At 54.7% G+C, this 55285-nt stretch overlaps 3 protein-coding genes across 8 annotated transcripts; all 3 read left to right on the top strand.

Annotated features, from left to right (window-relative positions):
* Positions 1-10061: 10061 nt before the first annotated feature.
* SIGLEC1 (sialic acid binding Ig like lectin 1) lies at positions 10062-26646 on the top strand. Its single transcript, XM_060079388.1, has 20 exons — positions 10062-10110; positions 10394-10753; positions 11022-11318; positions 13107-13373; positions 13683-13937; positions 15210-15509; positions 16174-16431; positions 17460-17795; positions 18070-18324; positions 18571-18873; positions 19931-20191; positions 20347-20658; positions 21494-21748; positions 22052-22321; positions 22409-22660; positions 22981-23283; positions 23920-24180; positions 24956-25258; positions 25519-25621; positions 26616-26646. The coding sequence occupies exons 1-20, from the start codon at positions 10062-10064 to the stop codon at positions 26644-26646; spliced, it is 5031 nt and encodes a 1676-aa protein (XP_059935371.1).
* A 7805-nt stretch (positions 26647-34451) lies between these two features.
* ADAM33 (ADAM metallopeptidase domain 33) lies at positions 34452-49759 on the top strand. 6 transcript variants are annotated; one of them, XM_060079393.1, is made up of 21 exons: positions 34452-34572; positions 36824-36903; positions 39238-39314; positions 41066-41144; positions 41342-41418; positions 41505-41694; positions 41938-42003; positions 42091-42162; positions 42325-42491; positions 42575-42659; positions 42747-42889; positions 43417-43594; positions 43707-43796; positions 44038-44233; positions 44384-44492; positions 44576-44774; positions 44869-44946; positions 45030-45138; positions 45214-45361; positions 46747-46849; positions 47375-49759. In XM_060079393.1, the coding sequence occupies exons 1-21, from the start codon at positions 34473-34475 to the stop codon at positions 47417-47419; spliced, it is 2391 nt and encodes a 796-aa protein (XP_059935376.1). In that variant the 5' UTR covers positions 34452-34472; the 3' UTR covers positions 47420-49759. The 6 variants fall into 6 exon arrangements, with proteins under 6 accessions (XP_059935376.1, XP_059935377.1, XP_059935373.1 ...); XM_060079394.1 differs by lacking the exon at positions 47375-49759 and adding an exon at positions 45523-45538 and having other exon boundaries at positions 46499-46763; XM_060079390.1 differs by lacking the exon at positions 47375-49759 and having other exon boundaries at positions 46775-46849.
* On the top strand, positions 46776-54357 carry GFRA4 (GDNF family receptor alpha 4). Its single transcript, XM_060079395.1, has 7 exons — positions 46776-46849; positions 49935-50054; positions 52092-52437; positions 52526-52635; positions 52730-52864; positions 53608-53699; positions 53868-54357. Exons 2-7 carry the CDS (start codon positions 50009-50011, stop codon positions 53946-53948), a joined length of 810 nt encoding a protein of 269 aa, XP_059935378.1. The 5' UTR covers positions 46776-46849; positions 49935-50008; the 3' UTR covers positions 53949-54357.
* The last annotated feature ends 928 nt before the right edge of the window (positions 54358-55285 follow it).

Raw genomic sequence — 55285 nt, 5'->3', positions numbered from 1 at the left:
CTCCTCAACGGGAGAGGCCACAACAGTGAGAGGCCCACGTACCGCAAAAAAAAAAAAAAAAGAATAATGAAAAGGAAACAAGGATCATTCTCCCAGTCAAATACACTTCTGCTCCCTCTTATTGGTGTTTTTAATGGCAACTGCCAGGTAGTATGGGAAACACGCAGTTGCTCCCACCCAGATATGTGTCCATTTTATGACCATTCTAACGATCCAGTTGCAAGTACATTAAGGTGGTTGCATGTGTAGATAAATATATTGGATACATATATTTATATATGGCCCATATCTGGACAAGGGCTTGAGATGGTACAAGAGCTTAAAATTACACACACACAAAATGGGCTCTTTGCCCAGTGATATTCTTTTCTTTTTTTTTTGCGGTATGCGGGCCTCTCACTGTTGTGGCCTCTCCCGTTGTGGAGCACAGGCTCCGGACGTGCAGGCTCAGCGGCCATGGCTCACGGACCTAGCCGCTCCACGGTATGTGGGACCTTCCCGGACCGGGGCACAAACCCGTGTCCCCTTCATCGGCAGGCAGACTCTCAACCACTATGCCACCAGGGAAGCCCGATATTCTTTTCTTAATCCTTCTCCTTTTGTTGGTTTTTCTCAGTTGTCTGGTAATACTTGCTGACCAGTTCATCTTTAGGACTGAAGGGCAGGGCTGATTGGTATCGGCATTGAAGTAGGGTATTTCCTCTGCCCTGGAGCGTAAGCAGTGGGCAGGGCGGTGGGGAGTGGTCCATATGCCGTCCGCCATCCCTTTGAGGGGTGTTGTCTCCCGTGGAGAGTCCTCTCCTGCTTCCATGCCTGCTCAGGCCTCTGGAACAGCTTTCTCTCAGGCAGGCTTCAGCTGTGTTTTCCTCTGCCCCCATTTGTGCCTCTTTGCAATCCGCCCTTCTTCTATCTTCTAAAAGCAAATAAAAATCCCTGGACAGTTGATGCCCCCCCACCCCCCCACCCCAGCCATCGTGTCCTCAGCCCTTCGATGGATTTGCTTCCTTTTCTCTTTCCTCACTGTGCTTTTGGTGGTGTTTGAGGCACTAGGGGTGGTAGAGACATGTTCTCAGCCCACCATCCTGAACTGGAAGTCAGTGTAGTGCTTTAAGTGTTTCTAACTCCATCCAACTCTGCACAGATGGGGTCCTTTGGGGATGGCAAGTATTCACACTGGACACCCAGACCTTGCACAGGAAGGAAGAAGGGAGACATTTATAACTTAAGTCTTTTAATCGTCTTGTGACGTCTACATGGGCCTGTTGACTTCCAAGCCAGTCTCTCAGACCTAGTGGCTGTTTGGGGGAGGAAGATGGCCCTTCTGTTTCCTTAAGAACTCCAGAGCCTTCAAACTCTCTGGAAGCAGAAGTGAGTGAGTACAAGATGTGTGAACAGGGGAGGAGAGCCAGAGGGACAGACCACAGGCTTGGTGGGATACTTGAAAAAGTGAAAATCCAGGGTGTATCTATTAGAGTGGAGGTCATCTTGACGGGGGCAGAGTGGGAGCACAGCCTTCAGTCACTCTCACTCTGCACTCACAGAGCTCTTCTGACAGTCCAGGCCCTGTGGGAAGCTTTTCACACAAGCTGTTGGGAGGCTCCAGGTTCAGAGTGTTTGAGTGAATTCTCTGTGATCACACAGCTGGTGAAGGATATGTCTGGATTTGAACTCAGATCCATACAGGGCCCAGGCTCCTAACCACTGAGCTACATGACTCCCACCTGCCCCCAGGCTGACCAGAGCAGGGTCCCGAAGATCCCTCATGGGTCACTTGGGCTGAGCTGTCCACACCGCAGATGTTGCAGTTGGGTCTGAAAGGACAAAGACAAGGACGCAGAGGGCTCTGGCGCCCTCTGGCGGAGATAGCAGGCTCTGCAGAGATGTGGTGGAGGAATGGGAGGGGCCTGGGCCTGGGATCCTAGTAGGTCCAAGGAATGAATGATTCAATTAGGGCCCTGGTTGCTCTATATGAGAGCAGGGCTTTACCTCCCCCACTCCTTAGTAAAGAGCCCCCAATATTTACCTGTGTGCATCATCTATTGGAATAAAGACATAGGCTCTGTGTCTAACTTCTGGCTAGTGCAACATAAGCAGAAATGAAGTGTGCAATATAAGGAATTATCTCTAAAAGATGGGCACATGACTTGTTTTGTTCCTTCCTCCATCCTTCTTTCTGGAATGCAGATATAATGGCTGGAGCTCAAGCAGACATCTGGGACCAGGAGTGGAAACAGGCCATTGGAAAGGACAGAGTAAAAAAATAAGAGGGGGTCTAGTGGTTGCATGCAGTTGCCCTATCAGCCTTGGATGCCAACACTTTATTTGAGGGAGACAGAGATACACTTCTACTTTATTTAAACCACTGTTTTTTTAAAAAAATATTTATTTATTTGGCTGCGCCGAGTCTTAGTTGTGGCATACGGGATCTTTAGTTGCGGCATGCAGATCTAGTTCCCTGACCAGTGATCAAACCCAGGCCCCCTGCATTGGGAGCACCAAGTATTAACCACTTGATCACCAGGGAAGTACCTTTAAACCACTGTTATTTGGGGTTTTCTGTACTTTAGCCAAACTTTTTTCTTTTCACTTAAAAGAAATTATGCTTGTTCATGCCAGAACAAAAGTAAAAAAACATTATCAAAATTTTACTGAGTGCACCATAAGCCATGAAATAAATTCACTTATTAGCCACTTATTTATGAATAAATGGATTTTTGAATTGAATTGAATTTCATATTCAAAATTTTATATTTCAAGTATTGCCACTAAAAAATATATATATTGTTTGGTATCTTTACTCATGTTCTTTCCCAATTCTAAAGGGTTCTGTTCTTTTAAGATCTGCCATTCTTAGGACAGATTTTGATCTGATATGTTTAATTATGATGAGGTGGAATTTTTAAGGTTCCTTCATGTCTTTCAATGGTTTGATAGATAGCTCATTTCTCTGAAGAATAGTTCATGGCCTGGATGTACTACAGTTTATTTATCCATTCACCTACTGAAGGACAATCTGGTTGTTTTTAAGTTTTGGCAATTATGAATAAAACTACTATAGACATCTGTGTGCAGGTTTTGTGTGAGCATAAGTTTTCAACTCAGTTGGATAAATACCAAGGGGCACAATTGCTGGATTGTATGGTAAGCATATGCTTTGTTTTATAAGAAAATTGCCAGACTGTCTTCCAAAGTGGCTGTACCATTTTGCATTCCCACCAGTAATGAATGAGAGTTCCTGTTGTTCCACCTGTTTGCCAGCACCTGGTGTTGTCAGTGTTCTGGATTTTGGCTATTTTAATAGGTGTATAGTGGTATCTCATTGTTTGTTTGTTTGGCGGAGCCATGAGGCTTGTGGGATCTTAGTTGCCTCACCAGGGATCGAACCCGGGCCCTCAGCAGTGACAGCATGGAGTCCTAACCACTGGAGCACCAGGGAATTCCCATCATTATTGTTTTAATTTGCATTTCTCTGATGACATTGACGAGGAGCATCTTTTCATGTGTTTATTTTCCATCTGTATATCTCTTTGGTGAGGTCTTATTTATTTTTTTGTAGCTGAAAAAGTTAGCCTTGGGCAAATATCCTACTTCCCCATGACTTGATTCTCACATCTGGAATGAGGATAATAGTACCTACCTCACAAAATGTTTGTGAAAGTTAAAAGTATGTATAACAGTGAGACCTACTGAGAAATTACCTAAGAATTTTTTATTTTAAAATTTATTTTAGCAGCTATCGACTAGGAAAACACTGAAGGGTAGTGTTCCCTGACCAGGCAAAGCAGACAAGTCTTTGTTCTCCTTACCCCAAGGAATGGTAAGCAAGTTCTATCTGTGCTGTTCTGAGACTTAGGCCTTGTATCAGTTTACTACTGTAGCTAACACGCAACCACAGAATTCTCAGTGGCATCCAGCAATAAACACATAGATCTGAGTAGGTTGGCTCAGGCATGGCTGACTTTGGCTGGGCTTGGCCTATGGGTCTGGTTCAGGTCTGTTCCACATGTCCCATCTTCTTTGGACTCCAGCAGTTTAGCTGGAGTATATCCTTTGCTTGGCAATGGCAGAAATGCAAGAGAGCAAGGCCAAATATGCAAGTACACTTCAAGACTTGGTTTATGTTGTGTCCACTCATTGGCTAGAGTAAGTTACATGGCTAGGTCCAAAATCAAGGGGTGAAGGAATATGCTTTACCCACCATGGAGCTGTGGGGTAGATGTGTATAGTCTATAGTGGACTGAAGGGTTGGGGCTGGAAAGTTGCACTCACACAGGCCTAGAGTTGGGGGGGGGGTCTCTGGGCCAACAGGTCTTATGTTGGTGTTGGAGGAGGAAGTAAAGGGATTTTGTTTTGGTCCAAAAAGGAAATGACCTAAGATTAGGAGTGATGCAGGGGCTACAAAGAGGACAGAGTGATAGAGACCTAATCTCTCTGGGGCCTGAGGATTTCAGGGTAGAATGTCAGGAGACATCTGCTTTGGGCCACTGTGGCCTGGGATCCTGGGTCCATCCTGATTCAAGTTTTTATGTGACTTTTGATCTGCACATGTGAGTTTGCCCACAGGGTACAGAGGGCCTGGTCTGGCTGGGCTCCCACCACTAGAGATAGGCTGGGGCTTAGTTGAATTATATTTGAGTTGTGAAACAAAGAAATGTGTTGTCACTTGGATCCAAGATTGCTTGGAGCAATTAACATCTGCCCCACACACCGAGTGCCTGGCACATAGTAGGCCCTCGATAAAATGGGCTCCGGTATCATGACAGTATCGCAGCCATGGCAGGGTCTTTCCTCCTCTGCTTCAGCGGGGGTGGGGGTGCTACTGAAATCCTGTGGGGGGGGTGTGGGGAGAGGGATTAGAAGCACTCCTCTAGCCTGAGGTTGGGGCCCCTGTGTTCCCCACAACTAGAGCCTGCTTCTTGGAGGGTTGTCCCCAGAGTAGCCAGGTGCAATGAGGGTACTGGGAAGGTCCCAAAGGGCCTGGAAAATCAGAACCTTTGTCTGGGTGCCCTGTCACGCTCCCCCACCCCAGGCTGGGCTTGTCTCCTTTCCTGCTGTCAGGAGGAACAGTGCTCAGAAAGCTCCCTTCCTCCTCTCTCAGACCCCCTAAAAAGGCCAAGTGGTGCCCAAAGAGAGGGGTATGGCTATGGCTGGTGAACAGGACCCCTCAGTTCCCACTTTGCCAGAGAGGAGGCTCCCACAGGGCCCAAGGCCTCACTTCTGCTTGCTCAAGTCCCAGAGTCCCAGGCCTTGCGGGGGCCTTCCCCTGCCTGGGAGGTCTTTCTGGTTTTGGTGTTGTGCAAGGCCGGCAGCTTCCTCCCTGACCAGCCTCCTGGTTGGGCAGTAGGGCTGAGGCTTTGGGAAAAGAGGAAGCAACCCCGAGGCTGGGTCTCCTCTCCAGGAGAGCCAGCAGCACCTTGAGCTCCTGGCCCTGCCCCCTCCATTCTCTCCTGCAGTTGGCCAGCCTTGCAGCCATCTTCCCCTGTGGAGCAGGTACTCCCATCCCTGGGCCCGGAGGGCGAGGGGAGGCTTGGGAGTGGGGCTGGGCTGGGATTTGCTGGGAGACACCTGGGTGTCCAAGCCCAAGACATTAATCAAAGCTGCATTCATAACCCAAACCCCTGCACAACCCCAAACCTTCTCCAACCCACATCCCAATCCCCATCCTAACCGTCACCTTGACTCCTGCCCTGCCCAGCCCGGGTACTTATTCCAACCTTGCCTCACCCTCCATTGCATCCTATCCCCGACCATTTAGTAACAATCATCTCCATCCAGCCCCGGGCCTGACTTGCACGTTCACCCAACACCATCACTCTCAACTCTGTGCCAACCCTAATTCGATTCCAAATCCCAGCCTAACCATTACCTTCACCCCTACCCAACTGCAGCCCGACCCTCATCTTCCCCTCATTTCACTTCATTTGTTACCACTTCATTCATCTGAGCGAAGGCCCCCAGCACCGCCCAGCATAGCTTAGGGGAACGGGCATTCAGGCTAAGAGCATTTACAGTCAGATTAAGGAATGAAATGTGAAACTTCTACTACCCATTTCAAAGCCAATAGACCTCATTTATGGATACTATGGCTTTCCAAGTTAACTGTTTGGCCTACGTTTGGGGCTCTTCACTATTAGGAAGATACTGTACTCCCGGAGTTGCCCACCTGCACCTGAGTTCCGATCTGTGGAGTGGAGCGCTCCGGCTGGCTGCATCACCCCATCTCCCTCCTTCTCCAGCCTGAATAGGGAAGTTGGGGAGAAGCTCTGGTACTGGGAAAGAGAAACTGAACCCTGCACCCAGGCACAGCTGCCTACAGTAAAACTGCCTCTGCCCTTTCTTCCCCAGGCCAAACTTGGCCTCTAGGATCAGAGGTCAGTGACTTGTGGCCCAGCTGGCCCTCCCAGATGTCCTGGGACACTTGGTCTCATGTAGAATTTACCCACTCACTTGCTCTCACACAGGCAGCAAACATGGGTGCCCCCCATGTGCCATCCACCCCAACCAAGTGCTGATGCAGTGTATACCAGTTCTGGGAGTGGGATTTTAAACTCTGTCTTCAGAGTGCCCAAGACTTGGAGATTGGAGGATGAACCCAGGAACCATGCTCTCCCAAATGGTCATTACCTACGGGCTGCAGTGCTCCCTGTCCCCAGTAAAGCCACCCCCTCCCCCAGGACCTGCAATCGTCCCTCTGCCACCAGGAGGTGCTGGGTGTGGGTGCCCACCAAGACACCAGCTCAAACCAAGCCCTAGGGGTACCTGCCCCTCAACACCAGGCTTTAAACAAGGACAAGGAGCTCCCTTCCTGGGGTTCTTCTTGCCCTCTCTTTTTTCCAGGAAAGTTCTCTGAGCTGAAGGTGGTCTTTGGGGTGGAACAGGCTGAGCCAATAAGCTGGACTCTGGTGGGACTGACTTCTTGGGTATTGGGACTGGGCTAAGTATAGGTGACATCTACATGATGTGATTTGGGCTGGTTCTAGAAAGGGTCCTCTCAAAAATCCCTGCTCCATTCTGGGGTCAGTATGTCTAAAATCCCACCATTCCTCCTGTGGCTTCAGCACTGCCCCTTCCAGGGCAGCATCAGGGGAGCTGGGGACAACATGAACATTGGTGACGCCCCAGCTGTAGAGGAGCTGACCTTGATGCCCAGTGTGGCTCTGGGCCCCAGGGCCACACATGCCCCCAAACATGCCCGGTAGGCTGCTGCTCAGTCCAGCATCCAGGCCATAGCATCCAGGTCATGGGCCCCAGCCTGGGCCAGCATGAGCCTCTCCTGTGGCCAAGGACCAGGTGTGGAGGGTGTGGATACATCTTCCTGGGAGAGGAGCAGGACTAGGACTGCCCAAAGAACTGAGGATGAGCCACTGGGCCTCAGAAAATGACCAGACCTGTCTGCAGGAGCAGCCTAGCCAGGGACCCAAGTCAACTAAAGAACAGGGCTCTGCCTGTTCTTCCCTCAGTTTTGCCTTTACTGTGCTCCCTCTCTTCACACTTGGCTAGTCATCCTGACAGGCAATTCAGGCCCTATCCAGGCTCTGGGCGTCTGTTCAGCCTCTCCCCAGGTGTGCCCCCTGGCAGCTACCAGAATCAGCTGGGCCCCACCCCTGAGACAGATAGGTTGGGGGCTGGGAGATGTCACGAGTTCCCTGTTCCCACTTCCAGCCTGCCCAAGCCCTTCCCGTCAATCTGTAGAGTCAGCATTTAGGACCAGGAAGGAGTGCAAAGTTGGCAGCATGGGTTTTTTATGTGTATGTTGTAAAATATACATAACCTAACCATTTTTTAAGTGTTTTAACCATTTTTTCAGTGTACAATTCAGTGACATTAACTACATTCATAATACTGTGTAACCATCCTTACTGTCTATTTCCAGAAATTTTTCATCATCCAGAATAGAGACTCTATACCTATTAAACATTAACTCCCCAGTCCCTCCGCTCTCCAGCCCCTGGTAACCTCTATTCTACTTTCTGTCTCTACGAATTTGCCTGTTCTACGTACCTCATATAAGTGGATGCATACCATATTTGCCCTTTTGTGCCTGGCTTATTTCACTTAGCATAATGTTTTAAGGTTCACGCCCGCCATGTGTGTAATATTTGTCAGAATTTCATTCCTTCCTATGGCTGAATACTATTCTGTTGTATGGATATACCACATTGATCTGTTGATGGACATTTGGGTTGCTTCTACTTTTTGGCTATTATGAATAACTCTGCTGTGAACATGTGTGCAAGTATCTGTTTAAGCCCCTGTTTTCGATTCTTTTGGGCATATAACTAGGGGTGGAGTTGCTGGATCATATGGTAATCTATGTCTGACTTTTTGAGGAAACACAAAACTGTTTTCCAGAGGGGCTGCACAATTTTACATTTCCACCAACAGTACATGAAGCTTCCAATTTCTCCACAGCCTTGCCAACATTTGTTATTTTCTGGTTTTGTTTGTTTGTTTACAGTGTGAAGTGGTAGCTCACTGTGGTTTTGATTTACATTTCCCTAATGACTAATGATGGTGAGCATCTTTTCATGGGTTTATTGGCCATTCGTATATCATCTTTGGAGAAATGTCTATACAAGTCTTTAGCTCATTTTTTTGAATTTGGGATGTTCGGTGTGTGTGGGGGGGTTGTCCTTGAATTGTAGGAGTTCTTTATATATTCCAGATGTTAATCCCTTATCACCTATATGATTTGCACCTATTTTCTCCCATTCTGTGGGTTGACTTTTCTCTCTCTTGATAGTGCCCTTTGATGCAAAAAAGTTTTTCATTTTGATCAAATTCAATTTATCTATTTTTTCTTTTGTTGCTTGTGCTTTTGGTGTCATACTTAAGAAATCATTGCCTGTTACTAGGTCATGAAGATTTTCACCCATTTTCTTCTAACAGTTTTATAATTTCAGTTATATGTGTTTCTGGCATCTCTCCCCTTTGGATTCATATCTGTTGCACCTCTTAGAGCCCCCATCTCCGCCAGGGGCACTCTATGGCAGAGGGCCTGCCTTCTTGTGCATGGTATACAGTAGGCATTTAACTCCTGTTTGTAGGATATATGTTGGGCAGGGTCCTTGTGACCCCTGTCACACCTAAACTTGCCCTGCCACCAACTTTAACCGCAAAGGACCACACCCTTCTCTTGCCCACTACTGCCGGGGGGCTCTGCACTGCTGCAGGACACATGTCCTCAGTCCCAGGTCCTGAGAAATGGGTGCTCACAGCTACCAAGGACAAGGCAAGCACAGAGATGGCTCTGGAGTGGCTAGAGACCCCAAAGGGGAGGTTTCAGCTAGAAGCCACCTTGAAGACTGAATAAGATTTCAGCAGGCAAACATCATTTGTGGTGAGGCCAGAGCTGGTCAGCTGGAGAGCTCATGGGCAGACAGGATTGGCCCCACGGTGGGAACTGGTTCCAGGGTGGCCCCAGTGGGAGCAGGAAATGGGGGCAGAGCTGGGAGTAGGAAAGGAAGAGCTTTCAGGGTTGTATGGGGAACCACATCTCACGGGCAATGGGGAGCCACAGAAGGCTTTTGAGCAGGGGAGTGACCCTTAAAGGCTGCACTTTTGTAAGCACTCAGTCAAGCCCCATTATGGTCTATAGCTGGTAAGGCTGGTGGTAGGGAGACAAGTCTAAAGTAAGAAACCATCATTTTTGCTGGATGCCTTGGAGTAAGTCACTGGGCCTCTCTGGGCTCCAGTTCCTGGTGACTTGGGTGGCAGGGAGGGGGCAGGGAAGTGGGGGAAAGGAAGAAACAGCTGTTCATCCTTGAGGGGCCTGGGAAAGCAGAACTTAGGGCGGGGCCAAGAGACAGACAGAGGACTTTCTGGGGCATGCCACCAAGTGAGGGCATTCCTGGGTACAGCCTGAACTGGGAACACGGGCTCCTGGCTCCCAGTGACAGCTGCCCTGCCCTCTCACTGGGTTGGCCAGCATAGCGTGTGAGGAAACAGGGCTGGGCCCCCAGCAGGCTCTGAAATTGAGGTTCCCCAGGAGGCCTATGAGTGCCCAGCCAGCACAGTGTACACCACCCTCTTAGGCACCAGAACCAGCGTAAGAACCTGCTATGGACTTCCCGCTCCAGCTCCTCCTCCTGGCCTCATCCATCCCAGCAGGTAAGCGTTGCTGGCCTTTTTCTTCTTATAGGGCCTGGCCTCAGTGAGTCCAGCCCCCTGTTGGCCTGGGCAGACTGGACTGTGTCTGGTCACAGGTTTAGCTGCTGACTTTGAAGGAGGGCATGGGAAGGCGGGGACAGGGAACAGTGACCCTCTTTGGGGTGCCCAGAGGGGCTGCATTGCTGGGGGCACATCTGGGGCACCTTCTGTGGGGCAGAGCATGGGGCTCTGCAGTGACCCCAGGCCTGCATCACGCTCCTCCCTGTCCCGCCCTCCAACTCAGGCCTGACCTCATGGGGCGTCTCCAGTCCCCAGGCTGTGCAGGGCGTAAGCGGTTCCTGCCTCGTCATCCCCTGCATCTTCAGCTTCCCTGCCAGCGTGGAGGTGCCCCACGGCATCACAACCATCTGGTACTATGACTACTCGGGCAATCGGCAGGTAGTGAGCCATTCCGGGAACCCCCAGCTGGTGGATGCCCGTTTCCAAGGTCGTGCCCTGCTGGTGGGGCGTGCCGAGAACAAGTTGTGCAGCCTGCTGCTGAGGGACCTGCGGCCCGAGGACTCGGGCTCCTACAACTTCCGCTTTGAGATCAGTGAGGGCAACCGCTGGTCAGATGTCACAGGCACAGTGGTCACCGTGACAGGTGAGGAGCAGGGCCACTGCCTGGAAGGGACTCCCAGACTGCTCCTGGCCCCACTGGCCCACAGACCCAACGCTGGTCCTGAATCCAAATGCAGCCTCAATCTTGGGCACAGTTCCAGCCCCAGCCCTGTGCCCCCTGGCATTACCCACAATGAACCCCTCGCATCCTCCTTCCCCTTGAAGCCCCCCTGCCCCAGGCTGGAGTTTCTAGGGCAGGAGGTGTCAGGTGCAGTGAAGGGGAGTCCCTAGCCTCCTGTCTTTTTCCTCAGAGGAGCCCAGTGTGCCCACCATTGCCTCACCAGCTGAGCTGCGCGAGGGCATGGAGGTGGACTTCAACTGCTCCACTCCCTACGCGTGCCTGCAGGAGTCAGTCAGTCTGCAGTGGCAAGGCCAGGACCCCACCCGCTCCGTCACCTCCAACCTCCAGAAGCTTGAGCCCACGGGCATCAGCCACATGGAGACCCTCCACATGGCCCTGTCCTGGCAGGACCATGGCCGGACCCTGCGCTGCCAGCTCTCGGTGGCCAACCACAGGACACAGGACGAGATTCACCTCCAAGTGCAGTGTGAGTGCGCTGGGGGCCATGCCCTCGTTACTGAGCTCGTGTCTGTGGCACCCCTGTGGAAACAGTCCCTTCTCCAGCCTGTAGAAACAGCCAGGCTGCATTCGGACCCACAGGGTGGGGCAGGTGGAGAGAGACTACTAAGCCCTAAGGGCCACATTGAAAGGCTCTCTTCCACCTCCAGTCCCCGAAGCTGGGCTGGGCAGAGAAGAGGAGACACAAAAAGCCAGAGAACTGGGGGTCAAGCAGCAGGGGCCCTGGGATTTAGCCCAGGCCTGGATGTTGCCACGGAGGCAGGGGTTTACCCCTTTCCTGCCTAAGGCCACTCATACTCGTGACCAGGGTAACACCCAGACATGGCAAAGAGGCAGTGGGAGAAAGTCTGAGTTTTCACTTGGTTATGCGTCTTCCCATCACAGTAAAACCGGGCAGCCTGTTCTAGAACGACTACTGTACACAGGCATCAGGCCGGCCGCTGGCTCCGCCATCAACTAGATGAGCAAAACTTAGGGCAAGTTACTTGCCTCTCAGAGCCTCTGTTTTCTCATCTGTGTAGTGGAGGTAATAGTAAATTCTTTCTATCTCACAGGATTGTTATGAAAATTAAAGGAGTGCTTGATACCTATTAAGCACTCAGAAATATTAGCTTCTGTTATTTTCATATTTACATAGATTAAGCACTTGAAAATATTAGCTTTTTTTTTTTTTGGCCACACCTCACAGCTTGCTGGATCTCAGTTCCCTGTCCAGGAATTGAACCTGGGCCACAACAGTGAAAGCCCAGAATCCTAACCACTAGTCCACCAGGGAACTCCTGAAAATATTAGCTTTTATTAGCATAGTTACATAGAGATAGGCTTTGGAACAAGATTTAAAGAAGTGCAGTTTCGGGCCTCCCTGGTGGCGCAAGTGGTTGAGAGTCCGCCTGCCGATGCAGGGGATACGGGTTCGTGCCCCGGTCTGGGAGGATCCCATATGCCGCGGAGCGGCTGGGCCCGTGAGCCATGGCCGCTGAGCCTGCGCGTCCGGAGCCTGCGCGTCCAGAGCCTGTGCTCCGCAACGGGGGAGGCCACAACAGTGAGAGGCCCGCATACCGCAAAAAAAAAAAAAAAAAAAAAAAAAAGAAGTGCAGTTTCTTTTTTTTTTTTTTTGCGGTACACAGGCCTCTCACTGTTGTGGCCTCTCCCGTTGCGGAGCACAGGCTCCGGACGCGCAGGCTCAGCAGCCATGGCTCACGGGCCCAGCTGCTCCGCGGCATGTGGGATCTTCCCAGACCGGGGCACGAACCCGTATCCCCTGCATCGGCAGGCGGACTCTCAACCACTGCACCACCAGGGAAGCCCCATAAGTGCAGTTTCTTTGTATTGTATTTCTTTGTTGTAACTCAACAAATGAGGTAAACATTCTGAGTGAGTTTGACTCTGCCTTTGGCCCCTCCATTAGGTGGTTGGTCCCTTGCCAACAGCTACCACAAGCCACTAAAGCAAGCAGTGTGTCCATGACTCTCAGATAGAAGAGAGGTAATGGACACATCATGAGGCAGAAAGCCATAGAGGGCAGCGTAGGCTGAACGCTAGGCCAAGCATCACAGCATCAGGCTCTCAGTGGAGAAGGAAGGGATCAGGACTCCTCACAAGGTCGGGGGCAGTGCCTGCCCTGGACGGGGGAACTAATGAGACTTATGATTTATCTGGGTGGGCTTCTTTAAGGCAGAGTGTTGGAAGAGGAGAGGAAAAATGCCCCCTGCCTTCCCTGAGCACCATATTCGACACCCCCCATCATGCCTTGCAGATGCCCCCAAGGGTGTGAAGATCCTCCTCAGCCCTTCGGGGCGAAACATCCTTCCAGGTGATCTGGTCACACTCACCTGCCAGGTGAATAACAGCTACCCTCAGGTCAGTTCCGTGAAGTGGGTCAAGGATGGGACGCACCTCAAAGACCAGAGTCGTATACTACAGCTGCCCCAGGCAGCCTGGGCCGATGCTGGCATCTACACCTGTGAAGCTGGGAATGGCGTGGGTTCTTCCGTCTCACCCCCTGTCAGCCTCCACGTCTTCAGTGAGTCCTGGGTGAGCCTGGGTCTTGACCAGAGGGCAGGGAGGCGTCCAGGCCATGGCAGCTGAGGGAAACCAGGCCAAGGTGCCTCCTGGGATGCCCGTAAGGAGTCCCAGCCTTGTGTCAGACAGATGACAAACCTCCCTGGCAGTGAACAGGGCAAAGAGATGCATGGCCAGTCTAGGAGGCTCCTCTGCAGAAGGGGCATGATGTAGAATGGGCAGAGATTTAGGCTGATTGGCTGCAACCCTGAGGGTTTGGGCCTGGAAGTCAGCTGGGTATCCCCCAGTGTACCCTATGTTGCCCCCACAGTGGCTGAGGTCCAGGTGAGCCCAGCAGGCTCCATCCTGGAGAACCAGACAGTTACGCTGGCCTGCAACACACCTAAAGAAGCGCCCAGTGAGCTGCGCTACAGGTGGTACAAGAACCACGCCCTGATGGAGGACACTCACAGCCGCATCCTCCAGCTGCGCTCAACCACCAGGGCTGATACAGGCTTCTACTTCTGTGAGGTGCAGAATGCCCAGGGCAGCGAGCGCTCTGGCCTGGTCAACATGGTGGTCAGCCGTAAGTGGTGGGGGGGTGGGGAACTGGACCTGGGAGCCGGGCTAAAGAGTAGAGCCCCCTGCAGAAGGGTTGGGGTCCTGGGCCCAGGTGCCCTTGAGCTCACATCTGGTCAAGGCTTTGATCTCCCCGGGCTTCAGTTTCCTCCTATTTAAAAAAACTTTTTATTTTGAAATAAGTTCAAACTTTAAAAAAGTTGCAAGAAGAAAACAAAGAATTATCATATACCTTTAATCTAGATTCCACATTTGTTAATATTTTTGGAAAATTGATTTTCTCCCTCTCTCTCTCTAACTATATATTATATGTGTTTGTGTATATATGTGCTCACACATGCACACATATACATGTATGTATGTATATATGCACATATGTGTGTGCATACATGCACACATTTTTCTCTACATATACACTTTCTACCCACATGCATACATACATATGCACTCTATAGGTATACATACACACATATTCTATCATCTATCTATCCATCCATTTATATTCCTGAAGTTGCAGGCATAATGCCCCTTTACCCCTTAATTTCTCAGCATGTATTTCCTAGGGTCACTCTCATGCATAACCACAGTACAACGATTGTATGTAGTCAGGAAACTTAACATTGATACAAGGCCATTGTCTAATCTACAATCCATATTTAAATTTTACCAGTTGGCCCAATAATGTCCTTTATGGTAATTACTTTTTTCTTGTCCAGGATTCAATCCAGGATCCTGCATTGCATTCAGTTGTCAAGCCTCTTTATTCTCCTTCCTTCTGGCACAGCTCCTCAGTCTTTTCTTGTCTTCCTTGACATTGACCTCCGATGAGCACCCGCCAGTTGTTCTGTGATGGTCTCAGTTTGCGTTGGTTTGAATGGAGCAGACTGAGCCAGTGCACGTGGGCAGGGACACTGTGGATGTGATTCTGTGTCTGTCTCCCTGTGTCACATCAAGAGGCACATGGGGTCAGTTTGTCCCATTGCTGGGAGTGTTCACTTTGATTATTTGGGGCCGTGCTGCCCACTGCCAGGCTTCTTTGCCAGTTTTCCAACCTTTAAAGTGGGGTCCCTGGATCCCCACTCTCAGGGTGGCCACAAGGATTGACTGGGATGACGGAGTGACTTGCCCAATCCGGGATAGACACTCAGGAGCTGCTGGGGTCAACCCCCCTTTCCCAGGGCATTATGGGAAAAAGTGCGTGCAGGGGTCATAGGCTATAAGGGGAGATCCAGGAATGCTCCTGTTGAGGGTAACAGGCCTGCTCCTCATCTTCACACAGACCCACCCCTCGCCCCGGACCTAACTGCCTTCCTGGAGACACAGGCAGGGCTGGTGGGCATCATCCAGTGCTCTGTGGTCAGCGAGCCCATGGCTACTCTGGTGTTGTCACATGGGGGCCTCATCCTGGCCTCCACTTCCGGGGAGGGTGACCACAGCCCACGCTTCAGTCTCTCCTCTGCCCCCAACTCCCTGCGCCTGGAGATTCGAGACCTGGGGCCAACTGACAGTGGGGAGTACACGTGCTCAGCCACCAACTCCCTTGGGAATGCGTCCTCCACTCTGGACTTCCATGTCAATGGTAAGATGGCCCCAGTGAGGCTAGTGGAAGGAGTCTGAGGAGGAGGCCTTCTCTGGTACCTTCCTCCTGGGAGCCCGGAGGGGTCAACTGAGGGCCTCAACTAGCTGGCTAGAAAAAAAATCACATCAAAGATATGAGGTATACAGTCATCCCGGCCTCAGAGGTTCCTAGGAGTCAAGGCAAAAAGGGAAACATGGCAGACTGAGTTATTCCTTCTGTCCCCATTCTGACTCTGAGCTTGGAGGGTTCTTCAATGCGCATTCATTTGTTTTTTATTTATTGAACATTTGGGGCAGACTCCGTGCCAGGAGTCAGATGCAGAGACCAAACAGAGAAGTTGGGGCTTGGTGCCTGCGCTGCCTTTCCCTCCTTCTGAGGCAGACGTAGCTAATTGATCAAGCCAGGTTTTTGACATAAGCCTGGGATCTGGCTCAGAATCCTTCTCAACCATGCTTCAGCCAGCTACTACCAATAAGAGCTGAATTGGCATTCAAGACCAGACCCTCCTGGATCATCAAGAGATTCACAGAGCTGATGCCACGAAGCCCAGAGCTCCCTACAATTGAGTTGGGAGAGGGGAACCCGGGGGCGCTTCCTGCGGTGGGTGGCATGAAGCCACAGGCGTGCAGGGGAGCCGAGCCTTCCTCTCTCCCTTTCCTGATAGCAGCCCGCCTCCTCATCAGCCCGGCAGCAGAGGTGGCAGAAGGGCAGGCAGTGACACTGAGCTGTAGGAGCAGCCTAAGCCCGACACCTGACACACGCTTCTCCTGGTACCGGAATGGGGCCCTCCTTCTCAAGGGGCCCAGCAGCAGCCTTCTGCTCCCTGCTGCCTCCAGCACTGACGCCGGCTCATACCACTGTTGGGCCCAGGATGGTCATAGCACCAGCGGGCCCTCCTCACCTGCTGTCCTCACCGTCCTCTGTGAGTAGCCTTCCCACCAGCCCGTGGCTGCTGTGAGGAGGATCAGCCCATTGGAGTCCATCAGCCACCCCCACCTCCTCCAGGCTCTCCTGGCCCTGTCCTACCCTGGGGTCTAGATGAGGAAGGCAGCCACAAGCCTGGACGTTGCGGACCTCGACACCCAGGACTGAAATTTGGAGACTGAGGCTGGGGAATCTCATTTCCCAGCCCCAGTTCCATTAAGGCTCTGCCTCTAGCCTCAGACCCATCATGGACACCATGTCCAAACTTTGTCCTCCAGAGCTGGGCCCTGGGACACTGTACTCATATATGTGCACACACCCCATAGGCTGTGCCCTCACAGGTGCAGACACAAAGGCAGAGCCTCTCCGCACAGGGACTGCGTCCTGTCAAGGATGGATTCTTTTGAGGGGCTGACCAATGTTCAGGACACACTTAGCTTCCAGAACACCTTCCCTGACATGAGCAAGAGTCATGTCCGGGGGCTGTCAGGAAGAGCAGGTGCCTCTGGGGTGTTTTCTAGTGTTCAGGGTGAGATCACATGGGGACTTTGGCCCCAGTCTTCAGAAACTTCTAGGAAGAGGGCATTTTAGGCATTATCTATTCTCACAGGAGCTGGCTTGGAGATCAGAGATAAGAGGCAGGAAGGATCTTGGGGGAAGGGATGGGGTGCAGAGTGGAAGCAGAGAGCAAGACACCCAGGGATTGCTAGGTAGGCGCCTGCTCAGGAGCACCTGGAGGTTATGCAAGGTGGCTGCTTGCCCTCTGTCCAAGCTAGAAAATGGCACTCCTTCTTCTGGGAAGATGCAGTCCAGCGCTAGGGCATAGCTTAGCACAAGGGGCATGGGCTGAGGTCCTCCCACCCTTGTCTGTTTGTCCTTGTGTCATGCACAGTCTGCACAGCTGTTTGCAGCAGCTCTGGGTACATGCCTTTGCTTGGTGTGTTCTGGGAGTCTAGCCAGCCTTTAGTGGACCTGTGGGACCCTGGCAGAGGCTGTGGGATAGTGCCCATGCTCCTCTCCCTACAGATGCCCCACGCCAGCCCATGTTTACCGCCCGGCTGGACCCTGATACCGCAGGAGCCGGGGCTGGACGGCGAGGCCTCCTCTTGTGCCGTGTGGACAGTGACCCCCCGGCCCAGCTGCGGCTGCTCCACAGGGGCTGTGTCGTGGCCTCTTCCCTGTCATCTGGGGGCAGCTGTAGCACCTGTGGGGGCTGTTCCCAACGCACAAAAGTCACCAGAGCCCCCAACCTGCTGCGTGTAGAGATCCAAGACCCAGTGCTGGAGGACGAGGGCATGTACCTGTGCGAGGCCAGCAGTCGCCTGGGCAATGCCTCTGCCTCGACGACCTTCGATGCCCAGGGTGAGGCGGGTCAGGGAAAGGGTCACTCAGGGTCAGGGGCTGGTACTCGGGACCCCATTCCTTTGCAACCCCCAGCTCTGAGGAGGGTCTATTGGGCGAAACCACCTTTGGTCAGCAGTGGGAGCTTGCTTTCCTCCCTATGCCCCATGGGCACCCCAGAGGGCCTCCTTCCCACCCCCTCCAGGCAGGGAGGCTGGACCACTGGCCCCAGGGTCTGGGGGGAAGCCATCAAGGTGAGGCCTGTCTCAGTAGGCCTATGCTGCCTGTTCTCCAGCCACTGTCCTGGTCATCACACCATCAAACACGCTGAAGGAGGGCACTGGAGCCAATCTGACTTGCAGGGTGGGCCGGAAAGCCGGTGGCCCTGCCAACTTCTCCTGGTTCCGGGATGGGGCACTGTGGGCCCAGGGCCCCCTGGAGACCCTGACGCTGCTGCCTGTGACCAGAAGAGATGCTGCCCTGTATGCCTGCCGCATCCTCACCGAGGCTGGTGCCCAGCTCTCCACCCCTGTGGTCCTGAGTGTGCTCTGTGGGTGATGGGCAAGGGCAGGTTTGGGCCCTTGGAGGGTGGAAGGGGTGGTCTGGGGGAAACAGGGCTGAGGTTCGGTTTGGGGAGGCAAGAACTTGGCTCGGGCGTGGGCAAGTGCGGGACTGAACTGTGTGTGTGTGTGTGTGTGTGTGTGTGTGTGTGTGTGTGTGTGTGTGAACAGAGTGTGGCAAGTGAAAAGTGATGAGCTGTGCTGGGGGTGGCCTGAGCTCCCCACTGTCCCTGCAGATCCCCCAGATCCTCCAAAGCTGTCAGCTCTCCTGGATGTGGACCAGGGCCACACGGCTGTGTTCATCTGTACTGTGGACAGTCGCCCTCTTGCCCAGCTGTCTCTATTCCATGGGGAGCACCTCCTGGCCACCAGCCCGGGGCCCCGGCTCTCATCCCGTGGCCACCTCCAGGCCAAAGCCACAGCCAACTCCCTGCAGCTAGAGGTCCAAGACTTGAGCCTGGCGGACTCTGGCAGCTACAGCTGCGAGGCCACCAATGTCCTGGGATCAGCCAACACTTCCCTCTTCTTCCAGGTCCGAGGTGAGTGTCAGTCCTCTGAAGCTGTGGTGGACCCAAGTGCCCTGGGGGCCACTCTGCATATTTATGTATAGATATATAATATACAAATGTGAGTATATATACATATATACACATGCATATGAATATATTCATATTCTTCATTTATCTATCTATCAATATTCTTCTGTAATAATCCTCCCTAAGTGAATAAACCAGAAAAAAGGAAAGTTAATATCAATAATGCTGCAAAGGCCAAAGAAAAACACACTTTTTTCTCCCACAATGACAAACAACAGTTTTTGAACATTTTCCTTGGGCCTTGATTCTGTAGAGAAATTGAAGGTCAGAGTTTTAGGGGCTTGCTCATGGTCACGTGACTAGTCCCTGGCACATTCAATGCTGGTCCCTGGCACAGTCTGGGCTCTCAATCACCACTCTGTCCCTCCTTTTTACTCCCCCAACCCTGGTCTCCTCCTGCCTCAGACCCGGGGGGCACTAGGGACAGCCCTTTGCCCGGTCCCCAGTTCCTGGGCTCTCATGACTTGGAGTTTGGGTGCAGAGTTGGCTGGAGAGAGCTGAAAAGAACTCAAGATTACACAGCTGCTAACTTCCCCTTTCAAGCACTTGGTCACCCATGCTGAGGCCAGCTCATGATAAGGACAATGGCGCTTGGCATGACCTAAATCCCTAGCATTTCAGTGCTTTATGGGGTCAAACCAACATTTGTCAAGAGCTAACATGTGCAGGTGCTGTGCCTGGCACTGGGGTTAGAGGTCACACAAGCTGAGAGCCCAGGTGAGGCTCACCCTCTGGTAGGTGAAATATGACTGACAAAGCAAAACCATAATTCAAGGTGGTGGGCAGTGAATGCTGGTCAGAACCAGGGCAGGGGAGTCAGGTGCAGGAGAGGAAGAGGCATGGAACGGCAGTGGGGCCCTCAGTAGTGGTCTGGTGGGGGAGCTGTGGCTCCGGGACACGGGCTTGGGGTCTTGCAGTCCTCATGTGGACACACATGCAGTCCCAGAATGTGGGAGGGTATGGCAGAGGGCCCTCACCTGCTCTTGGTTTCTCCCTGCAGGAGCCTGGGTCCGGGTGTCACCATCGCCTGAGCTCCGAGAGGGCCAGGCTGTGGTCCTGAGCTGCCAGGTACCCACAGGGGTCCTGGAGGGGATCTCATACCGCTGGTATCGGGATGGCCAGCCCCTCCAGGAGTTCACCTCGGCCACAGTCCATTTTGCAGCCATAACTTTGAGCCAAGCTGGGGCCTACCATTGCCAAGCCCAGGCTCCAGGTTCAGCCACCACGAACTTGGCTGTCCCCGTCAGCCTCCATGTGTCCTGTAAGCACTTTCGTTCGTGTTTCCTGGGGGATGAGGGAGCCAAGGGCATGACTGGGGAAGGAGATGCCGAGCCCCTGGTCCTGGGCTCTGCCTCCGAGAGAGTCCTAGATGAGGGACCACCTGGTTGGGCCCTGACCACTGCTTGCTTTGTGTAGATTCCCCTCGCCAGGCCACACTCATCCCCCTAATGGACACAGGCCCTGGGCGACTGGGCCTCCTCCTGTGCCGTGTGAACAGCGACCCTCCAGCCCAGCTACGACTGCTCCATGGGGACCTCCTCGTGGCCTCTACCCTACAGGGTGTGGGGGAGCTTGCAGGCGGCTCTCCCCGGCTACAGGTGGCTGTGGCCCCCAACACGCTGCGTCTGGAGATCCACAATGCAGTGCTGGAGGATGAGGGCGTTTACACCTGCGAGGCCACCAACGCCCTGGGCCAGGCCTCGGCCTCAGCCACCTTTGATGCCCAGGGTCAGTGTAGGGGTGTGAGTGTGTGTGTGTGTGTGGCTCCTTTAAGAGAAGAGGAGGTTGGAGAGGGTTCTGGAAGCCTGAGGCACAGGCAGGAGGGTTGAACATAGGACAGTCTGTATTCCCACCCTTCTTAAGGGCAGCAGTCTCCAGATCTGGTTTTCATGGAAAACCTTTTTTATTTTTATTTATTTATTTTTAAAATTATATTATATTATTTATTTATTTATGGCTGCGTTGGGTCTTCGTTGACTGCGCACGGGCTTTCTCTTGTTGCGGCGAGCATGGGCTACTCTTTGTTTCGTTGCAGGGTGCGGGCTTCTCATTGCGGTGGCTTCTCTTGTTGCAGAGCACAGGCCCTAGGCGCACGGGCTTCAGTAGTTGTCGCACACGGGCTCAATAGTTGTGGCTCACGGGCTTAGTTGCTCCACAGCATGTGGGATCTTCCTGGACCAGGGCTCCAAACTGTGTTCCCTGCTTCGTCAGGCAGATTCTTAGCCACTGCACCATCAGGGAATTCCCTGAAAACCTTTCTTAAAAACAGAATTTTACATGAATGCCCAGTGGACAAAACTAATCAGAAAGGGGGCACTCAAGGAGAAACCACAGCAGGGCAGGTGAGGCCTGTAGGGCTCAGGGCGCTGCAGAGAGAACTCTGCTTGGGACCACCTGACAGATGATGAGCCATTTCCTAAGCTCCATCTCTGACCCCACTTACAGGTGGGTCACCTGTGCCTCCCAGAGGCCGAGGGGCTTCCCATCCTCATGGAGACAGGTGACTTGCTTTACACAGCCTTTGGTAATCCCTGGTGTCCCCATGCCCTCCTTCTCTCCCCAGCTGTGAGTGTGCAGGTGTGGCCCAAAGCCACCGTACAGGAGGGGCAGCTGGTGAACCTGACCTGCCTTGTATGGGCTACCCACGTGGCCCAGCTCACCTATACATGGTACCAAGATGGGCAGCAGCGCCCAGGTGCTGTCCACTCCATCTCCCTGCCCAACGTCACGGTCATGGATGCTGCCTCCTACCGCTGTGGCGTGTTGACCCCTGGCCAGGCACTCCACCTCTCCAGACCCGTCACCCTGGACGTCCTCTGTGAGTGTGGCTGGATGCAGGGTGGAGCTGGGAGGAATGACAACAGCTTGCAGGGATCAGGGCATGGCCAGAGCCTCACAGGCATCCAGCCCAGGAACGCAGTACCGAGCTGGCTGATGGAGTACTGGACAAGGAGCATTAGAGTTTGGGGTCACTGGGGCAGAGAAGCAGTGCCCCAGATTGGGCAAGTGGAGGCCCTTGGGGGTGGGGAGACAAGGCCTTCTTGGTTAGAATGCTACCTGCAAACTGGCCTCCTCACCACTGTGGTCCCTGAACTCCTTCTATGCCTTCGTGCCTCCACAGATGCACCCCGCGGCATGCGCCTGACCTATCTCCTGGAGAGCCGCGGCGGGCAGCTGGCCCTGGTGCTGTGCACAGTGGACAGCCGCCCACCTGCCCAGCTGGCCCTCAGCCACGCTGGCCGTCTCCTGGTGTCCTCGACCACAGCCTCTGTCCCCAACACCCTGAGGCTGGAGCTGTGGGAGCCCGGGCCCAGTGACGAGGGTCTCTACAGCTGCTCGGCCCGCAGTCCTCTGGGTCAGACCAACATGTCCCTGGAGCTGCGGCTAGAGGGTGAGGCAGGGCCCTAGCCAGGCGCACCAGGAGTGGGATCAGTTATGGTGTCTGGCCAGCCCAGCTGACCACGTCTTCTTGGTACAGGTGTGCAGGTGACCCTGGCTCCGTCAGCCACTGTGCCCGAGGGAGCCCCCGTCACAGTGACTTGTGAAGACCCTGCTGCCCGCCCACCCACCCACTATGCCTGGTACCACAACAGTCGTTGGCTGCAGGAGGGGTCAGCTGCCTCTCTCTCGTTCCCGGTGGCTACACGGGCTCACGCGGGCGCCTATACCTGCCAGGTCCAGGATGCCCAGGGCACACGCAGCTCCCGGCCCACAGCACTGCATGTCCTTTGTGAGCAAGTGTCCTTGGCTGGGGGTGCCCAGGGAGGGTGGAGGGTGCTTCTGGGCCCTGGTGTGGGTGGGCATAGGACTGCAGGGAACCTGGGAACGGACACTTGGGGAAAGAAAGACATAGGTGATGAGGGAAGATTCCTTAAGGTCCTGTGAACCCTGTCTGGAGGAATCTGCCCACAGGACTCCTGAGAAGCTGTCACTTCCCAGAAGTAACCATTTTCCCAGAGGTTTCAGCCTCACCAATGCCAGGCAGGTGGGCAATGGATAGCACAGGGTTTCCAAGCAAAGCCCTCAACTCTGCCCTGCCCCACAACGCAGATGCCCCTCGGGACGCTATCCTGTCCTCCTTCTGGGACTCAAGGGCCAGCCCCATGGTCGTGGTACAGTGCACCGTGGACAGCGAGCCACCTGCCGAGCTGGCCCTGTCCCGCGATGGCAAGGTGCTGGCCACCAGCCACGGGGTCCACGGCTTAGCAGTGGGGACGGGCCACGTCCAGGTGGCCCGCAACGCCCTGCAGCTGCGGGTGCAAGAAGTGCCCTCAGGTGACAAGGACACCTACGTCTGCACGGCCCGCAACTTGTTGGGCTCAGTCAGCACCATGGGGCAGCTGCAGGCAGAAGGTGAGCAGGCCAGGGCGCAGGAAGGGCGCCGGTGCTGTGGGGTCTGAGTCCATGTGAGGGGTGGGGCCCTCACAGAAGGGGGCTGGCTGGCCTGACCTAGTGGGGAGGAACAGCTCCCCCAGGAGGGGGTTGCCCAGCCTGAGGGGGAGAAACAGCCTGGCCCTTGGAGAGCTCCCTAGGGAGGGGGAGGGGCGGGGAGGTATGGCAATGCCCAAGGGGAACTTGGGTGCAGGGGAGACATAACCTTGCCCTCGCAGGGCCCAGACTGCGGGTGGGAGCACTGACCTGCCCTGGGGAAACCAGGGATGGGAAGACAGACATAACCCTACCCACAGGGAGCTCAGTTTGAGGGACAAGGTGCAGCCCCACCTTGGGGAATCCAACCTGAGGGCAAGACACAGCCTCATCCATCAAAAAGCTTGAATAGATGAGAGAGGGAGGCAGAGCTTTGCCCCGGAAGTCCCCGGGGCAAGGAGGAGAGCTAGCCCTGTTCTCAGTCTGATGGGGGAGACACAGTCCCACCTTTGGGGATCCAGATCCCAAGTCAGATCAGGCCTTCCCATCATGCACAGAGGCCAGCCCAGAGACTCCGGCTCCTACAGGCCTACAGATCTCTAACCACCTCTGGTCCTGCAGGTGTGCATGTGGTGGCTGAGCCAGGGCTGGATGTGCCTGAGGGCACAGCGCTGAACCTGAGTTGTTACCTCCCTGGTGGCCCTGGGCCCGTGGAGAACTCTACCTTTGCTTGGTTCTGGAATGGCCGGCAACTACACACAGAGCCTGTGCCCACCCTCGCCTTCACTCATGTGGCCCTTGCCCAAGCTGGAATGTACCACTGCCGGGCTGAGCTCCCCACTGGGGCCACCACCTCTGCTCCAGTCATGCTCCGGGTGCTCTGTGAGTGTGACATCCTCCCCCTGCCCCAGTCTCCCCACGTCTCACACGCCCACTTCAGGTCTTCCTCCTCTTCTGTCTGCAAAGAGCAAGGACTTCACAGGAATGGAGTCCTGGGTCAGAGGATTCCCGGTGACTGATGTGTGATCTTGTGCACCTCCCTTGGCTTCCTTATCTGTAAAATGTCAGTCCCCTCACCTTGTGAGGAGTACACAAGATAGTACACAGTAGGCCCTCATCAACATTGGCCCCCTACTTTATTCTTCACCAGGGCCCCATACCATATCAGTAAGCTATTGCTGTGTAATAAGCCACCCCAAAACCTAGTGCTTAAAACGACAGCCATTTTTCATTTGCTCACAATTCTGTGGGTCAGAAATTTGGGCTGGGCTCAGCTGTGCAGTTCTGCTAGTTTTACCTCATGTGGCTGCAGTTGCCCAGTGGCTGAACAGAGGCTAGATGGTCTAGGATGGCTTCACCCTCATGGCTGGCAATTGGGGCTGGCTATAGGCTGGGCCACATGTATCCAGCAGGCTGGCCTGGGCTTCCCACATGGTTGTTTTCCAAGGAGAGCAGAAGATGCAAGGCCCCTTGAGGTCTAGCCCTGAAGTCGCACAATGTTACTTCTTCTGCCTTCAAAGTGAGTCACAGATTTAAGGAGTGAGGAAGCAGGCTCTCCCTCTTAATGGGTGGAGCAGCAGTCACCTTGCATGGGGTACAGGAAGGGGAGGAATTTGTGGTTGTTTCTGCAATCACCACACTCCCCGTCTTCCCACAGACCCTCCCAAGACGCCCACCATGACGGTTTTTGTGGAGCCCGAGGGCGGCGTCCAGGGCATTCTGGACTGCCGAGTGGACAGCGAGCCCCTAGCCAGCCTGACCATCCACCTTGGCAGTCGGCTGGTGGCCTCCAGCCAGCCCCAGGTTGCTCCTGCCAAGCCACACATCCACATCTCAGCCACCCCCAATGCCTTGAGGGTGGACATCGAGGAGCTGAGGCCCGGTGACCAGGGGGAATACGTGTGCTCTGCCTCCAACGCCCTGGGCTCTGCCTCTGCTGCCATCTACTTTGGAACCAGAGGTGAGGGGGGCTCTGTCTCCCAGGCCACTCTGTGCAGAGGCCCAGTTCTCAGGTCCGAAGGCTTCCTTCTGAGGTCTTTCCTGAATCACTTCTGCTGCAATCAGCTTGTCTAGTCTAGACTGATTTCTTGAAGCTCCTTTTCATGGGGACGCTTCTGAGAGAAAGTGAAACTTAGGTTTCATCTTGGGGGAGTCACCTTAAGAGGGAGCATTGGAGGCCTGGAGCCACAGCCACCCCTAAACCCCACCCCTGTGTTCCAGCCCTGCACCGCCTGCATCTGTTCCAGCAGCTACTCTGGGTCCTGGGGCTGCTGGTGGGCCTCCTCTTCCTACTGTTGGGCCTGGGGGCCTGCTACGCCTGGAGGTGGGTCTGGAGCTAGAAGGTGGACAGAGTTACCTCATCCTTCCCCCATGTTCCTCCCACCAAATTCACAAGCTCCATACTTCCTAGCCCATCCCTCTCTTTGCTCCAAATTTGGGAAGCCCTTCTAGAATCATCTCTAAATCTATCTTTCTGTAGTTTTCTTCTTTTCTCACCTCTGCCCTCTCACTGCTGAAGAAAGGGCTGGGGAGGAAGACAGTAGCCTACTCTCCACAAATCTCCCCAGCTCTCTGTGTAGTGAGCAGTCTGGGGTGAAGCTTATAGGGTGGGGGAAGGGAATGGGGGCAGGTGGGGGAGGGGAGAGGCTCTCTGAGTCCGCTTTTACCCTTGCAGAAGGAGGCTTTTTCATAAGCTGAGAGTGGGTGAAAATTCGGTGGAGATGGCTTCTCAGAAGGAAACCACACAGGTATTCGTTCACCATGTGGGCACATGCAGACACAATGCTCGGCTAACCCGCACTGCGGGGCTGGCACCGAGAGATTACTCTCATTTATAGGATGGTGTCTGGGGCTAGGCAGAGACTAGGGAGAGAGCATAGTGACCCAGTGCCCCCTGAGAAGACAGGGGGAGCCATATTCTGACTGGGGCGGAGCAGTCACGTGCTTGCTGCGTGGCTGCCTGAATGACTGGAGCAGACATTCTGAACTGAGCAGCATCACCTCTACTTCCAGGACACATCTTGTAACACAGGACCCCACCTGGGTTTTAGGGTCTCTCTTCCCCACTCCTGATTCTGCCCATCACCTGGGCAGGGGTGAAAGTCTGTTTCTCCTCCCCTGTGATGTGTCCCCTTCTTCAGATAATCCGTTTGGTGGGCCAGGGCTCCTAGCCACATTTCCAGTCATGCACACTCTCACCAATCCCCTTGGGACCCCTACCCAAGGCTGGGGACCTGGGGGACAGCCCTCCAGAGTTAGAGGTCAGGTGATGACTACTCCCAGAGTCCTCCAGTGACCAGAGTTTTCTCTGTGGGAAGCTCATTGATCCTGATGCAGCCACATTTGTGACCTTGTCCTGTACTCTGTCCCTGAGCTGACCTGTAGCATTTCCTGCCTTCAGGGGGAGGAGGTTACCGGAATCTGTGATGACTCAGGCCCTGTGAACAAGACAGCGTTGGGTCCTGCCTGCCTCCATGAAAACAGCTCTGTGGCACCTGACTTTCTATGACCTGGCTCCAAACCCCAAGAAAAATGGGTGGCGAGAGGTGGAGGTGAACATCAATCTACCAGGAAGGGTGTTGACCCTGGGGGACTCTGAAGAGAAATGAATTGACCAAGTCCATTTCTCTTTCTCTTTTCTCTGGATCTCATCTCTCCATTGATATTCCAGTGCATTGCCTCTTCACATCTTTCTCCTCCAAGCTTACCCTGGACATTTGAGATGGATTAGAATAGAGGAAGAGCTTTCTACATCATCACAGGCTGGTCAAGGCACTCTGTACTAGCTAGAATATAAGCTAGGCTACTGTAACAAGACCAAATACAGTAACTTCAACATGAGAGAATTTGATTTTTCTCTCCCATACTAGTCTGGGTATGTTAAGGTGGTTTAAGATGTTGGAGCTCTGGATCCTTCTATTTTGTTTTTCTCCATCCCTAAAATGTTGCCTTTGATTGTGAAGTTCACAATGATGCCATTGCATTCACACTTCCTCCAGCAAGAAGAGGGAAGAGTGGAAGTTAAAGGCATGCCCTTTCCCATTGTGGCTACAACCCATTAGTTGTGCAGGTAATTTCCACTCACTTCCCATTGGCTGGAATTTAGTCATATGGCCATGCCAAGCTGCAAGGGATTCTGGGAAATGTAGTTTTTTTTATTATATATTCAAAGGACTCCCAACTATCGACACATCCCTGAGATTTTGACATTGATGGGCATGCTGCCAGCGGGCCACGTTCTGTCTCAGCGCTCATCTACTGAAGGCCAGGGTGTGTCCTTGTCTATTCTGGTCATGGGCTTCCTGGAGGAGGTAGTCTCTCTCACACATTAAGACTGAGGAAATCAAGAAGGTTTCGTGGTCCCTAGGGAGAGGGAATCCCAGGCAGTTGGGTTGCTTGAACAGGCATTTTGTGCCAGATCTGGCTTCTGGAAGAAGAGATGCTCCCATTCCCACTCCCCCACCCCCAGAGAATGGGGAGCAGAAATGGTATCAGCATCCTTGTTTCTGCTCCAAGTGCATTCCTGTCCATGATCAAGTGAGCTCACGTCCTCTTCCTGGAAGCTTGTGCACCAGGGGCTGTTAAGACAAACAAGGGTCACTAAGAAAGAATAACATGCCCCTAGGGAAGTCAGTGCCTGAGGGGAAACAGTTCTCAAGTGGGCTAGTGACTCCCCTGGTATCCTGGTGGCAGATGGTAGGAGGAGCAAAGAGCCCACCACTCTGGGATTTGAGTTGAGAAATGTGAAGAGAAGTGGGGAGTTGGCATAGGAGCTAACAGGTTGGGAAAAAATTGGAGGCCAGGTGAGATTCATGTAGCCGTGGCTGGACCCTTCCGGTCCCAGGTCCTATACTTATTAGTGCCTGATTGCCAGGCTCTTCCTGGGAGCCTATCAGGCATGTCCTCCCAATAAACGTCCATCCTGTGACATAACTGGAATGAGTCTCTTTCTTGCAAGCCAAACTGCTGGACTGGAGCACAGAGGATTCGAATGTGAGTGGGGTTTATTCTGGGACACCATCTGCTGGAGGTGGCAGTGGGTGCAAATTATATGACCTTTACCACAAACTACCTTATGCTCAAGCAATTCGTGCCCCTTCCTTCTCCGTGAGGCTCTGGGCACTGCTCACCTCTGCTGCACACATGACCAGCACTGTGCTTGGCATGCAGTAGGTAAGCATTTAGTAAGCACTGGTTTTTCTACATTGCTCTCAAGTGGGAGGGTGGAAACTGTGGGCTAAAACCAGAGATGGGACAAGGAGAGAGCAAGCTAGATGCAGCCGGATGTTTTGCAACTGTCTAAGGAGGAGAGGGTGATGGGAGGACCACGGGTAGCCACAGAAGGGATGGCTACTGGAGGATTTGGGAACATTTGACTTGGAGTCTTCACCTGCTTCTGTGAACCTCCAAGGGGACGTAGGTCCACCTGGGATTGGAGGGTTCTCAGGGGTGTTAGTTTTGTCTACCCCCAGTGGTCTGTGGCTCCTCAAGGCTTTTAAATAAACTTTTAATTCAAGGGTAGCACACATACAGGAAAGTGCACATATTTTAAGTGTACAGTTCAATGACTTCACAAAGTGAATATACCCATGTAACCAGCACCCAGATCAAGACACAGACCATTACCAGCCCCCAGAGTCTCCTTTGTGCCCCTCTCTCCAGTCGCAAGCCCCCAAAGGTAACTAGTATCCTGACTTCTGACACCATAGGTTTGATGTGTCTGTTTTTGAACTTTATGTGGGAACCATATAGAATGTATGACGACTTTGGAAAACTGTTTCACATTATCTATTAAAGCTAAAATACCCCTGTCTTATGACCCTGAAATTCTACCCCTGGGTATTTGTTCGAAAGGATTAAGGGCTTATATCCGCTGTGAGACTTGTACCAGAATGTTTATAGTCACCCTTTTCCGGGTCACTCTTCAGAATGAGTCCTGTTTACAGATGGTGGGTGTCGCCCGTTACACAAACACTCCGAAGGCTTAACTCTCACTTGCTTTCTTCCCAGGACACTTCCAGATGCCCCTCTGGAGACTGACACTAACACTCCATCTGATAAATCATCTTTCCCACTGTGTCATTGGTCACGAACACCAAGCTGATGAGTGGCACTTCTAGGACCCATCTTCTTCAACTTTGGTCCAATGACCCCAGCCCCTCCTCTGCAACCTCCAAATGTAAACAGTTGCTCTGAGATTTTAGCAGAAAATTCCTTACATGGCTTGGACACAGCTTATCTGAGTTTGGGAGGTATCCACTTTGCAAGGACTCCAGTCCCTCTATGGCTTTTAAGCTACATGTCCCCCTCATTTTGTTAGCACTGACTGTGTGCCAGGTCCTGTGCCAGGCAGCAAACATAGTCCCAGAGCCTACAGAACTTAAGGTCTGGAGGAGAGAGACAAGGCAATGGGCAAGTGCATTGCTGTTTGAGATGTGGTGCAGTGAGAAGGGTAGTGCAGGGGACAGTGGCCGGCTTCGAGTCAGGGAGGGCCCCTGGACAAGAAGACACCAAGGCCACGGTCTGCAGTGTGAGTAGGAGTTAGCCAGTGTGCTGAAGCCTCCCCTCTGCCTTCAGAGTCTGGCTGCCCTGGAGGTTGCTCTGCTTCCCTGGCCCCCAGGTCATGGGACTTGGGCCACCTCCAGGCCAGGGTGCACATTGGTGTTGTCCTGCCCCTGTGACCTCTGGAGCTTTCTTAGCTGTGCCTCTCTTCTTCCTCTTCAGGACTGTTTCCTTTACCATGGTTGGCACTTGTATCTTCCTAACTTGCCCTCCCTCAGGATCCACATTCTCTTTTGGAATCTCCAGTTGGCTCCTGTTTCAAGACGGAAGCCTGATCTCTCTGTTCACCCCTACTCCTCCCCAAAGCCTCTTCGGATGAGAAAAGAGATAGCAAAATGGACCAAGCGTGTGACAGGATGCCTTACTCTCTGCCTCCTGGTCATCCAGCAGGAATATCAGGAATTCTGTCCTGGAGGGGTGGCCTCTGCTGCTGTCAGCCCCCAGGGCAAAAAGAGCCCCTCTCTTTCCCCATTCAGGGAGGATGTGGGGAAGAGTAGGGGTGGACAGAGAGGCCCAGGCTCTTTCTTCTTGAACCAGGAGCACAACCAGAGATTCCAAAAGAGAATGTGGATCCTGAGAGAAGGCAAATTAGGAAGACACAAGTCTTCATCCACAGGGGGAGGGGTTGATGCCTCTCCAGCCTGTCTACACTGGAGCACCCAGCATGACCAAAGCCATCTATGTCTGTACTAGGTCTCGTTCCCCATTACAGGGTTTCATGTGCAAGTGACCTATTAAGAACGTGTTCCCAGGGGAGACCAGTAAAAGGGTGGAGGAAGCAGGACAGGCAAAGGGAGGAAGCTAAGGACCCATGCATATGAATGTTCACAGCAGCATTTTTTTTTTTTTTTTGCTGTACGCGGGCCTCTCACTGTTGTGGCCTCTCCCGTTGCGGAGCACAGGCTCCGGACGTGCAGGCTCAGTGGCCATGGTTCACAGGCCCAGCCGCTCCGCGGCATGTGGGATCTTCCCAGGCCAGGGCACGAACCCGTGTGCCCTGCATCGGCAGACGGACCCTCAACCACTGCACCACCAGGGAAGCCCCACAGCAGCATTTTTTATAACATCTCAAAACTAAGAACCACTCAAAGCTCCAGCAACACTAGTGTCAATGAAAGAAAAATGTGGTTATAGTCACACAATCAAATGTTACTCAGCAATGAGTATAACTGAGCTGAAGCCACACACCACAGGCTGGGGAAAATATTTGCAACTCATACTCCAGACAAAGGGTTCATCTCCCTTATATATAGAGTTCCTTCAAGTTGTTAAGAGAAAGACCCAATAGAAAAATGAGCTGTGGATATGAACAGGCAATTCAGGGAAAAAGAAATACAAACGGCTCTTAAATGTTTGAACAAATATTCAACCTCACTCATAAGACAAAATGCAAATGGAGACTGCACTTTCACTTTCAGACTAGCAAATATTACGTTTTGATAACTGTGTTGGTAAGGTTGTGGGAAAATGAGCACTCCAGATATCGCTCGTACAACTGTGAGCTGGCACAAATCAGAGGGCAATTTAACTCTATCTACCCAAATCACAAACACACATATCCTTTGACCCAGCAATCCTGCCTGTAGGATATCATCTCACAGATGAATTTGTGTATATAACTATCCATTACAGCATTGTTTGTAATAGCAAAGGGACTGGAAACCATTTATATGCCCAAGAGGAGACTATGAATAAATGATAGCACTTCAACTATTAAAAATGATGAGAATGCTGCATACCCACTAGAATGGCTAAAATTTAAAAGGTTGGGGACTTCCCTGGTGGTGCAGTGGTTGAGAATCCGCCTGTCAGTGCAAGGGATACAGGTTCGATCCCTGGTCCAGGAAGATCCCACATGCTGTGGAGCAACTAAGCCCATGCGCCACACTACTGAGCCTGTGCTCCAGAGCCTGCGAGCCACAACTACTGAGCCCGTGTGCCACAACTACTGAAGCCCGTGCGCCTAGAGCCCGTGCTCCACAACAAGAGAAGCCACCACAATGAGAAGCCCACGCATTGCAGCGAAATGAAGAGTAGCCCCCGCTTGCCGCAACTAGAGAAAGCCTGTGTGCAGCAATGAAGACCCAATGCAGCCAAATAAATAAATAAGTAAATAAAAATAAAAGATTGATAACACTAAAATGTTGGTGAGAATATGGAGAACTCTGACACATTGCTAGTGGGAATGTAGAATGGTACAGACACTTTGGAAAATAGTTTCTTTAAAAAATTAAACATGCCCTTTACTGTATGACCTAGCAATTCTACTTCTAGGTATTTACAGATGAGAAATGAAAACATGTTCATACAGATTTACACAGCAATTTGTAGAAGCCATATTTAGAAGAGCCCAAACTGGAAAAGAACCCAAATGTCTAGCTGGAGAATAGAGAAACCGTGCTTCCCCCTTACCATGGAACATACTCAGCACTACAAAAGAGCAAATTACTGCTACATGAAACCATGCAAATGAATCTCAAAAACAAAGAGGGAAGGAAACCAGACACAAAAGAGTACATGTTTTATGATTCTACTTGTATGAAGTTCTAGAACAGGCAAATCTTATCTATAGACAGAAAGTATATCAGTGGTTGCCTGGGGTTAGGAGTGGAAGAGATTGACTGGGAAGGGGCACAGGGGAACTATTTGGGGGTGATGGAAAGGTTCTATCTAGATTGTGGTGGTGATTACACAGGTGTATAAATTTTTCAAAACTCATCTAATTGTACACTTAAAGTAAGTGCATTTTATTGTAATTTTAAAATCCAAAGTAATCATAGTAGAATAATAGTAATAAGCATAAGAATAGTGTTGGGACTTCCCTGGTGGCGCAGTGGATAAGACTCTGTGCTCCCAATGCAGGGGCCCAGGTTCGATCCCTGGTCAGGGAACTAGATCCCACACACATGCTGCAACTGGGAGTTCGCATGCCACAACTAAGGAGCCCACCTGCTGCAACTAAGACCCAGTGCAACCAAATAAATAAAAATAAATAAATATTAAAAAAAAATAATAGTGTTAATGTGGACTTCCCTGGTAGTCCAGTTGTTAAGACTCTGCACTTCCACTGCAGGGGGCACAAGTTCAATCCCTGGTCAGGGGAACTAAGATCCCGTATGCTGCATGGCAAGGCCAAAACAAGAAAGAAAAAGAAAAAGAATAGTGTTAAGGAGACCACTGATAGGAAGGATCTCCAAGGGTATTAAGTGAAAAAAATCAAGGTACAGAAAAATGTTAAAAAGAGGGAAAAAAGTGTTTGTATTGTCGTGGACATGCATAAACTAATCTAAAAGCCTATACAAGAAGCTTATAATAGCTTCTGGTTGGAGGGGAGTGGTCTGAGAGGATGGCATGTTCCCTATACCTCACATCATACTTTTTTTTTTTTTTTGCCGTACGCGGGCCTCTCACTGTTGTGGCCTCTCCCGTTGTGGAGCACAGGCTCCAGACGTGCAGGCTCAGCGGCCATGGCTCACGGGCCTAGCCACTCCACGGCATGTGGGGTCTTCCCGGACCAGGGCACGAACCCGTGTGCCCTGCATCGGCAGACGGACCCTCAACCACTGCGCCACCAGGGAAGACCCACCTTACTTTTTGATGTTTGAATCAGGCCAACATAGGTTACCTTCCCCACTGCAACTCTTACTAACTGAACTGGCGCATTTTGAATTCTCATAAACAAACAGATTTGCTTAAATTTAACATCCCTCGCTATCGGAATACTTGCTATTCGCTATCCGAATTTACTACTCAGTACACAAACTTTTTAAAACAAGAAACAAAAGCCAAAAGTCTCCCGCACCTGTGGGAGTCTATGGCTTTGTGCCATTCCTCGCCCCACCCCCACCCCCGGCCACCACCAGGGACAAATGGTTGCCCCCCCTTTCCGTCCGCCCGCCTGTTCCACCGCCTCGCCTTTGCCGGGCTGGGAGCCCGCAGGACCGCGGCCTCCGCTAGTCCTCCCAACCGACCCGCGCATCTCGGGCGCAGGCGCTGGTGGCCACCGCGGAACAGAGAGTAACTTGGGGCCGTGGCCGCACCTGCCTGTCGCAGTCGCCCGGGCCTCCCTTCTCCTAGGGCCCGCCAGTCTCTCACCCGGGCGACTCTGGGCGTGACTGGTGTCAAGGCGAGGACAAAGGTCCGATCCAGGAGACCATGGAGGGGGGCGCTTCCTGGGCAGACCGGAGCAGCAACAGGTGGCCCCCTAGCACTGTCCCCGCCTCCCCGCTCTGGTCCTCAAAGGCCCTTCCCGAGGGTCCCCGCCCCATCTCCACTTCCCACCCCCACGAATAGGGGGCCCTCTGAGACCTATGCGGCGGGTTGGCTCGGGAGGGTCTCCTGCCCCGCGGAGCTCTAGCCCCTAGACGCGGGAGGGTGGTCCCGACCCCCGAGGGCACACGCCGGCCGGGGTCAGGACTGATGGGCTGAGATGGTGGCGCGGGCAGGCGGGGCTCCGTGCGGGGTCGCGCGTGGAGGGGGTTGCGGGCCAGGAGCGGGGTGCGGGAGGGTCGGGAGGCGGCGGGCCGGCTGCAGAGGGCGTGGGTGGGCCGCGATCCAGCTGGGGCGGAGCCGAGAGCTGGGAGCCGCAGCTCAGATGCTAGGCGCTCACAGCTATGCGCCCGGGATATCGGAGAGCTCGAGGGTCGCCGGCGTTGGCTCTGCTGCTGCTACTGCGACTACCGTGGCCGGTGTGGGGGGCTGAGGCGTTTCAAGGTGAGTGGGAGTGCGCCGCGAGGTCGCTATCTGGGATGGAGGGTCGGAAATCCCCGGGGATCGCGCGGGCCAGGAGGACAGGGCATGGGGAGGGTTTGGGAGAGTTTCTGTGGGAATTGTCCAGGGACTCTCAACTGCAGTTGTGCTAGCCTCAGGGCCCAGACTTGCACACTGTGCCCAGATACCCTGTGCCAATGGCGAAGCAGAGTGGCAGGACCCCTTCCCTTCAAGCAGCCGCTCAGCACCCCCAAACCCCTCTGGATTCTCTGCTGTGGCCCCATCCGCCAGTATGAAGGTTCCTGCACCTTCATCTCCTAGGGTTCAGTGGGCCTCCATCCTCCAGGAAGCCCCAGACCACCGGTGCCCTGGAGTCCCTGTTGCGCCCTCACACTAAGGGACTAGCTGTGGCCTCCACACTCATGCATCATTCCATGTTCATCCCCTCATCCCCGGGCCTTGGGGCAGTGTGTATATTGTTTATATTGTTGCCTTGTTTGGTTAGATAGAAACGGCTTCGAACGGAAGGTGTGTGTTTAGCAGGGCCCTGGGGGAAGACTGCAGCTCTGTCTCTTCTCAGTTTGACCTCTATAAACTCTCCGTGAGATGGGGCTGATGAAAACCTCTCCCAAAGGGTGGGAGGACTGGCGGAGTCCTGTACATCAAGTGCCTGACAAGGCGGGCAGGAAGGGCTGGGCAGCCTGGGGACAGTGGGTTCCAGAGCACTGTGCGGGGGTGGGGGGGCGGGTGGCAACAGGGATAGTGTCCTGCCCTGTTCTGGGACGTGGACTGGGAGGGACAACAGCCCTCATGCCTTTGGGGATGGTCCCCAGGCATTCCGCTGCTCCCTCCTCTTCAGCCTGGGGTCAGGGGAGGATGAAGGGACCCCTGGGAGGAATGGAGAGGGACTCTATGCTCCCCAACACCACACTGGCTCCTCAGTTTCCACTCCCATCCACCTAGTCACCACAGCTCCATCTCTGCCTCCTTGCCCCCGTCAAGATGCCAATGGCCAACGTGTGTGCACGGGGCCAGGAGGAGAACCCACACTCACACATGCACACAGGCACACCTTCCCCTCTCCACCCTGGGAAACCCAGGGCCAGCTGGACCTGGTGCTCCACACCGAGTTAAGTCCTCTCTGGCCTGAGACTGCCCCCACCCCAACCCCGCACTCAGACCCCTCGCTACACTGGCCCTTCAGCCTCAATTCCAAGGCCCTGCACCTCCCCACCCCCACCCCCCATCTACCTGATGGAAACTGCTGATCCAATCAAGGAGGGCTTCTTGGGAGAAGGGGACTTCCTGGAGTGGCTGCTATTCCAGGTCTTTGATGATGGGGTCTGCAGGAGGAGATGGAGAAGGAGAAAGGAGTCGGTGTGGCCTGGCAGGAGTTGAGCCACTTCCATAGGCAGCCATCTCAGCCTGGGCAGGACTGGGGCCAGGGCTGGGCGGGTGTTGGGGAGCTGTCAGTTCTGGGAGCTGGGCTTCCCCAGGGATGGAGGCTCTGGGCAGCCTGAGGTCTGATTCCTGCAGGGGAGGTGTGGTGAGAGTTTCCGGGGCCCACTTGGCTGGGGCGGGGGGTGCTGGGAGCATTCCAGGGGAGCATTCCAGGCGCTTTCTGAGTCATGCTTCGCTCTGGTATTCCTCCTGGAGCCCCCCTTAAGCATTCCCATCCTGGGAGCACTCAGGCTCTGTCTCCCAAACAAACCCCCCCCACTCTTGAAGACACGAGGAGGGGGCTTCTGGGCCAGTGTCCCTGGAAGCCCTGCCCCCAGCATGAAGCCCCCAGAGGGGGCTTTGGGCAACATCTTGCTGTTGTTTTTCTCAGATGGTGGGGGAGACACAGGCGTCCTGTCTCCACAGATCTCTCACCCTAAAAGCATCTGCTGCCCAGTCTAAAAATACCCGAAGCTGCCTCCCATTTCCTTTCCCCTCTGTATTAGGGGCCTTGGTCTCTTCCTTGTGATCTTTGACCCCAATTCCCCCCTCCCAAGGTCAGTGTGTCTCCCAAGTGCCCAGCTGAGCAGTTCTTCCCAGGCTCCTCTGTCTCTCTTCTGCCACCTCCCTGGTGGCTCCTCAGTTTCAAGGATGCCCCATGGGTGGCCACCCTTCTCCAGGCTAAACTTTTGAGTATTGAAGATGGAGTCTCCTGTTCCTGCCTGCTGACATCCTCTAACTCTATCCCTCTGTTGTCTCCAATTTCCCTGTGTCCCTCAGGTTCCCCTCACCCTGCGCTCTGTCCTCTCCCCAGGAAACACCCCTGGAGAGCCAGTCATCCCGCACTGGGTTCTGGATGGACGACCCCGGCACATGGTCACCCTGGAGCAGCCGGTCAGTGCCGGGTCATCCCTTACTCTGCAAAGGCCCAGGGTCTCTCAGCCCCTTTGCCCCTCCCCAAAGATTTGGCAGGGGCCAAATCAGCGTGGCAGTTTCGCTGGGGCCCCTAGATCCCCAGAGTCCTTCAGGCCCCTCCCCGAAGGTTTGACAGGGGCAGCTGGGAGACGTCTAGACGGAGAGAGGCTGCACACATGGAAGTCATTTTCCAGTTTCCTCTCCCCCACCTCCTCCCTAACCATCTCTTCCCAGTGTTATTCAGGCCACCTCCACCCCATCAGGCAGAAGTGGGGCCAGAAGCTTTTCAAGGACCTCTTTAAGAAAACACCAAAATATCTTCCTTTTGCAAAGTTTACCAGAACATGTGACCCTGTGGATGCATTGCTGTCCTCTCCAGGACACTGCCATTTAGGGGCCTGAAACTTGTCTCACTGGCTCATGCCACTTCTGCCCAGTAGTCACTCTCTCCTAGTGCCCCCAAAGGCAAGCCCACCCTGTTTTGCTTCTTCTGGACGCTCTGTCCCAGTCTCCTCCCAACAGCCATCCATCGCACACTTTCAGAATAACCTTGCCCCTATCTGTATGTGCCACACAGCTGTGCTGCATGGAGACCAACTGCCTTTCTATGCCCATTTCACAGAGGGGCAAACTGAAGCCCAGAGAGGCTGGAGAAACTGCCCAAGGTCACACAGCTCTTTAACCCAGAAGAAACCATTGGCCAATGTTCCCCAAGCCTACAGCACCCTTTTCATCATGAATTTTCAGGAAAGAGAAGACAATCCACTGTCCAAGCCTGCAAGGAGGAAGGCAGGAGAGCACTGCCATGTAGGCTGGGGGGCCCCCACAGGCCCAGCAACTCTCAACCTAGGGCCCTCACTGGGTCCCCCAGACCCTCAGGGCCCCCATTCAAGTGGTCAGCACGGTGCCAGCCCGAGCTCTGAGATTGAGATTGTTCATCACCGGCATAGGGGAAGGGACATCACATGCTGAGACCACCCTGACTGCGGACCTCCCTCTGGGCCTGGCCTGGGCTGTGACCAAATAGGAGGGGAGTGCCAGAGGGAATTTGCTTTCCTCAATTTTTCTGTCCCTGGGAAGCCTGCCAAGATGAGGACAGCAGACAGAGTGGCAGGGAGTCCTGTCCCAGAGGCAGGAAACACCTACATTTTAGGTTGGAGATGGAGTGCATGGTGAAGGGCAGGGTCACCAGGAGGGCAAGAAATGAGGACAGCAGGGGCTGCAGAGGGACAGAGAGAGGGATGGGGGTGGGGAAAGAGGAAGCTTTCCATCTGGGCTGCCTCCTTTCCTCAGTGCAAATCTTTCTCCAATAAAACAAGTGGCATTCCGGCCACATGAGCTCATGCTTGGGGCCTAAGGCGGCCTTTGGCTGGGGGAGGGGACTATTTGCTCCCCACCTGCAGAGGAAGGCCCCCTCCACAAGACTCTGAGCCTCTTGGCCTGGGGCCCAGGCCAGTGCATTGTGGGATAAAGGGGAAGGGCCAGCAAGAGTGGGGGCCAGCATTCCAAAGACACAGCTTCTCTCCAGGAGGCTCCTGGCCTGCTCCAGCTCTGGGCTCCCAGCCAGGGAGTGGACAAAGCGGGCAGATGGGGTATTCCCACAGGGTGGAAGCGGCAAAGAGGGTAGGGGAAGGAGAGGTGGGCAGGCTGGCCCAGGCCCACCCTCCTGACATCTAGCCAAGAAAACCAGAGTTTTTCTCTTGGCAAGGCGTGTGAGTCAGTGTTTACCTCACAGGCTCAGTGAAGCAGGTGTGGGGCGAGCCTGCTAGAGGCATAGGAAAATTTGGGGGGTGGGCAGCTAGTCAGCATTGGAGGTGGAGGTACTAAGTCTGAATTCTACAGGGAGTGGGGAACAGCAAGGTACAGAAAGGAGAGGCTGTGAGGAGGCCTGAGCCGTGGCTACCCCACTCTCCTACATCAATGTCTTTAGGACCCCATTCTCCTCCCTGCTTAGAGGAAGCCTTTTGGGCATGAAAGAGGAGGGAAGACCAGAAGAAGAGTCCAGTAACCTTGGGCAAGGCATGGCATCTTTCTGAGACCACTTGTCTCTCCAGGGAGGATGTGGAGTGCACCTAGCAGGCTCTGTCAAATGGCTGCTGTCAGAACAACAAACATTCTGAGTTTGAGAGCATCTTTGCAAGTTCTCACCCCACACCCATCCACACCCACAATGGCAAGCGGGGGCCTTCTGCCCCATGCCCCTGTGCTCTCTCCATGAACTCCCTCACCAGTCAGCTCCACATCCTCCCTGCTTCCTGGCAGGCAGGGGACCTGGATGCCCGCCCTCTCAGCCCTACACTCCTTCTTGCCCAGGTCTTGAAGCTAGAAGTGGGGCTGGTGGCCTTGAAGGCTGAAGGCCAGGAGCTCCTGCTAGAGCTGGAGAAGAATCAGTGAGTACCAGGCCGGGGAAAGAGCTGGAAGCCAAGAATAGCCCCTCTCTCTGGGGAGGGTTCAGTGCTGGAGACAGAGACTGATGGGAACCCCAGATGGAGGCTGGATGGGGTGAGAACCCCAGAGGAGGAGGTGCAGGTGACAGGGTGAGTCATGCTAGCCCATGACTGGCTCCCTCGAGACTGAAGTGGGCTATTGAGGCTGGGTCAGCCCTGCTGTGGGGCACATCTCTCATCCCGGCCCCAGAAACATCTTGTCAGCTTCCTGCCAGGAATGAGTGAGCATCACCTGGTGGGTGCTCACAGGGTGCGCTGAGTCAAAAGAGAATCCAAGATGGATTCCAAAGATGGGCTGGTGCTCCAGGCTTCGGGAATGCCAGGGACAAAGGTACAGTGGCTACATAGGTCAAGGCACATTAAAGAGGGGGTGGCAATTTGTCTGGCTTGCCTGGGGAGTCTCCATCTGAGGGAGGGGAGCAAGGGGAAACAAATCTGGGGAGTCCTAGCAGGGCCAGATCACAGAAGGCCATTTTGGTGCTGAGTGTCCAGGATGGTGCAAAGCCAAAGATTCTGAGCTGGTGAATGAGCAGGCAGAGCTGGGCTGGGTGAGGTGAATGTCTAAGATGGAGCGTGGGTTCGTGAAACCATCTAGATTGTGTTGGCAACAGCTATCATTTATCAAGTGCTTATTTCATCGCAGGCACTGTTCTGAGCACTCTACACATGTTTTATTCTCCCCCATGCACTGGTAACAAACTCAGGTGGAACTCAGGTTCCGCCATGCCTAACCATAGTTTCTCTGGGGTTCAATGTCCCCATGTGTTAAAAAGGGTGATCACATCACCTCCCTCCTAAGGTTGAGTGTGTGGGTGGAGTGGGGGAGCAAAGCTGGAGGAAGAAGTAAGACTGGGAAGTGGAGAAGCAGGCATCACAAGTGTTTGGGGGCAGTCTGCGGCTAAAGAGGTCAAGGTGAGGTGGGGTGAAGGATTTTCTTTAAAGAAGAGAAATTGACTTGTGGTTGATCCATCTTGGTGGGAAGGATCCTGATGAGATGGAGCCCGAAGATGAATTCAGTTACTTGAGTGGGGTCTGGAGAAGGAGGGGAGGAGGATCCCTGCTCAGAGGGGCAGGGCAGGAGCAGGTGTGGATTCTGTTTTCTCTGGAAGCAGGAGGTGAGCATCGGTGAAGGACAGGTGGGGAGATATGTGGGATCTGGGGGCCTGAGGAGAAGATTTGAAGGAACTCTGAATGGGAGGAGGTGGGCTAGAGGGTTGTCCAGTTGCCCAACAAGGGTAGGCAGCAGCCAGGGCCACCTAGGGAGTTCACACACTTCCTTGGCTCCAAGTCCCACCTCCTTGGCAGTGTCTCCTGACTCCTCTCCTTCTGCCCAGTCTCTTTCTAATGCCCCTGACCTGTGGATCCAGCTGCCTGTCACAGGCTCCAGGGGAACCACAAACTTTCCCGTGTTCCTGTTCCTCCCTGGTGCTTCCCACACGCCCATTTCCACATCTAAGCCATCACCAAGGCTCCTTCCTGACCTTCACCTTGTTCATTCTAGCCCAAGATTTTTCTGAGCTGAGCAATGCACAGTCACTCCTGTCCCTTCCCTAAGACGCACTTTGGCTGCTTCCTAAGTGCTAGCCCTGTGCCTCACTCATAGAGTTACTCAATTGCAATCAGGGAGGAAGACCAGAGGGCACCCTGGAGGAGGCAGGGCTGGATTAAGTAATTTCTGCAACACCCCCTCCCAGCAGGCTGCTGGCTCCAGGATACACAGAAACCCACTACAGCCCAGATGGGCAGCCAGTAGTGCTGTTCCCCAACCACACGGTGAGATACTTGCATGGACTCTGAGAACAGGGTGAGGAGTGCTGGGGTATGCACCCACCAAGGGCCTCTCCACCATTTCCCCCATTCTCCTCCTGTTCCTAAGGAGAAGCTGGAGCCAGTCCCCCACCATGCTTTCTTTCTTGCCCCTCCCACTTCAGTCCTGGCTGAGATTTGGGGCTGGGTCCTTTGCTCTCCAGGATCATTGCCACTACCATGGGCGTGTGAGGGGCTTCCTGGACTCCTGGGTAGTCCTCAGCATCTGCTCTGGGATGAGGTGAGGAGTTCTGGGGGAGGGGGCTGGGCCTGGGGCTAGGGAAAGAGTTCCCTTACTGCCCACCCCTGTACCCCTTTGCACCCTAGGGGCCTGATCACACTCAGCAGCAATGCCAGCTATTATGTGCATCCTTGGCCAGCTGGGGACTCCAAAGACTTCTTGACCCACAAGATCTTCCGGACAGAGCAGCTGCTCAGCTGGAAAGGGGCCTGTGGCTACAGGGACCCAGGGGACAAAAGGGACATGGCCAGCCTTTCGTGTGCCACCCAGATCAGGGTCAGGAGCACGGGCAGGGGTGGGGGTAGGAATGTAGTATCCAGAGCTCTTTAAAATCAGAAGAGACAGGAAAGTGCAGCCCCAATTCAGGGCCTCCTGTCCTGACATTTTTATTTGGAGGCTGAAGAAACAAGTTCTAGCAAAATTTTAAAGTTAACTTTATGCTTTCTGGGAATTGGGGTTGGTGGTCAGGGCTCAAGCCCAGCAGCCTGCCACTCAGGGTCACCATTGCCGCCTCCCCAGGAGAGGCGGGAGTCCCTGGGGAGCCCGAGGTACCTGGAGCTGTACATAGTGGCGGATCACACCCTGGTGAGAGAAGCCCCAAAGGGGTTGGCAGGCCTGGATGGGGTGAGCTCAGCCCGTCCTCACACGCAGTATTGCTTGCTGCTTTTCTAGTTCTTGACCCAGCACCGGAACTTGAACCACACCAAACAGCGTCTTCTGGAGGTCGCCAGCTATGTGGATCAGGTTGGGTCGGCGTGGGGAAGAGCCCTTTTGGGGGTGACCACGACAGGGGCAGGCTTGGAGATGAGGAGAGGGAACGGAGGAGAGGAAAGAGGGGCGCTCCCATGGAGGAGCACAGGCACCGCGGCGGCCTCCCGCTTCAGCCCTGCCCCGCCGCGCCCGCAGATTCTCAGGACTCTGGACATTCAGGTGGCGCTGACCGGCCTGGAAGTGTGGACCGAGGAGGACCAGAGCCGCGTCACGCCAGACGTGAACGCCACGCTCTGGGCCTTCCTGCAGTGGCGCCAAGGACTGTGGGCACGGCAGCCACACGACTCGGCTCAGCTGCTCACGTGGGTACCTCCGACCCCTACGCGGCCCCGGCCGGGCGGTCCGGACTCCTGGCCCGCCCGGTCAAGCCGCGCTCCTCCCTCAGGGGCCGCGCCTTCCAGGGCGCCACCGTGGGCCTGGCGCCGGTCGAGGGCATGTGCCGCGCGGAGAGCTCTGGAGGCGTGAGCACCGTGAGCGCCACCCGGGACGGGAGGAGGAGGAGAGGTGCTGGGGGGTGGTCTCCGCAGCCCGCAGTGACCGTCCCCACGCCCTCCCAGGACCACTCGGAGCTCCCCATTGGTGCTGCAGCCACCATGGCCCACGAGATAGGCCACAGCCTCGGCCTCAGCCACGACTCCGACGGCTGCTGCGTGGAGGCAGCGGTGGAGCAGGGCGGCTGCGTGATGGCCGCAGCTACCCGGTACCCGCGCCGGGGCGGGGGCGGGGCTGCAGGACAGGCTCCGCGGGACCCGGGCCTTCCTCAGCTGCATTTCTTTGGGCGAAATGGTTATCCCTCAGTTTCTTCTTCTGTGAAATGGGGATGATGATAATAGTGCCTGCCCTGAGGGTTGTTTATGAGGCTGAAGTGTAGGGAACGCAGGCAAAGTGGATTCTCATGATATGATAAATTATTTTCGGACAACCTTGCGAGGTGACTTCAACCCCGGGAGGAGCGGCGCTGGGTTGGGATTCGACCTTGGGTCCTGGGCTGCCCGCTCTTGGCGTCACACCCTCCTGCCTCGTGCTCGCCGTGTGACTTTGCGCGAGTTACTTACCCTCTCTGGGCTCTGCCTCTAGAGAATTCTAGCCGCCAGTTGCTCAGGCGGTGTTCGCGCATCCGGCGGCTGCGTAGCCAAGCACCTGTGTGCAGGGGGGGAGGGGATTGGTGACGAGCAGGGGTTGGCAGGGGGTGGTCCCCGTACGCCCGACGCCCTCCCCCGCCCGTAGGCACCCGTTCCCGCGAGTGTTTAGCGCCTGCAGCCGCCGCCAGCTGCGCGCCTTCTTCAGCAAGGGAGGGGGCGCGTGCCTCTCCAACGCGCCGGACTCCGGGCTCTTAGTGCCCCGGGCGCACTGCGGGAATGGCTTCGTGGAAGAGGGCGAGGAGTGCGACTGCGGCGCCGGCCAGGTCGGGTCCGCACGACCAGCCCCGGGGGACCAAGCTGGTCCCCGCCCGCCCCCTCCCCGGAGGTCTGGGCGCTGCACCCTCACCTGGTCCCTCCTCGCCTTTCCGGCTCCAGGAGTGCCCGGACTCCTGCTGCCATGCCCACAACTGCTCGCTGCGTGCGGGGGCCCAGTGCACCCACGGGGACTGCTGCGCACACTGCCTGGTGAGTGTATGGGAGGCTCGGGGGTGAGGGTTGGGGGCACTTGGGAGCCGGCCTGTTGCTCTTGGCTAATCGGCGCCCTCCGGTCCCCCTCGTGGGTGCTGGCTCTGCTCTGTGCGTGGGTTCGCCTGGACCTCCCCACAGGGCTCTCTCGTGTCCGATTGGCGCTCTCGAAGTGGATCTCTAACTGTTCGTTTTCTCTCTATGCCTCGCCGCCTTCCTTCCACCCGGGTCACCTGCGTAGCTGAAGCCGGCGGGTGCGCCTTGCCGCCGGTCTGCGGGCGACTGTGACCTCCCTGAATTCTGCACGGGCGCCTCCCCCTATTGCCCCCCCGACATTTATCTACTGGACGGCTCGCCCTGCGCCAGAGGCCGCGGCTACTGCCGGGACGGCGCGTGTCCCACGCTGGAGCATCAGTGCCAGCAGCTCTGGGGGCCTGGTGAGACCAAGAGCGTGCCCTCCGCCCGCATCCTCCGGTCTGCTCAGCTTAATGCTCTAGGGGGAGGTGGGCGGGGGAAAACTGAGGCAGAAGGGGCGTGGTTCAGGTCTGGGCTGCCCCCCCCGCCCAGTCCCGCCCATGCTTCCTCAGGCTCCCGCCCAGCCCCGGAGGCTTGTTTCCAGGTTGTGAACTCTGCGGGAGACGCCCATGGGAACTGCGGCCAGAAGGGCGACAGCAGCTTCGTGCCCTGTGCGCAGAGGTGGGGAGCGGAGGGAGGGGAAGCTGGGGAAGAGGGTGTGGAGAAGCTCCACGCTGTTTGACTACCCTGCACTTCGTCCCTAGCGATGCGCAGTGTGGGAAACTGCAGTGCCAGGGCGGGGGGCAGAGCGCACTGGCGCCACACATGGTGCCGGTGGACTCCACCGTACCCCTAGGCAGCCGCCAGGTGACCTGCAAGGGAGCCCTCGTGCTGCCTGGCACCCAGCTGGACCTGCCTGATTTGGGCCTGGTAGAGTCAGGCACCCAGTGTGGACCTAGAATGGTGAGCCCTGCCCACCCAACCCCTCCCTGCCACTTGAGTCCTGCAGGCCAAAGCATCACTCCCCCTCACTGCCCAGTGCACACACTGCCCATAGGTGTGCCAGGAAAGGCGCTGCCAGAACACTACCTTCCGAGAGCTGGAGCTCTGCCTGACCGCCTGCCATGGTCGCGGGGTGAGTGGCCTGAAAGGTGTGTGTGGGGTGACTTTGGAAGTCCCTGATCTCGTGGGACCCTCCTTTTCTCTTTTCCACTGCAGGTTTGCAATAGTAACCGTAACTGCCACTGTGCTCTGGGCTGGGCTCCGCCTTCCTGTGACAAGCCAGGGTTTGGTGGTAGTGTGGACAGCGGTCCTATGCAGCCTGAAAGTGCGCCCATGGGGGGCAAGTGGGGAGGGCCCCTGTGATGCACCTCAGGACTCAGCCATACCCTGTCCTCCGCAGACCAGGACACCTTCACGCTGGCGGTGATCCTTAGTTTTCTGCTGCCCCTGCTCCCTGGGGCCGGCCTGGCCTGGTGCTGCTGCCGGCACCCGGAACTCCGTCTCCAACAATGCCTTTGGGGCTCAAGGAGGGACCCCATGTGCAGTGGGTAGGCACTGAGGGCTAAGGTTCCTGTTCCCTGAGCCCACTCCTTTGGTTCCTGCTCCTCAGAGCTCTGCTGTACCTGGGGCAGCTAGGGTGGGGTCCTCAGTCCTTGCCCCCAGGTGCAGAGAGGCAGGCAAAGGCAATGGAAAGAAGCACTGAGCAGAGGCCCCAGTGGCCTCCAGTGAAGCCAGAGGCGTGGATCCATGCAGGGCCCTCTACCCTGGCCCCCACTGCTGTGATTCAGTACCTCTTGTCCATATCTTCTTTTTTCCCACCAAGAGGCTGCCTCATCCTTGACTTTGCCCTGTTTTTTCACCAGCTTATAATGCAATTCCTGCTCCAATGTACCCTTCAAGGCCTCTCCAGCTTCTCTCTCGTGAGCTTTCAGCCTTCTGGCATTTCCTCTGTCTAAATCTCTGCTGTTATCCCCTTCAAGTTCCCAAATGCTGGGCCCAGCACATCTTTCCTTTCGCTACCGCTGGGCAGCTATGGTGCTGGCTGCTCTTGTGCCAAGCGCCTGCCCCTAACCCAGTTCTCCACGACCTGCGATGAGGGTCACATGATACCAAGCATGGTCAGTCTAGGGCTGCCCCTTCACTGGGCGCTGGGCAAGGCATGAGCCCTATGACCACGTCTGACACAGCCTAGCCTTGGGAGCGTTCTGGGCAAGCTGAGGGAGAGGGCAAAGTTTGGGCTGGAGATGGAGGAAGAGGGCATCCCAGACAGGGGCAGGGCACCAGCTGAGGGCCTTGACACAATTAGTGTTGATTGTGGGTCTGTGAGCAGAGGATCAAGGTGGTCTGAGATTGGTGTGTCATCACTGGGGGCTTACGCGGTGGGGAGCAGCAAATGCATGTCATCAGCCAGGTGAAGTATTGAGGAGACTGTTTCAAAGAGACATCAAAGGAAGTGGTAAGGCCCTGGGAGATGGGGTGTGAGCAGCCAAGCATAGCTTGGAGTCATCGAGGGCAGCAGGGCCACTCAATGACAAGGAGCACAAATACAGGTACCACTGGGGAAGGAAGTCCGCCCCTCTTTGGGACCTGAGTGATGCCAACGTCTGGAGGATGCTGGGGTGGTTCCAGAGCTTAGGAGAAATATCAGGGCTGGAGAGAGGAAGTGTCAAGAGGCCCTGGGAAAGCATGAGTCTCAACTGGAGCCTGGACCTCTAGGCAGTGTTCACCCAATGGAGTTGGGCCTGACAGCCACTGCAGAGCCCCGGCCCCTGGGTGCGTGAGGCACAGTGGGAGATGGAGAGGGAAGGAAAGGGACAGGCTCTTGTCTTCTGCCTCCTTTCAGATGGGCCCCCTCCTCTCCACTTAGCACCCAGCCACCTTGAGCCCCTGTGCCCCACCCTGCATCAGGGACTCTTGCCACCTATGTTCACAGCACTCTTCCCCCACCCATTGCTCCGCAGACCTTGAGAACTCTGCCAGAGCCCAACAGCCACCTTGAGAAGCCTGTGCCCCACGGCCCTGCTTGTATCCCCAAGGTAGGTGGGGCCCTCCACTTCCCATTGCTCACCCATCCACCTCTTGCCCCTCATCTCACAGTCCCTTACTCTGAGGTTTTTTTTTAATATTTATTTATTTGGCTGCGTTGGGTCTTAGTTGCGACATGCAGGATCTTTGTTGTGGCACGTGGGATCTTTATTTGCAGCATGTGAACTCGTAGTTGCAGCATGCGAACTCTTAGTTGCGGCTTGTGGGATCTAGTTCCCCAACCAAGGAGCAAACCAGGGCCCCCTGCATTGGGAGTGCAGAGTCTTAGCCAATGGACCACCAGGGAAGTCCCACTCTGAGGTTTTTGAGCTTATAGTATGGAAATGAGACAGACCTCGTGGAGAAGCTGTTGTCTGGGGCCTGATGCTGGAGGCCCCTGGGGCAGGGGAGGAAGAAGTTCTGGCTCTTCCTGGGTCACTGGTTTTCCCTGAGGGAGGACAGGGGGTCCCTGACGCATGATTTGTAGCCTGGGGTCCCAGCCCTCAGGGGATGACCCTCTCCCACGTCATTCTCAGCAGGTAGAGTCCAAAAGCCAAGATCCTGTCTCTGGCGAAAGGTGACTCCTGAGATGAGAAGACTTAAGGACAGGTGGCTACTGACAGCCACAGCAGGAACTTGGACCCCGCCCCCCAGGGGCGGAGCCAGGGAGTCAGCACACCTCTTGCACCTTCAGGCAGCTTCGAAATTTCTTCCCTGAGTTACCGCCACACCACCTACTCCAGGACCCTGGAGCCTCATCAAAATTTGCTCAGTGCTGTCCCCATTCCTTAGGGCTGTGGGATCCTGCTAGGGTACACCCTCCAGCTCAAGCGAGAATCCATCAGTCCCAGGAGGGAAGGTCATGTAGTCACTGACCTCCCGTCACTAGGGGGCGCTGGGTCATGCTGGGCACCCAGAGAGGCCTATGTCCAGGCAGCCTAGGTGTGTCTGCTACACTCACTTTATTTGGACGTAGCTCTTTGGAGGGCAGTGACTGCTGGGCCAGAAGTCTGGACTCCAGGGGTCCTACATTTCAGACTGAGTCCACTTCCCTGGAGCCTGGCCCCTGCAAAACAAACAAACGAAATCCTTGGGACCTTCCTTCCTGCCGTCTCCTACCCTCTCTTGTCCCTCAGCCCCACCCCACTCCTAGTCCTTAGGTGAGGTTTCAGAGAAGCATGGGGCCTGCTGCAGTCCCCTTACTTTGAACATTAATCAGGCTCTCCTCCATTCCATGGGAGGTGACAAAGGAAGCCATTTTGGAAAGGACATCGAAGTAGAAGTCAGAAGAAAGACATGTTGCCCTGGACTTCTGTCTTTCCTGTCTGTAAATTCAACACCATGGGGCTCCCTGAGGGTGACAAAGGGTGGTGGCTGGTGGGTGGAGCCTCAGATGACAGCCAGGCCCCGTATGTATCAGGGCATAGGATGGTGTTGCCTAGCTTAAATGTTCCCTTTGCTCCACCTCTCCTGCCTCCCCTGGACACTCTCAGCAGCCATTTACTCTCTCCCCTTGCTTCATGCAAAAGTTGCTGAGTGACCTTCTTTATCAGCTAGCTGTTGCTACATAACAAGACCACCCCAAAACTTAGTAGCTTAAAACAATAACCAATTCTGTGAATTGGCAAGTCAGCTGGTGGTTCGATTGGTCTCAGCTCAGCTCACTTATACATTTGCAGTCAACTGCTGGTCGCTGCTTCTGGGGTTGGCTGGCTGTTGGCTAGGGTGATGGGGATGAGCTGGCTAGCCCAGGCCTGTTCACATAACAGCTGGGGAGGGTTCTAAGCGAGCAGGACCAGGATTAGAGTGAGACAAGGGAGGCATTCACCTTGGGCACAAAAAGTAATCAAGATAAAAAATATTTTAATGTAATATTTTTAAAGATCAAAATTAATACAAAAGTCCACGATGAACAAAATATCAAAAATTTAACTAAAGACAGGATCAGTTACCATACCAAGGCATTTTTGGAGCCTGAGGCAAAAAGAAAAATCAGTAGTTGTGATCCTGAGGCAAGTACCTCACTCACCTCCTCTTGCAGAAGAGTATGTGGAAGCTTGTCAGGCTTCTTGAGAGTCCATGACTGGCACATTTTACTTCCATAACATTCTGTTGGCCCAAGCAAGTCACAGGGCCAGCCCAGGTTCCAGGGATTGGGAGGCAAACCCCACCTCCCCTCCAGGGAGGAGCAGCAAAATCATATTTCATAGGGTGTGAAGAACTGGGGAATTTTTGCAATCACCCACTGGCAGCAGAGAAGCAGCCCCAAGGCTCAGGCCTTGCTTTCACTCTACCAGCTGAAGGCGCTGAATGAGACTGTTTGCTAAAGCCCACTCCTGTGTTTGCTGTGGGATTCTGATTTATAGAGACGACGTAGCAATGAGACAGAGAAGTTAATGCCACTGAAAGAAGTTATTATGGCTTGCATTTCCCTCGAGAAGGGGGACTGCCCACCGTGCAGGGCCACATAGGGAAGCACCCAGTTTGTAAGGAAAGACTGAGGAACTACCACAGATTGGAAGAAACTAAGGTGACATGACGACTAAGTGCAATGTGGGATGCTGGATGGGATCCTGGAACAGAAAAAGGACATTAGTGGAAAGACTGGGGAAATTCAAAGTGGTCTATAGTTAAGTGTCTTGTACCAACATGAATTTCCTAGTTTTAATAATTGTACTATGGTCATATAACATGTTGATGTTCGGGGAGACTGGGTGAGGGATATAAAGGGAACGCTAGCATTTTTGCAATGCTCTAACTTTTCTGCAAGTCTAAAATTAGCTAATAAAAAGTTAACAATAAAACTATAAAAGATGGAAAAGAACAGTGTTGTTTCATAGAGTTAATGGTTTAGCGTGGGAGAGACAAGGTCTCCTTGGGTTGTTGTGTGGGCGTTGCTGTGTGTGTGTTGGGGGGTGTGGTGGGATCCATCTAGGCACAGTCAGGCGCCGGACTCAGTGACTCCCAGATCTGCGTGAAGGCGCAGCCTGGGTGGGGACTCATTGGGGGCGGGGAGTCATTCCTGATGCAAAGGCTCCTCCCCCCAGAAGAGCGCGTCAGCGCAGACACTTGGGTTTCCATCTCGTTATGGCTCAGGGGCGCTGGGAAGGAGGCACCTGTCTGACTGGGGCTCTGCTTCTGGTCGTCCTCTCCTCTGTTTGCTGCCCAGCATGGCCAGCTGCTTGGCACCCGCGTTGCTGCTGCTACTGCTTCTAGGTGAGTGGCTGCCTCCTCCCCCAGACCTCTGAACCTCGGCTTCTCTGTCCCTGATCCTCTTCCCTCCTCAAACACAAGGTTGGAGGGCAAGAAGGTGATTCTAGGAAAAGCTGAAATGCAGGAAGGGGCACCAATGAGACACCTGTGCTCAGGGTGTGGGGACACAGCACCCCGCCTCCAGCTTTTGGGTCCCACAGAGCCACGGCCTCCTAAGTCTCCCAAGTCTCGCCTTGGTAGCTCTGCCCCAGAAACTTTCTTTTTCCTATTGCCTGCTGTCCCGCCTCTATTACCCTTCCCCCAGACCCAGCCCTCCACCTTCAGTCTTGCAGCTTCACATTGATTCCTTGCCCTGCATCTTCAGTGTCTCCATGCCATGCATCTGCTGTTCCACCCGCTTGGACTACCCCTTCCCCACCTGGGTCATCATGGAGGGAGGGGTCACTTTACCAGGTGGTGTAGGTTGAGGAGAAAGGAATCTGGCAAACGTTTAAGGCAGAGGAGATCTTGGAGCTGAGATGTGCTGTTTTGAGGATGAAGATGAAGTAAGGGTGCTCCTGGTGGAGGGAAACAGGTAAGCAAAGGAACAGAAGTGGGACCAAGATCTCAGGAGACACTAGGTGCTGTTGTGTGTGGCTGCGGCCTGGGGATGTGAGGGCTTGGCTGGGAGAGAAGGGCAAAGTTTGCCTGCTGCTCTGGAGTCCTGGAAGGGAGGGTAGGAGACTGGAGGGGAGAAAAGGAGAGAGAAAGGAAAGGCTTCCCCCTCTCCTGGCCATCCCATCCACTCACAGACCTATTCCAAGCCCTCAGTGTCTATTCTACCTTCCTCCACAGCCACCCAAAAGAGATGGCCAGTGCCAGAGAGGGGCCCTGCTCCCAGCCCTGAGGCAGGATATCTACACACACACACACACACACACACACGCACGCACGCACACACACACACACACCCCGAGATGGGTGTTGAACCAGGTTGGGAAACTTCCCTCAAACTTTGGTGCCAGAGGCTTCTCACCTGAGCAAGGTTCCTGGAGGCTGAGAGCACCGAGGGGCAGGGGTAGCCTCGTTTTGTGACTGAGGTCCTAGGAAGGGGCTGCCAAGTTCTGACCTCCAGAGACCCTAGCTTGGCTGGATTTAGATGTGGCCCATGGCACTTCTGGATAAAGCTCACCCTCTGCCCAACAGACTCCTGTGTGTGACTGGGCTGTGCCAGGCACACTCTCTGCCCCCAGTGAAGCGCCCTGTGGCTAAGGGCAGAGCCCTGTGGCCTGCCATCTGGGACTTCTCTTGAATCCACACTCCGGCAGCCAGGCCTAAATTGCTCCAGTGCCCAGAGCCCTAGTGGGGAATCTTTTTACCTGACTGGTGGAGAGTGGAGAGCCCAGGGGGAAACCAGAGTCCGTCCAGATGGGGCAGCACCAGTTAGATCGGTGAGGAGGGAGCACCAGAAGAGGATGGAGGGGGAAGGCACAGAGGCAGGGGGCAGGAGGAGGCACAAGACAAGGTCAAGAAGAAAGGAGAACCCGAAACCTACAGGCCACTCAAAGGGTCTCCAAGGGGGAGGGGTAAGGAGAGGAAAGGAAGAAAGGTCAGGCGTCCCGGCATGTCAGAGAGGAAGAGGAGCGGCCACTGTCCTCAGCACCATTTCTGATAAGTCTCCATGAGCCAGGTCCCCAGAAGCCTTGCTATTTTCCGTGTCAGATGGGGGCCAGGAGAATGAGAGGAATCTCATGGACCCCTCTTTGGATGGGTGAGGGGTGCTGCCTGCAGAGGGTGGGCCTCAGCTTCTGCGGGAGGACAGGCCCAGCCTCGACGCGCCCCATCCACCCCAGATGTGCTGCAGGAAATCCCTGACCCCGCCACTGCCCAACTCCACAACGGAAGGTCAGTCAGTACCAGTCGCTCACGCATTCGGGTCACATTCTGCCCACCTCGAGTTTTGAGCACCCCGCATCTTCGGAGGCCCTGACTGGGAGGCGGAGGTGAAGTGTGTGTGTGTAAGGAACGCCAACAACCACAGCCTGCCCGCCGCTCCACCAGGGTCACCGAGCGCTGTCGCACCGAACCGATGCGTGGACGCGGCCGACGCGTGCACCGCGGATGCGCGATGCCAGCGGTTGCGCACCGCGTACGTGGTGCAGTGCCTGGGTCGGGCCGCGCCGGGGAACTGCCCCCGCGCCCGCTGCCGCCGCGCCCTGCGCCGCTTCTTCGCCCGCGGGCCGCCCGAGCTTACCCACGCGCTGCTCTTCTGCCCGTGCGGCGGCCCCGCATGCGCCGAGCGCCGGCGCCAGACCTTCGTGCCCTCCTGCGCCTTCTCGGGTCCTGAACCGGCCCCGCCCTCCTGCCTCGCGCCCTTAGACGCCTGCGAGCACAGCCGGGTCTGCAGGTGCTGGAGGAGGTGGAGTAGAGGGAGGGGGCGGGGCTCGCGGGCGGGGGGCGAGTCCCACTCACCGCCTTCCGACCGCTCCGCGCAGGCCCCGCCTCTTGGCCTTCCAGGCCTCCTGCGCGCCTGCCCCCAGTAACCTGGACGGCTGCCTTCGAGACCAGGTCCCCAGCTGCCTGCGCGCCTACGCCAGCCTCGTGGGTATGCACCGCCCGGATCCCTGCTGGGGCGGGGGCTCTCCTGGGAATGCCTCTGTCCGGGTGGGCCGATTATCCTGCTTTCGGGGTCTCGGCAGGCACCGCCGTCACCCCCAACTACGTGGACAACGCAAGCGCGCGCGTGGCGCCCTGGTGCGACTGCGGAGCCAGCGGAAACCGGCGCGAGGAGTGCGAAGTCTTCCGGGGGCTCTTCACAAGGAACCGCTGCTTGGGTGAGGGGCCCGGGCGGGGCGGGAAGGGAGTCCAGTCGGGGCTTACTGCCCCCTCCCAAGCTGCCTAGCTGGCGGTGAGGAAACTGAAGCCCTCACCGGCAGCCTTGTAGGCCCACTTACCTCCTCTACTGTCGTCTTGCCCCTTGGGCAATCTGCGCCCAGCTGGTTCCGGAGACCAAGTCACAGACCAAAGTAGAATCCTAGGGTAGTCTAGGCTGGTGCCCCTGCGGGCAGGAAGTGGGGGCGGTTAAAACAAGTTTCCGAGGACCTGGAATGGAACAAGGCGAGATTCCTGCTTCCGCCACTTTTGAGGCGGTTCCATCCCCCCCACACAGCCAACTCCCCCCATTAAAGATCTTGCCTTTCGGGTCTGAATAGCTGGGTGGTTCGCTGACCAGTTTGGGAGTTAGGGGGCCTGGGTTTGAAGACTGACTCTGCCACTTACTTAGCTGAGAGTTAAATTCCTCTAAGCCTTTTTGTGTCCATCTGTAAAATGGGGATGATAATTGTCAGGCTCCCGTGAGGATAGACGACTACAGTATGTAAGGCACTCTTAACACAACTGTCTTTGTTATTCCTCGCCCAGCACCTTCCATTCCAAAAGCCTTGCGGATGTCCTATCTTCCCATTTCTATCTGGGGAGGGCCCACGCAGGATGCCAAGGGTCTCAGTTTGTCCTTGAGGAGCTGGGCCCTGTGCTAGGGTTTCTCAGCCAAGCCCATCCTGCACCCCTCTCTCCATAGATAGAGCCATACAGGCCTTTGACGGTGGGTGGCCCTCAGTCCTACACGGCCAGCTGGACCCCCACCAGGACCCTGAGCACAGCCTCCTACCGGTAGGTTCAGGGAGGGAGTGGTGAGGTGGCAGCTCCTGCACTGCCTCTTTCCACCCTTCCATGCCAGTTGGGCCTAGATGGAGGCGTGAATGGCCTGGGATGGTGGGGGTGGCAGAGAGCAGAGCCAGGCTTCTGCCTCAAGTTCATACTCCGCTCTCATCTGCCAAGGTGTCCTCTGCAGATGCGTCCCTGGAGGGGAGCTCCATGCTCTCCGTGCTCCCTGTTCTGGCTCTCCAGCCCCTGCTCTGACGAGGACAGCAGACCTTGGACAACAGCCAACTGTCCCACCCTGCCTGGGATACTGGGCCTCGTTGGTGACCTACTGCCCCACTGAAAAGGGACTGGCTTACCTCCCCAGTGCTCTTGCCCTACTGCCCTTTGCAGGTCTGAACACTTTTATCATGCTTTAAGGGTAGACTTAACCAGACTTGTAGGCAAAACTCCCTCTGAACAGACTTGTAGGCAAAACTCCCTCTACTACTCCAGCCGTCATGGCATCCTCCCAGGTAGGCACCACCCATCGTGATAGCCACCTGCACCCCATAACTAACGTTGTCAGAGTGTTTCCTGTCCACGATATGCTGCTTGTTGGACACCACCTAGAGTGAGAATCCAGTTCCCTACATTGCACTGGTCATATGGCCACCTTCCCAGTGGTTCAACCTGGCACTAGGAATGGCATCCATAACTCAATAAATCCATGTGCACTGAGACTGGCCTTGCTTTCGTGTGATCTGTGTCCTGGGAGCCTGGAGACCAAGGTCAGCCACAGGGTGTGCCTCTGCTGGCCTCCAAGAACTTGGGTGGCCTCAGAACCTCTCCAGGCATCATCTTCTCACCTGTGGATGCTGAACTGAATCACCTCTCAGGTCCTAGTGGCAGGGACTTTGGTTGCTTTTGTTTATTCTTTCATTCTCTGCTAGTAATCAGATAAACACAGTACATGTCCCAGCCTTCCTTGCAGTTAGGGGGTGTTCATGTGACACAGTTCTGGCCAGTGAGTGAAATTCACAGATAAGGCTTCCAGGAGAGCTCTTTAAAAAGGAACAGACTTGCTGACTGGGCCCTTTAGCCTCTGTCCTCAACCCTCTCCTTTTCTTGCCCAGAACTTGGAGGCAATGCCTGGGAGCATGGGCACCATCTTGAAAGTGGAACCATATGACACTGTGGCTCACCAGCCCGTCTACCTTCCTCTGGACTTTATTATGTGAGAAAAATGATACCCCTAATTTGTTTAAGCCAGTTTCTCCCCAGGTGTCTGTTATTTGAAGCCAAACATAGACCCTGATTGACACACTTCCACTTATGGTGTTCCTGGGAGCCCCGGGATCACCTGCTGTGCTCACTTAGGGAAGCCCTACCTCAGTGCACACAGAGCCTCGCCCTGATAGACACTTGAAAGAGGGGCGATGGTGGTTTTGTTTTTTGATTTCTGCGTAATTTATCTGTTTCTGTCCACGTGGAGAGTCAAATTCTTTCCTGGAGCTGAGGGAAATTTATCATAAAGCTTTTTATAAACACTGTGTGGCCAGTGTGGACCCAGAGAATGCCAAGGGCATCGTGTTAAATTGCAGTTCTGTGGAGGA

This window comes from Mesoplodon densirostris, chromosome 16, assembly GCF_025265405.1.
Source record: "Mesoplodon densirostris isolate mMesDen1 chromosome 16, mMesDen1 primary haplotype, whole genome shotgun sequence".
In the NCBI taxonomy this organism is placed as follows: domain Eukaryota; kingdom Metazoa; phylum Chordata; class Mammalia; order Artiodactyla; family Ziphiidae; genus Mesoplodon; species Mesoplodon densirostris.
The sequence above is the reverse complement of the archived record's forward strand: the minus strand, read 5'-3'. Positions and strand labels throughout refer to the sequence as shown.

Bases quoted from the DNA above. Each gene is read 5' to 3' on its own strand.
- SIGLEC1 (XM_060079388.1), top strand. From the start codon at position 10,062: ATGGACTTCCCGCTCCAGCTCCTCCTCCTGGCCTCATCCATCCCAGCA. The intron at 13,374-13,682 runs GTGAGTCCTGGG...TTGCCCCCACAG, and splicing joins TGTCAGCCTCCACGTCTTCA to TGGCTGAGGTCCAGGTGAGC. The intron at 18,874-19,930 runs GTGAGTGTCAGT...TTCTCCCTGCAG, and splicing joins CCTCTTCTTCCAGGTCCGAG to GAGCCTGGGTCCGGGTGTCA.
- ADAM33 (XM_060079389.1), top strand. From the start codon at position 34,473: ATGCGCCCGGGATATCGGAGAGCTCGAGGGTCGCCGGCGTTGGCTCTG. The intron at 41,419-41,504 runs GTGAGGAGTTCT...TTTGCACCCTAG, and splicing joins AGCATCTGCTCTGGGATGAG to GGGCCTGATCACACTCAGCA. The intron at 41,695-41,937 runs GTCAGGAGCACG...CCGCCTCCCCAG, and splicing joins CGTGTGCCACCCAGATCAGG to GAGAGGCGGGAGTCCCTGGG.
- GFRA4 (XM_060079395.1), top strand. From the start codon at position 50,009: ATGGCCAGCTGCTTGGCACCCGCGTTGCTGCTGCTACTGCTTCTAG. The intron at 52,865-53,607 runs GTGAGGGGCCCG...CTCTCTCCATAG, and splicing joins CACAAGGAACCGCTGCTTGG to ATAGAGCCATACAGGCCTTT. The intron at 53,700-53,867 runs GTAGGTTCAGGG...TCATCTGCCAAG, and splicing joins CTGAGCACAGCCTCCTACCG to GTGTCCTCTGCAGATGCGTC.